This window comes from Saccostrea cucullata, unplaced genomic scaffold (assembly GCF_032062105.1).
Source record: "Saccostrea cucullata isolate Sc308-1 unplaced genomic scaffold, CSIRO_AGI_Scuc_v1 ctg2959, whole genome shotgun sequence".
Taxonomy (NCBI): domain Eukaryota; kingdom Metazoa; phylum Mollusca; class Bivalvia; order Ostreida; family Ostreidae; genus Saccostrea; species Saccostrea cuccullata.
Genome location: NW_026934904.1, coordinates 1 through 61182, shown reverse-complemented (window position 1 = coordinate 61182; position 61182 = coordinate 1). Strand labels below are relative to the sequence as shown.

Genomic DNA, 61182 nt, shown 5'->3' with positions numbered 1-61182 from the left:
GATATATCCCAGTGAGCTTGAAATAAAAGATGCCACGTAAAGTCTAAGACAGGCAAATTCCAGCAATTGAAAAGAAACGGCAAAAAGCTATAGACACATTGGTTTTCTTGTGGTCAAAATATACCGTATCCTTTTTATCGTTTCGAGGAATATTTTTGTCTTTTCTAATCTAATAAGAATTTGTCTGTGCTCCTTTATATTTATCTCCTGATATCTCTTCTTCGTGATTTTCCAGAAAATCGTCTGCAGCCTGAAGTATCTGACGCAGATTGTACAATGTCAGTATCTTAATCTCTTTCGAGACAGTTCGAGAGTTTGCGAGATTTTGCATCGGAAGAACGGTATAGGCAGGCAACCCAAACGACATGGCGACTTTGTCCCTCATCTCCAAGACGCTTTTGCTGTGAAATACTTTAGATAAGTCTTCCTTGACCGTTGCCATCGTATCAACTTTGGTTAGGAGGATCAACTGTGGAATTTCTGAACGAAATAAAAACTCTTCTTACAAAAAATGCAGTAAAGTATGACATGTAGTTCAAACACAATGAAATGAGAAAAAAAATTAAAGTACACTCAAGCCCAACTGTTGCTTAAAAACTTTATTTTCTCCCTCGTTTCACTCCTCCGCAAATAAATATTTTCTTGACTAATTTATTGAAAAACAAAGAAAAAGAATATACTGTAGGATTGTTGCGTTCGTTACAAATCGGATTGTTGCGTTCGTTACAAATCGCATTTTTATTCAAAACATACAAATCAAACTACATGTAATAAATTTTACACGATAAACAATGCAAGGGCTGGGAGGGCAGGGAAAACCAAAGACACAAAACAACCTGCGATTCTTTGTAACGAACGTCGCATTAATCGAACATTCCCTGGTAAAAGTATTTATAGTGAGCGCTAAATCGCTCGTGCATGAAAAACCAGTTTCTTAAGATACGAAGTTTCACGGAGAATACCGAAGTAAAAACGTAAAGAAATAAATATAACATAACTTACTTCTTCTATTCATCATTTCTTGGAGTTCTTTCACTTGTTTTTCAACATGTTGGGACATTGTTATTTCGGGTGGATTCGAACCATCTACCACAAAGATGACACAGTGTACACGGTCAGCTAGTGTCGGATCTTTCCTAAACTTTGCATTGTCCTTAGTTATAGGTGTGCTTTGATTAAACTAAATAAAAACAAGAATTATATTGTACATCATATGTGTATTTTTTATTATTCTATGCATATATAATGCTCTTCTATATAAATATACATGTGTTTGAAAGCAGCATACTGGTATGAAACAAATGTATCTTAACCCGACCAATTAGTCTGTAAATTAACATAAAATTAATGATTTGTATAGATATGTATTCAAACCACATATCCATCCATCACGTGACCATCCAGAATTGCCTCTACATCGCGAGAGTTAAGACTTTGGTCCTCCTCTAAACCACGACAATCAATCATTCTAAAGTTGAAAGACTTTGAGGTTCCTTTTCTTTTTACTTTGTAAACATCAAGCTAAAATTAGCCACAAATTAAACAAAAAATCGATAAATCAATAAATAGCAAATCATGCAAAATATTATTATGCAAGTGTCAATTACATATAAATTTCGCTATTTTAACATATTTCAAAAATAATTTTGTCATCTTCCACAATGTACGTAAGTCTTTTCCAAAATTTTTCGCTTTTTCCCAGTCGATAGTTACAAATTTTTCCGAAACAAAAGCTATCGATTAACTCCGCTCCCTATATATTTACCTACTAGTAACTGGCTACTACTAACTGACTTAAAATGTGAGTTAAATTAATACTAGTAGTAAGACTAAAGTTTACAAATATATCAAATAAATATGATTTCCATACAAACTACAACTAGGTTAGTTTTTAAAAGATTCCAATCTAAGTACAGATGAAAAAGTGTCTTTCTCTCTTGATAAACGATCATATTTTTTTTTGTTTTATTTTGAGTTTTTTATGTGACAAAAAATAAATAAGAAAAATTGACATATAGGAAGCTTGATCTCTTATTTTTATTTTATTTTTTTTAGCTCTGATACGCCATATATAGCTTGAAAGGAATTTTAAGATTTTTATAAGTGATGGTACTTAACTGATTTTGTCAAACTAGAACTAGCACATCCGGCACGTGACCTTAGAGATAGCCTCCCTTTGATTACAGAATCTATGGTGTTGAAGAAGCTGGATTTTCCTGACGAAATTCGTCCTGATAATAAGATGTTGACGTGTGAAATATCTGAGTTATCTTCAAACTCAGCCAGAGGTGTATATTCTTCTATTTCCTTCAGAAGGCCATCCAAAGACTGTAAAAAAAAAAGAAAGGCTAGGAATAAATTTTTGCAAGAGTGGAGAGATTCAAACTTTTAAAAATATTCGGCGCTTAGGGCCATTGAGCAGGGAGGGATCTTTTTCGTGCCAACACCTACTGCGACTCAGGACATCAATTTTTACAGACTCATCCGAAGGGCCGGTTTCCAGACAGATGACAGATGAAGATAACGAACAATAGTCAAGCTCAAAAGTCGATTCAGACAAAACAAAAGAAGTTCAAACACGAACCTCTAAAACATCAAAGACATGAACAGTTGCCATGAAGGAACAAACTCAACCTGTCTACCGGTGACATTTACCGGCAAAACTAAATAATCCGTAGGCAATTTAGTTTGTAAATAATGGCCTTAAAAATGTCAGTCAGTATTCTACCTAATGATAGATGTGTTTGCTGTCAAGCTCATTACGAAATGATTCAGACTGTTGATATCTTTGTTTCATAAACTTATTTGACAATAGCTTACTCGCTTTAGAAATTGGTAAAGTACATGTATACTCTTGTGTATCGAATGAACTGAGAGACATAAACCCTATATGCAGGTGATAAAGGTATTTTTCTACGTTACTTAATTAAGGAAAGTTATCTTGTTTTTTTTTCATAATTTTTTTTGTTACCATTAACGTATTTTTATAAAATGTTTAAATGTGAAACAGATCTGTCAGTCTTCTTTCAAGTCCACTGGAGTATAGTATACATATACCCATGCAAATTTCGACTAATTGCTGGAGGTCTAGATCTTCAAAAACTACGTGGATATTGTCAATGAGAAAGACAAGCATCTTTTTAATATCAACTTCAGAGTAAACTTGCATGTACTGACCAAATAAATGCAAACCATAAAACTTACAATTACCCGCTTAAAAGCCCAATACAGGGTTATAACTGTACTTTTGAATATCAAAATTAAAAGAAAACCGAAATATTAATTTTTTTAAAATAAATAAATTGTTAATTATTTCACCTTTTCACTCCAATCTAAATCCATTTCCTGCCATGGTTTCTGAAGTAAATCACAAGAAGTTTGTACTGGTTCATTTTGTCTATAACAAAATCAAAACACATTTCTTAAGTGAAGAGAATTACAAATCAAAATGATTCTTAAAAATAAACGAATACTGCCATTGGGTAAATAATTAAAAATTTACACCATATAAGACTAGTAAGGGAGACTTTTCTGCGTCAAAGGTTATCTTGCCGTAAAAAGTTTTGAAAACATGCGAAGTATATTAATGTCAAACACATTTTAGTCAAAAATAAATAAATTAAAAATTTAAACGAAAACAAACAAACAAAGCGAAAGATATAAAACAGCGTATTCATTATTTGTGGAAGGATTAGCAAGTTTCAAACAATTATACTGTATATAGCATGTATAGATAGTGGAGAAAAACTCCTGCAATAAAACAATTAAATGATAAAATAATCAAGAATGGCCTAGTGATTATCTTAAATTGAATGAATATTGTTATTGGTTGCAATATATCCTTACATTACGACTACTTTTTTAAATTTGATTAGAATTTTCACAAAGAAGAAGGTACATATACGGTTTTAGCTTTATTGCGCCCTAAAAATTTAATGACATCAAAAAGTTTTGAATCTGGCTTAAATATTAGTTAAATAAATGACTCTGATAAATCAGGAAAGAATATGGCATGAAGGTTTACCATTCTGCAAATATGACGTCATTAATGTGAAGCATTTCTCTATTTTCAACAGTAAAGCCTCAAAATGGCACATTTCAAGGGGGATTTTCCTTTAGAAAACAGTGTCCACAGCCGTCGCCCACATTAATGTTTTGATATTTTGTACAAAATCAAAAAAACAAATCACATATCTCAAGATCTTTGTGGGCGATGCCTGTGGACAATGTTATCTGAAAGAAAATTCCATTGAAAGTCGGTGTCTTCTGCAACTTTTTAAGAAAATACGGGACAATGCACACGTTTATGACGTCATAATTAGCATTTAAAAACACACGTGAGAAAAATGACTTGTGATTTTTCTGAATTGAATTTCAATTATTTATAAAGCATGAGTTTTCGACTTTTACATCAGTTTCATTTTTTAGAGAATCACAGGGCAAAATTTGTATGAAAACCATACCTTCTTCTTCAAATAATTTTTTATCAGCTTACATGATAGGATTCTGGGACAGCCCTTCATCAGTTGGTTCTGGCATTGGTTCTACATATAGTAGATCATCCTCGGGAAATGGTTCATGTAGTACGCCTTCCTCAAAAACTGGTATTTCTATATGATCTAGTTCCGCCATATTTGTAAATGACGTTTTGTAATTAAAAAGTTTCCGTATTCCTTACGAGAGTTAGAAACACTTTTCGTTCTGTGACTTTCTTATAAGAGATTTAATTCTTCCATGTTACTTTTATTATGTGGGTATTGAATTGGGTTAATTCACCAAAAGTATATAATAATATAAAGACGATGCCGCTGGTCGAAGGTTAGAAGAGATAAAATGGGATTATTTAAAACAGAAAGCGAAACTTATTCTCATTGAAAATTATGACGGTCTATAAACATTCGACTATAAATAGATTAATCTTTTTTGAAAATAATATATTTGTGTTAAGACAATCCTTTTCAAAAATATTTCTAGAAAACCCTTTCTTTATCATTATTTTTTTAAAATGATATACACATATTGTACAATGTACATTGTACAATGTTTATCATTAAAAACATAGACCACGTTATTCAACATGCCATCTTTTTTAACTTGCCATATGCAATAATTCGGCTCTCCTCGGCTAACTACGGTACCCTACGTTTGATGTAATCGGCCGAGGTGTGCCGAATAATTTGCAATTTCTGAAAATCCAGCTACATTTTGGATTTTCCAGTGACTCATTGAATGCAAATGATCCTTTGCATAAAAGCTTTGAGGACATTATACATGTAATATTTACATCCACTGAATATTTCCTCCTTTATTTCTTAAGAAAAACCATTGCGTTAATCAGTGCATGAACTACACTAGGAATGTCACCTGTACAGATTTCTTGATCAGTGGCTGTTGCATCAATGAAACGTTCAAAGACATTCCCATCATTTATACAATATTCAATCTTTTTAATTCTACTTTCAATGATCAAATAAACAGATATAAATATAAACAATAAAATGTCTTTCTTTGTTTGTTATTACTGGAATTAACGGTCGCAACTATTGCAGAAAAAAATAACATAACCCGCTACTTCCGTTAATCACAGTAATAACAAACAAAGAAAGCATTTTATTGTTTAAATAATAACCAATGTTAGCAAACTAACATTATCAGTAAATTGAAAATACCTATTTATAGAGATGTCAATATAAACTCTAGCAATTATGTTCGGAAAACCACAAGTGCAGTGCAAAATGGTTTCACTTACTCCTTTCCATTTTTCGCATCAATCATAATCTGATAAAATAATATTTTCTATAAGATGGAGCATACTATAATTTATTTACTAGAAGAGTACAAAATAAGAACCGAAAATAAATTGTTTTAGTGTTGTATTGCTAGATTTTGCGTTGATCTTGTTTCAAATGCAAAAGTGCAAAATGCAAAATGCATCGCAGCATACTCCTCCCTTAATCTGTATACATACCCTTGCGGAAATTAAAGTACACCGCACCTTTGGTATAAAATATTTGCTATCTAGCTCTATATTGTGAAGGCCATGCATAAAGGATTGCCATGCATAAAATGGTTTCTTGAGTTCCATCTAGTGTATCATTTACACTTTACGATTAATACAGTGCAATCACAGTCCTCTTTTTTGATATAGTGCTGTAAAAAATAGTGTTTACATGATACAATTTTTTGTAATTTGTTTAAAAAAGGTATTTATGTATTATGATTTTGATTCATAGTTTGAATGTTTTGTTTTAAATCTTCAAGATCCATAGACAGATTTGTACATCGGATTTGAATTAAATATGTTATTTATATATTGCTAGAAGATGACATTGTACTACAATTGGAATTTTTGAAGGAATATCTCAGAAAGACATGCCACTATCCAAGGGCTAAAAGGCATCTTTTTTGATGATAGATAAAATACAGGCAAAAATTCTATGTCGGTATCCAAATTAAATATCCATGTTCTCTGTCGGTTATTTTCTCTTTTTAAAAACCCTAGACGTCTGTCAAAAGTGGAAGTTATTATTTTTTTTATTTCATTTCATATTATTGAATTTTAAAAAGTTTTAAAATGTATCGATACATATTTCATGGCATTTTGAAAGAAAGTGTAATAAAGGAAATGATATGCATGTTTTATTCAAATTGAAAGGATATTTTGAAAGAACTGAAAATTGAGATCAGCAAGAACTAATGTCTCAAGTGTGGTGTTGGCCTCGCGGAGGATAAGTGGTGTGGTGATGTTTATAAACCTCCTCCATATTTAAAAGAAGCAAGCAAAAACTTAGCAGAAAAAAATGGTAAGGACAAAAGTAATGGAAAAATATTCGGAAGTAACTTTTCTTCTGAAATAAGATCAAAAGAAGTATATATATAGAACTTGAAAACGAGAAAGCTTCATTAAACAACAATTGTAAACTTCTTAAAAAGGAGAATGAAAAAACATTGCCAAAATAGTAACCTGGAGAAATTATTTCAGAAAAGGATAATGAAATTGCTTTCAGAGAAAAGTCAGAAAAATACAGTGAGAATGTAGGAAAACTTAAAGACGTTATTGCATAAAAAGATGATAAAATCAAAACGTTAAATGAAACAAGAAAGGATATGGATGACCAAACGACAAAATTACAGCAAATAATAAACAGTAAGGAAAAAGAAGAGAAGTGTCAAAATGCAAAGGTTGAAGAGTTACAGAAACTATAATTGTACAAACATGAAGTTACTGATAAAGAGAAAGGTACTAGTAAAACTTGAAATATCTATAAATTTTGCTACAGTTTCTGTTGCGTAGTACTAGCATTAGTCGAAATGTTAATACATGTACGTAATGTTACAAAGCAGCAGTTTGGAATTACCTGTCCATTACATTTCTGTACGTCTGTCTTACTCAATTTCCTTTGAAAAGTAAGAGGTAGGAATTAGATAATCAGGGCGAACAGTATAAATACACGTGTATATACCTGTTCATATACATGCCTTGATAATCAAAAAGACCTTGTATTTTACCTCTGAACTACTGCTTCGCTGATTTATTGAAAGTGATACGAGCAGCATTTAGAAAACACTACATGTAATAATAAATTTTTAAATAATCCCTTTACATGAACACTTCTCTTGTAGAAAGACAAATACAGAAATTAAACAAAAGCATCGACGGTAGGTATTTTATTTTAATAGAAAAATTAACAAAGAATGGTATTAAATGTACATACAATCCTTAATTTCGAGAAAAAAAATTGTAATTAATAAAATGTTGACTAATTTATCAAATTTCTGTTCACAAAAGACATGAAATACGCGTTATAAAATCAGGAAAGGGAGAATTCAGTTGATTCGTAAACACGTCATCCCTTCTTGGGAAAGAGCAAGAATTAAGTCATATAAAGGGTAAGCTGTCATTTTCTTCTTCTTATTCATAAATACTCTATTCTCAGTCCTCTCCAAACTAAAGTGTTGCTAAACCTGTTATATAAAGAATCCTATTTCAAATTTTTTTTTATAATACTTCTTCTGAAATTTATAGATAGATGTAGACAATTGGAAGTCCAGATCGAAATATACTCCAGAAAAGAAATTTGTTATTGTTTCATAGGTATTGGGGGGGAGAGATTTATAATTTTGCATTTCTTAATCAGAGCTTATTGTTAAAAAGGTGTTGGATTCATACAACACTTGCACCATCCATATCCTCTCTCATACTGGACGGCCTGATGAAAGAACTGACTGGCCGCTTAGCAGTGGAAAAGGTGGATCTGGTGAGGCGTCCATTTTACGGAAGAACAGATCTGAATTGTCCTATGTTAGCTATCTGTGTCAATGTATCAAGGATAGGAACAGATGCTCAAGAAGTTCTTAAGGGAATACCAAAAAGTATGTAGCTTTATAAATGTTCAATTTATTATCTTATGCTGTCAAAACTGCATGCGGTAACAATCAACTATTTTTGAATAAAAAACAAAAAGCTGGAAAGACCTCTTATTGTTCTGTGAACAATAAGTCTCCTAGTTATTATTAGGTCTTTCCACCTTTCTGTGGAAAGCTTATGCTTATGCTTATTTCATACATTTTTACATGTGATAAAATATGTCACAAATTAGATATTTCTATAACTTTGATAAATGGATGAGCTTTTATCCAGTCTTAATATTTATATTCATATTTGTAGGTAATGTGCATTATAAATCTAAGAGATAGCTATATCAAATTGATGAACATACTTGTCTGAAACTTTTCCTTTGTAGATTCAAAGTGTAACATATGGAACACGATGTATTTAACCATAATGACACTTATTTTAGTTACTTTTGGTTGTATAAAATTCTTTAAAAAAGGGACTTTCAATGCGTATTATTATGCATAATATTTAGTTAAGATACATGTATCTTTTTGCTGAATCTGGAAAATTACTATATTAACATCTACATGCTTCCTTCAAGTCTATAATAGTAAATTGTGGTGACTATTTTCATATGGCTTTAATATTTTTCTTTAATATCTCACCTTTGAGTACAATAAGCAAACAGAAAAAAATCATGAAATAGAAAAATAATATTGCATTATTATGGAACATGTAATTTATAGTCATATGTGCTTTCCTTTCTTTTCACAGCTAGTAACTTTAAGGACGTTGCACTTTTGGTTTTCCATCATAAAGAGGCCCATGCTCTACCAAGTTAGTCAAGTGACAAAATTCTCACTGGAACAGATCAGTCATCTAGATACCATCATAGATTTTGCTTTTCTATCTCAGAGAGGAATTTATGAATGTGACATGAACATGATGGGTATCGAACGAATTGCCTCCTTCCTTCTACAGTACAAAACGAGGAAAACTTGATACTAATTTTTAATCGGAGAAAATAAAGACATATCATATACTTAAGACATTTTTGAAATCTTAATTTAAATTTTTACATTTTACGATATTTACAACTACTTTCAATTTGTAAGCAACATCAATCGGTATGAAGAGAAGCATGTCATTTCATATAATAATTTTATCCATGTCATTAGAAAAAAAGTCGGTTATAAAGAAAAAAAATTCTTTTAATTTCATTTTTTTAGTAAAACATCCAACTCGTCATAGAGATAAATTGATGACCTATAATGAATTGATACAGTGTTTTCCATTGAGGTGATATAGACAAGAGTTATTCCCCATAACTGCCATATTGTAATCCAACATTTCCAGATCCCTTCATTATTCAATCAAGTTCAATTTATTAAACTGGTTACTGAGGTAAAAATAACACTATTTTTCTTATTTTTTTTTACTTTTATCCAATCAAATGAAATGTTACAAGTGAATTAAATTATACTAAATTCTTTGAACTTTTTAGACATGTAAATTAGTGTTTATTGTTTTGGTAAAAATACGTTGAAATTTTCGAAACTGTTGTAAACATGTTATAATGATTTTTATTTGTTGCAGAAAATAAACATGTCTAAAGTGTTTCAATGTTTATATGTTGAACGTTTTTATATAGATAAAACTTATTAAAATTATGTAGTGAATTATTTGTGTTTATTAAGTGTATAATCTTTAAACAGTATTTTTGTTCATAAAATGTTTTGTATTTAAACAATTCATACAAGTTTTTTTTAAATATTACACAACATGTTTTTTTTCGTATATACATTTTGTTTTAATATATTATATACATGTACATTGACAAGAAACAAATAAGTAAAATATTTTTATCCTCGCAATGTTAGTATTATTAATCGTTCGAAAGAACAAGGGGTGAAAACTAATTCCAAATTGATTTAAAGTAAACATAAAATTAAATTATACGCTTTTATACAGAAGCCCAATATAAGTGAAATCAAATACACGACTCAAATACACACAATAAGTTCAATAATCAGTAATACAATCTCCATTATAAAAAGAATGACAAAATCAAGTACGTAAAAAATCCAGCTTCATTTCCAATTCAATTCAATTTACAATTCAATCAACCTTTTAGATATATCATATATAAACAAGCTGCAAATATATATATCCAACACAGATGCTTTACTTTTTATATTTTTTAAAGATATAAATTGTTTTTTTTTCGATCAAACGTTAATTATAGCACAGCAACAATGCAACACCAAATTACCCATTAAGGTTATCGATCTTGTCGTCAAAATATACCAGATCCTTTTTGTCGTTTCGAGGAATATTTTTGTCTTTTCCATTCTAGTAAGAAGTAGTCTGAGCTCCTTTATATTTATCTCCCATTATCTCTTCTTCGTGATTTTCGAGAAAATCATCTGCAGCTCGGAGTATCTGACGCAAATTGTATAACGTCAGTATTTTAATCTCTTTCGAGACAGTTGGAGAGTTTGCGATATTTTGCATCGGTAGAACGGTATAGGGAGGCAACCCAAACGACATGGCTATTTTGTCCCTCATCTCTAAGACGCTTTTGCTGTGAAATACTTTAGATAAGTCTTCCTTGACCGTTGCCATCGTATCAACTTTGGTTAGGAGGATCAATTGCGGAATTTCTAAACAAAATAAAAGTTTGACATAACTTAATAGATATGATACTTATTTTGCAAATAAAAATGTCACATAAATTAATTGTTAATTAATATACATCCGATTCTCGTCATTTCCTTTTTAAACAGTGTTCAAACACAACCTACTTCGTCTATTCATCATTTCTTGTAGTTCTTTTACTTGTTTTTCAACGTTCTGAGACATTGTTATTTCAGGTGGATTCGAACCATCAACCACAAAGATGACACAGTGGATACGATCAGCTAAGGTTGGATCTTTTCTGAACTTGGAGTTATCTTTAGTAATTGGTGTACTTTGATTAAACTAATTGAAAAGAATATATAAAGATTCAGATTAATTTATTCTATCTGTATATCATTATTTGACATTCCTTATCGGAGTAATAAACGTACAAGAAATAATTATTCTAATAATTAGAATTATTCTAATAAAACAGTGACGGAACACCGTTCGTTGCTAATCCTTTGGCGACTACCGCAGGAGGCGTTTGTAACGCGAATATGAAGTATATGAGAGGAATGACAATCGCATGCAGCATAAAACCAACAGTCGGCAACACGTAATTTCCCTACTGAGTAACGAACGAGTAGTTAGAATTGACCTAACTCTACCTCTGGACAAGCCCTCATCACAGTTAGAATACGTTCCTCAATACGTATATAGTTGCAACTATAGCCGCTTCAAATTTACAAACCGTCACGGTAGTGAAGTCGGAAGAGCGCTCGCTCCGTGATCAGAGTAAAATGCATGATCACTTCAGTTCTAATGTTATCAGATTGCAAGCACACAACTGATGTTTCATTTTCATAAACGAGATAGCTAAATGTTATTGAACTTTCAATGTGATATTCGGAGTAATCTTAGAACGAGTTGTCTAAAATCGTCTTCTTCCGGTCAAGATCGGCTGGGTTTCGGAAAAATGTGAATAAGAGCAGTAATACGGCGGGATGCTGCTGAATTGTCACTTGTATTTGTTTTATTTCAATAAATTACAGATTCTGATGCTGACAAACAGCCCCACTGACCCAAGAAACCCTTAAAGTAAGTCGGTAATAGGTCCCAGATGAGAGCCAACATGACGGGTAGATTCGGGCCTTGTTAATGTTATAGTATAAGAGGGGTAGACCTTTATACATGATATATGCTCAAAAAAAAAAAGAAACGCACATTCAGATTAAACATGAAAATCTAAGTTTTCACTTTAAGCACTATATTTTAAAAGTGATTTTAGAGTGTGTCGTGACAGAAATCAAACATATCCTAGGTTGTAAATTGAAAAGTTAAGTAAATGTCATTGTCGTCGCCTCTAAATTCTGGGGGGCATACCCTCTTAACTCATCCATATGTCCTTTGCACGTCTCAGCCTTAGTTGATTTCCAATGTACGGACATCGTGCACGAATAGAGCTCCTTTCAGACTCCTGCAAACAATTTGTGCACTTCATCCAGTAATTGTTGCAGCAGTTTGTACAACATTTTGAATCGATTGCGCGGGTGCTGAAGGGGGAGGGGGGTCTGACGGTCGTGTTTGGGGGTGTTACCCGCGGACGGCCAGTTTTTGGTCTATCAAGCGTGTTCCTAACTTGTTGGAAACGTACGTTTAACCGCTGCAAATCCATATGTTGTACACCAAATCAAGTGGCAACGTCCTGATGCGTAGCTCCGGTTATCATCATCGTTAGCCCGGTTGCGTTCATCTTTGTTAAGGCGTGGCATTGCAGCATCAACATTGCAACCAAATCTTAAAGATGGGTTAATTGTTTATTGTTTAATTGTTAAGTATTTATTGTTTCTCTAAATCCAAAATATCAATGAAAATAGACCCCCGATTTACAAGAAATCATGTAAAACACTATTTTCGTAAACATGATTAATCAAGGGAAATAATTCAACACTTTGGTTTTAAAAGCCCATGTTGTACTTTAAATAGGTCACAGGTATCCAATGATAAAAAAGATAGTTGTTCCATATACTTTTTCAAAATTTCTTTGATGAGTAAAACAATATGCGTTTCTTTTTTGTTGAGAATACTTATCTTTCGTCATTCACAGAATTATATGTGGAGCGCTATCACCCCTACTAATGTTATTGTGATTTAAATTCAAGACACGTGGTTTAGGTTGATCTATTCAAAGGTTATAGGGTAGAACCGGTTTTAAAAATAAACACTGATAAAATTAGCAGTAAACTTGATATTCCTATAGCCTGTTTCTTTTGAAAACATATTCTTTTATAAATGTTTCCAGACCTTTCTGAAAGACTTTCATGATTTTCAACAGAAAAAGGGTGGCTAAAGGAGAGGTGTTAAAATAACAATATATAATACTTTTCGGCGAAAATTAGAGCTCACTAGTGACCGATTCGCTGGTAAAAATGAGCATTGTCATCTACACTGCCAAACCTTTGTTTGCCTTACATGGCTATTGTTATAAATGCGCACAGAGGATCATACCACGAGCAACTGACCAATTGTTGAATGAATAGCAACGCTTACGCCAAATACATGTCTACATTTTACTTCGAACACGTAGTTCTGGTCAATCTACGATCATGTTAATGGACTGCAAAATAAAAAAAAATGTTCTTACGAACAAAATATAAAGATAAGAAACTATGAAAGATGTTACGAGCGTTTTTAATATGTTGTTAAATGGAAAAAAATGTTTAATAAAATGTACTTTGTGTCTAGTTCAGAATACCAGCGCTTCAAGGGTAAGGAAAACGAGCAACATCTCATGCATTTAATGGACAAAACTTTGTTTACGTTCGTGATCACGTCTTCGGCGAGGGAATTCACCTGGCAATTGTATTCACCGATAGTACAACAAAGGAATTAATACAGACGCAAATCGCTTTTGCATTATGACTTTTAGAAACCTAGACTTCCGCCGTTTCTTTAACAAATGAATTGTTTGTCATTATGAGCATGAAAATGATATTTTTAAAAATGCTTTTCGTTTACTATAAGATTTTTTTTCAAACGTAAAATTCCTGTAGTATTCGTAGTAACCCATAATGCAATACTCATTCAGCTGATTGGTCAGTTAAAATCATGCTGGTGCCTCATTTGCTAATCTGTCCAAAAAGAAATTTTAATTCATGACTGCAGAAAATTGTAATATAGAGAATACTTTTTAAAGTTTGAATGAATGTAAAAGAGATCGATTGATTGAAGTACATTTCTACAGACATTATCAGCTGATTCTAGGGTGTTGGTGGCGCAGTGGTTAGAGCGTCTGCTCTAGAGTCGCGAAGTAAGGAGTCAATCCTTACGTCGCGGGTTCGAATCCCACTGTGGGACGTGGAGACCGGTCTTTCGGATGAGACGGTATAAACCGAGGCCCCGTGTCGCAGTAGGTGCTGGCATGAAAAAGATCCCTCACTGCTCAAAGGCCCTGAGTGCCGAGTATAGGACAAAATTTGTAGCCCTCCACTGGCAAGTGGCGGCGTCTCCATATGAGTGAAAAATTCTCGAGAGGGACGTTAAAGCTGAACACTTCTCATAAATAGGCACTGTCAGACGGGTATATAAACCGTTCGCTTTCGTTACACCCGATTGCACACTCGAAACTCGTGGCCGACATGTAGTACCCCTATCGTGTTCTCAGATTTTTTGCCTTTATTTCTTATTTTTATGTGCATTTTCTGTTTGTAAATAATGTATTGACCTACATTTTCCATGATACTTTTGTCCTGTTTCGGAAAAAATGCGTAAAATTTGATAATTTCATCGATATTGAGTAGCATGCTTTGCAAGATGTACATCTACACTCGTCGGATCTCTAGAGTGAAATACATTGAACTGATTAGCGATCTGCTCCTTATATACGAGTTGTAGGGAGAGCGTTGAAGAACGGGAAATATGGCAGACTATGCCTATTTACGAGTAGTGTTCAGCTTAAAACAACATACAATCAATCAATTGATTCTAGGGTGTTGAAAACTGAAACGCAACATAATTTTTCTGTTTACCATGCCTCCACGTGCTAGTCACTTCCTAACCACATTTCTGTGAATAATTTTCCCTATCTCGCTGAAGTCTCGCTAACTCTCGCCAGAGCCACTGTCAGACCAACTCTGAACTCATCGGGTTTTATAATTTGCAGAACACCGAAAAATAAAATGCTACATAGAAAATGAACGGAACTAATTCTATCTTTAAACTCGGTACGCTGGGCAATACCATTTTAACTATAAAACATTCATCGAACGATTAAGTACCGGGTACAACACACATTTCGAATGGTATGCTTGTGTGAATGTCTTCTAGAGAATGGTCTATCTTTTAATGACCGGGGTTATCCACTTTGGTGCAACGGACACTCTCTTACAAAAACAAACGACAACTCTGCATGGGAGATTGCCAGTGAAAATCAACAGACATATACCTACTGTATTTTTATTAAATAGACACATCAATACATGTACGAAGTTTCAGTCGGAGTCTTGCAGTATAAGAATCAATTGAAAGCGAATTGAAAGCGAAAAATCTGTCATCCTTCTGACATTTTATAAACGTTGGGTGAGATTTGGGGCATTAAACAATTTTTTTGTTACTTTTTTCCTTGCAATACCGATGTTGTAGAGTATGATTTCTCCTATATCGAGCCTCCCCCCCTCGGAAAATATACTCTAGATTAAGAATTCCCACCCACCCACAAGAGAGATATTCTAAAACCAGAACCAAATTTCCACTTCTTCCAAATTTCCCCAATCTCAGAGTAGGATGCCCCCTTGTTATAAAGTCATTATACAATGGCCAAAAAAAAAAAATATAGAATTTAACACCAAACCAATTTTTTAATGGTAAATGAGTGTTTTCAACTTACATGTATATACTAGTACTCGTACCGTTCAACTGTAGAAGAATTTCTAAACATATATTTCAATTCATGGTGTCTCATGCCTAATACATGTATTTAGCTGTCAAAAGAAATGTAGAACTCCTCAGATTCGAAACCTTAGTTGATTTATGTAGAACTATTACTGAATGTATTGCTTGAATCCAATGAAATAAGAAAGATTGGTATCTCTTGAAAACAAATTAATTAGCTCATATCTAGTTAGTTATGTCCTTTAAACCAGAAGAGAAGAACACTTGATGTGGCCTTCAACTCAACATTTAGATATATCGACGACGCATTGTCAATTAACAATGGTTACTTCCATTCCTATGTCGATACGATATATCTTGGTGAACTTGGGATAAAAAATACCACAGAATCTTACACATCTGTTTCATCCTTGGATATTTTTCTTGAAAAAGACGTTAATGGTAATCTTACAACCAAGCTTTATGATAAACGTGATGACTTTAACTTCTCTATTGTCAACTTCGCTTACTTAAACCCCAGTCACATTTCCAAAAACGACCAACAGCCGACGGGTTTTGAAGCAAAAATGGGATTCTTCGGGTGACAGTCGGCTGTTCATCGGCTGTTGTCTTGCCCGATTTTGACCTCTTTTTTGTCGACCGACCATTTTTGTGTCCATCGGTCCAAGTTATAATTTTTTCTGTGTCGGTGGCCGATTTCATCAATTGAAGTTATCCGTCGACCAACCTTCAATCATCGTCCAACCATCGGCGGTCAGTTTATTAAGTCGGTCGTCCTTCGTTCGACACTAAGGGTGTCCAAAATTTCGGCCGACGGTTAAAATCAAAATGTAGCTAAGAGCTCGATGATCGAGCGAGGATTGTCCGGCTTGTGAATATTTAACCTATTAAGGATACATAACACAAACAAAATTTTGATGCATGATTGATAAATATTTTTGGAACAGAAATAACATAAATAATCAATCTGTTAGATATAAAAAAAAATCTTAAGCATTCTTTGCTGCCTAGATATGCGCCATTTGTCGTTTTTTTAAAATGCAATTTTATACAAAATTTTGCACACATTTTCAACATTGAGTCACAATCTTACAAAATTCTGCCACTTTGCCTTGCAAACATTACTCACGTCACATATCTGAATTTAGATCTATGAAAAATATTGATGATATTTATCTTCAATATTATTTATTTATTATTATTTAATAAATATTGGTGTTATTTATCTAACTCATCGGTATTCCTACACTGAAAACATAAATTTGTCATGTTGACCAGATTTGAAGTCATTTTCTTTCGTTCAGTTAGTCAATACATAATTTGACTATCTGTTTCCTCAACATTACCAGTCTCTGGTCAACTTTGACTTGTAACTGGTCATTTTGTTTATATAATTTATTGGCGGGAAGAAACAATAGCGTCGGTCGCCATTTTCCTCCCAGGAAAACTCGAAGTCATGGTATGTCATGTTTTGTTGTTTTCTTGTTTTAGACGAAATAATTCTATAAAAACTTATTCAAAAATGTTCTACAGAGAAATAATATTGTAATAAACAAAGTACTCGATATTTTTCATCAATAATTGTTGTATTTTACATTATTATGATACATGTACGTTAGGATGTGGGTTGATTGTTTGCATATTCAATTTATGCAAACAGTTCAAATCGAACTTGGTCTAAAATTCAACGATTATTAAATAGGTATTTAATTTATTCTTTTACAACTCACAGTATGGCACGGACTCTCAACTACCACTCAATGGACAAAAAATCAAAATACAATGCCTTTTTACGAATATAGACAAGATGAAAACCACATTAGGTACACGAAGATGTTACCATGAATAGAAGAAATAAGGTAGGATTACACCTACTGATATCATATATTTTCAGTATAATGGTGATTTAAATAGAACTTGTTATTTTTTAACATTCTATTTAATAAAAGAAAATACAAATCGAATAGTCCCTAATGTGCATGTACTGACTCTCCACTTACTATACTGGCCTGCTTCACTAAATATTATTCGTATTATTCCATGTATTTTGTTTATAATACATGTATATGATAAAGGCATTTAAAACAAAATCACAATATGGTTTGTAGTTAATCCATTTCTGACATTTAAAAACAGCCAAACAAGAAGAGAACAGAACTGATGATGATTTCATTCCCATGTGCCATGTTTGCTAAGGTAAACATAATTTTTATTCATTTTAATTGTATGTATTAAACGACTAAAGGTACCCGTTATTTTCTTCTTAATACTGCATATATACCTACTAGTATTTAACTAAATTTATATCTTGATTTCCTTTCAATTTAAATAAATTTGTTTTCATATACTTTACTTTTGCTATCAAGCAATTTAAATAAGTAAATTAAGTAAATTATAAAGACTATTCTTCATTGCAGGACCTGTGAAAAAGAATTTGTAATGATCAAAGAAGAAAACAACCAGTTAATATATTCCTCTGAGGTAGGAAAACAAAGCAACAACTTAACTGAAAGGGTGCAACGAGAGACTGTTTCCTGAAGTTACTTCTTTGATTGATTTGAAATCATTTACAAACAGTAAAACTAATTTGTTTGAAAATATATAAATATCTATGTATGCTATATATGTAGGTGTATATGATCTCTTTTAAATTTTTACAATGTTTATAAGCAAATCTTATGTTTTTTAAGATGATCAGTTTATTATTTGTGTATATTTGGTGCATGAAATAACCATATTTATGAAATTTTATAATAAATAGTTAAAACGTTAGTTGTGTAATTGTTATATTTTGTATCTGAAGGGCATTGATGCGTGATAATCAAAATGATTTGACGCACATAGTCATCATGATTTCCAATATAGTCAAAATGCCTAGAAATATAACTAATTAACAGTCATTTTGATATGAAATTATAATCACTTTGAATATAGGAATCTATCATTATGACAAGAATACAGTCAAATAAAATTGTTATAGTGTACTCATGGTGACTTTTAATTAGTCAAGGTAGGCTATCGAGTTAGTCAGTATGATTTTTCTCGAGTCGTCAAAATGAGCTTAACATATTGTCTAAATGACTAACTGCACCCTCATCTGGAGGACAATCAATCTGATTATTTTTTTAGGTCATGGTGACTAATTTAAATTTTCAGTGTAGGAATTAATGTGACTGCTCCGTGTTGCCCGAACTTGTGTCGGCTGATCATGTTCTTACAGCCGACAAGATAAGAAAAATTTAGTCGCCCGACCATCGGCTTAAATGTTATCTAGACATTAAGGCCCTGTCACACCAAGCTGCGTTCACAGGGAGTCATTACGGCGTTGTTAAATTTTTAAAATCGCCGTGGAATCGCAGGAACTTTGCACAAATTTCTGTAAAATTTTCACAATATGAAGATGTCACGGCGTCCCTACGGCGACAGACGCGATTCTACGGCGATCTCACGGCGTTCTGCTAAGTTCCCACGGAGATCTATCGGCGATTAACTGCGCTTCCGCGGAGTTTTCACCTCGTGTTCACACCGTTCTCCTTGCGCTGGCTGCGTTCACAATTTACGTTCACAATGTGTTCTATATTCATTGATATATTTTCAGAAGGAATATAAAACATTTTTGTTTAAAGATTCAAGTTACACGATAAAAAACTTCTAATCAGGCCAAGAAATATTCTTAATAATTAAAGATGTTCTATTTAAATAATTTAGTACTAAATTATTAATAGTTTTATGATTAAACTCCTTTTTTCAATTTTATCGGTTCAGATATGTTGTTAGATTTTCTTTGATTTATTTAAGAATGTAAAAAAAAAAAATAATAATAAACACACTGAAAAGTTTTCCACAAAATTTAAGTGAAACAACAGCACAAGTTCTGATGTACTTTTCTCTTCCATTTTTTTCACTTAAATGCTCCTAGCTCAACAAAAACGTTGGAATTATTGCTGATCAAATATGACCCCATTGCTCTTGTTTTGTGAGCTGGCTGACAACACTCTACACCATGTAACAACGCCGTGAAAGCGCACTGTGATCGCCAACGGACGCTGTAGAAACGCCATGGGAGCGGAATGATCGCAATAACAACTCCGCGCTGTCGCCGTGTAATCGCAGTCGAAAAAATCACAAGACGATAAATCTCATTAGAAACGCAGTGACATCTCCAAGGACTCCGCGACATCTCCGTGAGGTCTCCGTGGAAGCGCAGTCTACTATCACAGCGTTCGTGCCGCGATCATGTGCGTCTTCACGGCATTCGTACGGAGCTCCCACTACGTTGTTGGAGATCTCACCGCGCTGTTACGGCGATCATACTACGTTTCTACTGCGTTCTTATCAGACCGCGATCACACAGCGCGTACTTTGTGCATGCCCGAAGTGATCGCCGTCCTTCTGGTGTTCTAGGAGACCCTACGCGACCCTACGGCGTACAGTGGAGATCTCGCCGCGTTATCACGGCGCTGTAGGAGACTACTGCGATCACCTTGGCGTTTTGCATTTTTGGAGGACGCCGTGCAGTCGCCGTGAGGACGCAGCCCCGGTGTGACAGGGGTTTTATGCAGCAATAAACTTTCGTCACGACACCTGCATATGGCGTTTATATATCTAAGTTGATTCGATACGCAAGAGCATGCTCTACGTATGAACAATTTTTAAAACGAGGTAAATTGACAAACAAGTTAATGAAACAAGAATATCAGCAGTCTCGTTAAGAGTCATCATTTCATAAGTTATTTGGTCGATACAATGACCTTGTCAGCAAATACAATTTATCATTCAGTCAAATGCCGACTGACGTTTTTCATACTAATTGTTAGTCCATTATTAGTCCCCTACCGGTGAAACCGGGGGGGGGGACTATAGGTTTCCTCTGCGTCCGTCCGTCCGTCCGTCTAGCTGTCTGTCTGTCCGTCTGTCTGTCCCCGTCAGTCTGTCCCACTTGGTTTTCCGCACTTTTTTTCTAAACGCTTGCAGATATTGAGCTGAATTTTGGTATGTGAGAGTATCTTAATGAGTTACAGATCAAGTTTTAATTTCGCTTGGCTTCATTGATTTTTGACAGAATTATGGCATTTTGAATATTTTTCATAATCGCTTAATTAAGATCGGGTTCGAACTGCGCTAACTTCCGATTGTCGACAAAAATATGAAGCGAGGAAAAGACGATGGAGAAATGAGTTGAATTTTCGTCTTAATGTGGATTATTTTATTAGTTTTAAGGCATTTACAACTTGAAAATCTTTCAGTTTTACCTTGGACATGACTTTTGCACATTATAAAATGACATCCTGAAGAAAAAGGGGAACCCGGTAGGGGACATGTATTGCTTGTGCAATACTCTCAGAATGCTTGTTTATACACTGAATTGACAACGGATTTTTCCGTTATTTCCCGATCATGACAAGGAGCACACGGCGGGTGTGACCGGTCAGCAGGGGATGCTCACTCCCCCATGGCACCTGATCTCACCTCTGATGTTTAAGAGGTCCGTGTTTGCTCTGCTCCTATTTTGTATTGTTTTATGGACTTTCATATTGAATACTGTTCGTTATCTCCATATTCTTCACGGTTTGTCCCCATTTAAGTCATAAAAACATCAACAATACTTTGCACATAGTTTACAAATAATTGTTCCACTAGCTTAAGTTATAATTTAAATGCTTTTAAATTCTTTAACGCGTAACTCTGCTTTTACAAATTCCAACAGTGAACGCACATCAGTTTCATAATGTGACCCACTCTTTTGACAAAATTTTTAATCGAATTCACTCGCTGTTTCGTAGGTCCTTCGACGTCATGGATTTTTGTACTTATGTAATAGCACCTGTGTAACCCCTGTTGACCAATGTCTATATAAATTTATGTTATACGGGTATATTTGTGGTAATCTATGTAATGTATACGATATTATACAATTACTACTGTTTTTGAGGTCAATACAATGATTTATCCATCTGAGGAGTACAAATGGGCGAGTTTACGCTTTACAATCCGCGAAGCGGATTATAAAAAACCGTAAACTGACCCAAACCAGGTTATACTCGAATAATTTGGCCAAGAATTAAGAGTCATGCCTTATAATTTAATTCTGAAATGATTCAACAATTATGCTGTTTTTTTTATGAGTTCAAATTTGCCGCTCAATAATAAATCTTTAGTAACGGAAGTGATGGTTAACAAGGGGAGGTAATAACTGATACACAAAGATCTAGCAGCCATTATGTTTGTTTACATGAGGTAAGATAGAACTACTGTTTGAAGTTAAAGGTAAATTTAATAAATCTGGAATTTTCCATGAGTCCCAGGGACTGGAAATGAGGAGTTTGCATGGATACAGATGATTCAGCTTGTTGTCAAGGGGGTGTGTCCCCATACCAAACCAGGTTATTAAGAAATAATTTGCGTTCCTTTTTGGAAATCAACCAATGAGAGACTAGAATACAAACAAAATTAAATTATTGTTGTTTATATTGCACTGCTTTTATTTGAAAGTAATTAATGGATTTAACGTAGAATACAGTTGCAGGGAAATAATTCATTAACCCCCCTCCCCCCCCCCCCCATGGATGCAGAAAAAAATTGTCGAATTTGTCGACCAATTACAATGTACCATTGTTTTGTCAGAAACCTGTTTTTTCCAGATGAACAGAAAAAAGATCTTAAGGATATACGATCCTCAGCCAGGAAGGATAACTCTTTAATTTATAATTAAATTCAAAAAGTCTTAAAATAAAGCTTGAAATTGAAATTTTTTCATGCAACAATTTTCATTTTATGCCTCTACGTATGATTCAATGTTCTTTAAAGTTTTAACAAACGGTATTAAAAAAGTTGACATTTGTACCTCATAAAATTAAGTAAAACTTGCATATTTAAAAAAAAAAAATCAAATTTCTTTAAATTTAGCCTTAGTTACCAATGTTTATCAGTATGATTTGAAATTAGAAGTGATTTACGGTGTTTTCTTTGAAAGGAAACACTTCATACACTATGTATTATGAAACGATGGAAGTAAGTAGGAGAAAGTAAAGTACCAAATAAGTGTAAAACTCATGCAACTTTCTTTAAAAGCCTGGATACCTATGATTTTTATTCCTAAAATGTATTTCTTGATCATTTATCAATTAAAAAATATGCAGTAGGTAGTTCAAGTCGCATTTCCTGAAAAATTATTTGAGATATACTAATTTTCCCTATATAATATGATTAAATTTAAAGATGAAGTTTAAAGAAACACCGTGGGTAAATACATTTTAATTTGAGAATTTAGAGACATCTTTGTGAGCATTTTCAATTACTTAATACCTGATTTTCAGAAGCTGGGGATCGGATAACCTTAACGCTGTAATAAAAATTACGGAGAAAAATGACATGAGAATTTTTCATTTTTTTATATATGTTTCCATTCATATAGTCACCATTTTGAAGAAGGGACACTCACATTTGTACAGCTATTACATTCTACAGAGGGAAACTGGCTATTGGAGAAATCGCACTTTATAAATTTACAGCACAACATATGTATATTTCCTGATAACATTGCAACTACGCGGGACATATGTGTATTCCCACTAAGTTCAATCGATTGTTATGGTAATGAACTCATTGATGAAATTAATGCAAAATCCAATTGTTCAGGAACATATGTATATTTCCTGATAACATTGAGGTAGGACATATTTGATAGTGTAATAGCTGGCTTTATTTAAACTTCTGTTTAATATACATAATTTTTATGCATGCACGTATGTATTAGCTGAGGCATATGTATATCCTCATCTATCATGAGTTATACTTGCTATTTTTTATATAAGGCTAAGGTTTTTAGAGCATATGTCTTTCTCTGGAAAGGTTGGCGCCGGCCTTATTAGATGTATCTGCACTCTGTCACTTACTCAGATTTTCTATATATTCGATCAATGCATACTATCTTTGCAAGATATATAACTGTATTCAGCGGCAGCTCACACATATTGGTCCGACCAAAATAATTCCATCATGATAAGTAGATACAACATTATTGTTCATGATAAGAGTAAAGTTGTGTATGTCATACGTTAAAGAAATCAAAAATAACGTCAAAATATCATTAGAAAGTCACTTTCCCCCCGAAATGCAAATAAAAAATATCAATATTCCTACGCTCGCTCCCTCCTCAGCCTTTTTTTTTTACGTGTTTGATAACAGAGAATAATTAGGTCATTCTTCGATTCATATCTTTTCACCAATGAATTGATAATACTATATCAACAATTGTATTAAGTACATGTTTATAGTCCGTTAATTATCATACAATTTGTTCTTAAAGAAAAAATTAATCATTCTGTGTGTGTGTATTATTAAATGACGGAATTTTCAATCCCTGGCCTGCTCGTGTGTACACTTTGTAAACTGTAGGGTATGTGTGGCAAAACGAGAACTGCATGGGTTGGAGATTCGGGTTCGTGTTGAAGTTCAGCATACCATTATATATAGAACTTGAATAATGTAAGTAATTTCTGCGACAAATATATTAGTATATTTCAGTTATTTTCAAAACAAAAAAGGTTTTCCATGTTCATGATGTTTTCAGTTTAGAATTTTCCGACCCGGTCCTGATTTTCCCAACCCGGCCATTTTAAACACAAGTTGTTGCAGATGCAAATGTTAGAACAAACTATATAAAGTTCAACAGGGATTGTATAATTTTTATTAATCAGAATTCGTATTTATATGATCTAATTAAGAAAAGAAAAGTTTTGTCTGACACCGTAACTTCTCGGCAAAACAAAACGTGTTTCTCCGAGCTCGCTGGATGCGTGTGACAGCTCCATTGCACGTGTGTAGACCAAGGCTACAGGTACATGTAGGCCTATGTGTACTGTTTGTTAGGAGACTGGGTGACCGTAATGCTATGGAATCACGATATTTACAACAGTTCCATAATTAGACAGTGCAGTTTTTTTTATTAACGTCATTATAAACACTGTTAAACATATTAAATCTAACAGTCGAATATCTTTGGATATGGGGTAACCCATATCTATTCTTGTTATTACTGGTGTGGGTTTTACTTCTCTCCTTGGGGTCTGAACTTGATTAATGAGGTTTAATCAAGTACATGGCAGTTTCAGACCACAAGGTATAGGTTGGTTTAAAATTATGTAATCATTTACATCATTAATGGGAAAATTAATGGGAATTATTAATTAATATTGATTAAAAAAATTTTGGGGGGTAAATAATCAAATATTCATAATTGTACATCAAATTTTAATTAGGTTGTGATAACATAAACATTTAATATGATTTACATCATTTTATGCAATTAAAATTGGGTTAATTAATAAAGTCACAGTGGTGGCAGAGTGCAACATAACTTATTGTTTCTGTGTCATGTATGAATATGTATAAGATGGAGGGCTCAGGAGGTTAAAAATGGTTAATTACATTATCGGAGGAAATGCATATTAATTGAATATACGTGGAAGTATGCTATATTGGAATGTGGGGATTCGAACATTGTCAATTATGGATAAATAACTTTACAGCACAAAGTAGGATCTCCCCATGGAAAAATGTATCTGATGGAGATTTTCGTGTGGGAAATCCAACTCGAAAATAATTTTCCGTGGAGAAAATCGTATCCGAAAGCCAAATTTCCGGGGGATCATACTCTAGAGTCAGTTTTCTGGGGAGGGGGATTTAAGAGGAGAAACCCTTCTCTACAAGACCGGTATTCATATGCTTTTCTCTTTTAGCGCGATTATTCCTTCTATTACCAAAAACGAATTTAACGGCTTAAATACCGGTATCGTTTATATAAAAAAACAAGAGGCCCATGGGCCTTATAGGTCACCTGAGCATTATGCAACAACTTTTCAGTGATTGAATTTGATTCATGTTTTAATCCAGATGCTATGGCATTCACAATTTTGATAGAGGCACCATTGATCATCATAACAATACACTTAGCAGTTGCTTAGTTTGTTTACTTAATACCCATAGGCATGGTAGGAGAACAAAAAATGCATTTCAAGTAATCAGTAATATTCAGCATGATCAGTAATGATCAAATCACACATGAACCCCTGACCCTTAGGCCTAGATCCACACATTGCACAATTTTTGAAAAGGCTCCCTTGCTTTTCAAAAATATTTGATTATTACCAAGGAGCAGATTTCAAACAATTCATCCAGTTTCAGTATATAAGTACAGTCCCCCCCCCCTCCGTGATGGTGCCCCTGACCCTGGGGCATTGAAATTCACAATTCTGGGAGATTAGGACCCTTGCTCATCATAACTATATAGGTAGTTCATCTGCTTAATACCAAGGAGCAGAGAAAAAAACTTTCAAAGATTTAATGTATTTTGACTATATAATCAATAGAGCCCCGCCCTATCACTAGAACCCCTGACCCTAGGGCCATAAAATTCACAAATTTTGGAAGAGGTATTCTTGCTTATCATAACTATGTTATTAGTTTATTTCATTCCTAGGAGCAGAAAATATTTTTTTTTCCAAAGAATTCATGTATTTTAATATATAATTAATAGAGCCCTGCCCTAACACCAGAACCCCTGATCCTGGGGCCATAAAATTCACAATTTTGGAAGAGGCACTCTTGTTCATCATAACTATGCACTTATTTAGTTTATTTAATACCCAGGAGCAGAGAAGAAGATTTTCAAAGAATTCATGCAATTTCACTATGTAATCTATAGAGCCCCCCCCTCCCCCTTACATCAGAACCCCTTACCCTGGGGCCATGAAATTCACAATTTTGGAAGAGGCAAACTTGCTCATCATAACTATGCACTTAGTTAGTTTATTTAATACCCAGGAGCAGAGAAGAAGATTTTCAAAGAATTCTTGTATTTTCACTATTATAATCTATAGAGCCCCACCCTAACACCAGAACCCCTAACCCTGGGGCCATAAAATTCACAATTTTGGTAGAGGCACTCTTGCTCATCATAACTATGTACTTAGTAGGTTTATTTAATACCCAGTAGCAGAGAAGAAGATTTTCAAAGAAATAATGCATTTTCACTACATACTTATTTAGCCCCGCCCTAGCACTAGGACCCATGACCCTGGGGCCATGAATTTCACAATTTTGTTAGAGGACTTAATGGTGATTACAATCATGCAAACAGTTTGACTGCTTGATGTCCAGGAATAAAGAAGAAGATTTTTAAAGATTGCTCTAATTTTAGTGGTTTTTGCCACACCCCCAGGCCCCAGGGGGGGGGGACAGGAACCATAAAATTCACAAATTTCGTTCCCCTTTACCCATAGATGCTATATGCCAAATTTGGTTGAAATTGGTTCAGTGGTTTCAGAGAAGAAGCTGAAAATGTTCAAATGTTAACGCACGACGAACGACGACGGACGAAAAGTGATAGCAATAGGTCACCTGAGTTTACTCAGGTGACCTAAAAATTAACATTGACAAAGAGAAAATATTTGAGGTATCTTTCTGCGCTATTCAATTTAACTACGACTAACTTGGACATTGTAGTAATAATTTTTTTGCACGTACATGTATATTTATTCAAATACAAACCACATATCCATCCATCACGTGACCATCCAGGATATATTCAACATCGCGAGAGTCCAAACTTTGATCCTCTTCTAATCCACGACAATCTACCACTCTAAAGTTTAGGGTGCCAGAGTTTTTTCTTCCTTTTACTTTGTAAATATCCAGCTAGAATTAAAAATAATGTTTTATAAAGAAGTCAATATTCGATGCTCTCAAAAGACAAAATACCCGCCCGCAATATATATAAAATCCAAAACATGGACATGTCTGACTTCTGTTTATGTGAGAATTTGAACGTAGACTATACAGACAATATATATAAAATCACAAACATGGACATCTCTGACAATTATTTTATGTGAGAATTTGAACGTAGACTATTGTTATTTTTCTGAGATAGGGCGACGATTGTATTAAGAAACAAGTTTTTCTTAAATAATAGCAGTTGATTGGACGAATTCCGTTTTCGTCCATCGTCATGCGTCGTCTATTGTTCGTCGTGTGTTCACATTTTAAACATTTTCAGGTTCTTCTCTGCAACCACTCAACCAAATTTGGCACAAAGCATCTATGGGTAAAGGGGAACAAAAATTGAGAATTTCTTGGTCCCTGCCCCTGGGGTCTGAGGGGCCAAAAATACTAAAATTAACTACTACTTAAAAATCTTCTTCTTTATTCCACGACATCAAGCAGTCAAACTGTTGGCATGAATGTAATAAACATTGAGTCCTCTGCCAAAATTGTGAAATTCATGGCCCTAGGTCAGGGGTTCTAGTGCTAGGGCGGGGATATATAGATTATATAGTGAAAAAGCATTATTTCTTTGAAAATCTTCTTCTCTGCTCCTGGGTTTTAAATAAACTAACTAAGTACATAGTTATGATAAGCAAGTTTGCTTCTTCCAAAATTGTGAATTTCATGGCCCCAGGGTCAGGGGTTTTAGTGTTAGGGCGGGGCTATATAGAATATATAGTGAAAATGCATTATTTCTTTGAAAATCTTCTTCTCTGCTTCTGGGTTTTAAATAAACTAACTAAGTACATAGTTATGATGAGCAAGAGTGTCTCTTCCAAAAGTGTGAATTTCATGGCCCCAGGGTCAGGGATTCTAGTGTTAGGGCGGGGCTATATACATGTAGAATATATAGTGAAAATGCATTATTTCTTTGAAAATCATCTTCTCTGCTTCTGGGTATTAAATAAACTAACTAAGTACATAGTTATGATGAGCAAGAGTTTCTCTTCCAAAATTGTGAGTTTTGTGGCCCCAGGGTCAGGGGTTCTGGTGTTAAGGCGCGCGCTATATATTATATTGAAAATGCATTTATCCTTATTCCTTTGAAAATCTTGTCTGCTCTTAGGTATTTAATACACTAACTAAGTATATAGTTAAGATGAGCAAGAATGCCTCACAAAATTGTAAATTTTATGACCCCAGGGTCAGGGGTTATGGTGTTAGGGCGGGGCTCTATAATGATTATATAGTGAAAATACATTAAATCTTTGAAAATCTTCTTCTCTGCTCTTGGGTATTAAATAAACTAACTAAGTATATAGTTAAGATGAGCAAGAATGCCTCCAAAATTGTAAATTTTATGACGCCAGGGTCAGGGGTTCTGGTGTTATAGTGCTATAGTGAAAATACATAAAATCTTTGAAAATCTTCTCTTCTCCTGGGTATTAAATAAACCAAGTAGATAGTTATGATAAGCAAGAATGCCTCTACTAAAATTGTGAATTTTATGGCCCCAGGATAAGAAGTTCTGGTGTTAGGTCTCTATTGATTATATAGTGAAAATACATTAATACCTGGGTATTAAGCAGACGAACTACCTTTATAGTTATGATGAGCAAGAGCCTTTCCTCCAGAATTGTGAATTTCAAGGCCCCAGGGTCAGGGGTACCATAGAGGAGGAGGGCTCTACTTATATACTGAAAATAAATAAATTGTCTGAAATCTGCTCCTTCTTATTAATCAAACATTTTGGATTTGCAAGGATGCCTTTTCAAAATTTGTGCTATGTGTGAACCTTGGCTCAGGGGTTCATGTGTGGTAGGAGCACTACTGATTATTGTTGAATATTACCGATCAGATGAAATGCATTTTTGTTCCCCAACCCTGCCTATGGTATTAAGTATCAAACTCTGCAACTGCTAAGTGTATAGTTATAATGAGCAATGGTGCCTCTTTCAAAATTGTGAATGTTATAGCATCTAGCGTAAAACATGAACCAAATTCAATCACTGAAAAGTTGTTGCATGATGCTCAGGTGACCTATAAGGCCCCTGGGCCCTCCGTTTGATTCATTATGGGGAATACCTACTGATTTTGTTAAGCTAGAACTTGCACATCCGGCACGTGACCTGAGGGAAAGTCTCCCTTTGATAACCGAATCCACTGTATTGAAGAAACTTGATTTTCCCGATGAAATACGTCCCACTAATAACAAATTGACATGAGGGATTTTTGAGTAGTTTCCATTCTCTAGATCTGCCAAGGGCATGTATTTTTCTATTTCTGTCAGAAGGCTTTCTACGGACTGCAACAGAGAAAAAAAGGATGATAAATGATTTATAAAGTGAAAAAATAATTCCTATCTCTATGATTGACTGCGATCCAATAAAATGAAAACACAACATTCACTTTTAACATGACTAAACTACTTTATATCTTTATATATAAATAAAGTTAAGTTAAATCACTTTTATATGAACAATAATTTACAGTACGAGGGCTGTTTGTAAATTTTTGAGACATTAAGCTTCTTCCATTAAGGTAAGAGGTAAATTCATGAAAATCCGTCAACATTGTATCAAGAACAAATAAAAGAAATGTGCAGAATTCTAATTTATAGGAAAATACGTAAAAGGTAGTTAACAGCGAAACACAGGTGCTTGTGCAGTAAAATTTTTAACTTTGCATATGTGGATTGACCTGGAACTTCGATCGTCACTTTAACGTCTCATCAGCTGTAGATTTTTTTCTCATGCTAAAATGATCTGGAAGCATTCAATCTTCTTTCTATGTCATCATATGTAACATGTAATAAATCAAACATTTTTCCTTTAGCGATTATTGAAAGAAAAATAATAAAATGGGTATTACTATTACCCCAAATCAAACTTACACAAAGTTTCCTTCATCGGTTGACTTAGCATCACGCAGTGCCGATTTTTACAACGTTGGTAGCTACACTGATTTTAAACTATGTTCGCTGCGCCGTCTCGGCGTCAAAATTCATTTTGGCATTTTCTACTGTGCTTTTTTGTTTTGATCTTTGTTTATCTGATCTATCAAACTTGCAAAAAGGTAGTGAAAATGAAATTAAAAAAATATATAGAGAGAATTAAATTGATTTTAACTCTTATCATAGCTCATCGGGAGTTTGAACGTTTATATTGTTAAATTTTCTCAGTACATATATCTAACTGATTTTGTGCCTGCGCTGGATACCCCTTCCATTGACACATTAATAAAAAATATAATATTTGTGAAATATTTCTTTTTTTGATTGATTATTAGTGGTTCTGAATTATAGATGCCAATCTTTCTTATACCCTCTGCTTGAAAAGTAGAGGGTATATAGTGATCGGGATGTCTGTGCGTTCATCCGTGTGCCTGTCTGTCCGCCCGTCTATTCGTCCGTCTGTTATGCTTTGCTGTACCCATCTCTTATCCACAACTCCTCCTATATCACTGAATAAAATTTACTGATACGTTCACAGAATCTTTGTTACATAGTGCCATTGTGCATCTTTATATTACTTTTTGATCCAACACATATTTTGGGTTCCCAGAGCAAAACACGGACAAGGCCATTTCTTCTACGATAATAAAGGGTACTTATTTGGAATGAGAGTACCAAATCCCCGGATGAGCACATGGCTTTATTTGTGGCATAATGTAGAGTCAAGTACTGAAAAGGTTGGCATTATCTGATTGGCTGAAATGAGGTATGCAATGTTTTTCATTTAAAGTAAAATATTAATGATTGAAATAAATGATGGAATGTAGGAATATTAAAGGGAATATAGAAATACCAGGGGAGATTGTAGGAGCGGGGGTTGACTTTTTTTTGCAGAGTGTTATTTACTGCCGATACCCTATAAGTTTTAAAGAACTGCAATTTTGACCTATAAACGCCATAGGACCTTATATTTTTTTCGGGATTTTTTTAAGCGCTTGGATGAAAGATTCAAATGATACAAAGGAATTGTCTGAAATTAAATTAGATAATACCATTGTGACCTCCTATTTTACTTTTTGATCTGACACTTATTTTTGGGTTTCCCAGATCAAAACATGGACTTTGCCATTATAACCATATGGGAAGCGGGGATGGGGTATGATTTAGTAAGCTCATTGCTCACCGTGCCTCTAGTATTAAAACGGCGTTCATTATAAAGAATAATAAACATGATGGCTCAATAATTTGCAAACAGCTACCGCATGTTTTTGTATGAGAAAATACAGGTGCTTTGGGATTACTGTTTTGTCACTTTTTTTGTTGAATATTTGGTTTGATGTTTCTTTTAACAATGCATATGTCTTTGCCAACAAATTTCGAATTCATTGAAAAACAAGAGCCCATGGGCCTTATATGTCACCTGAGTATCATGTAACAACTTTCCAACAATGATACGTGTTTTAAACCAGAGGTCTTGAACTTCACAATTTTGAAAGAGGCACCATTGCTTATCATAACTAGACACTTAGCATGCTTACTTTGGTAACTTCATACCCAGAGGTAGATCAGAGCAACAAAGAGAAAATGCATTTCTACTTTATCAGTTGTGCATCCCATCTCAGAGGAACCATTGACCCTGGGGCCACATCTTTAATAATTCTGGAAAGTTTATATCATCATGTTGTTACTTAATATCAAAGTGCAGATTTCAAAACATTGAATTGTTTTCAGATTATGTACTCCCTCCCAAGTACCTCTGTCCCAGGGGCCTGGAAATTAACCATTTTTGAAGAAGCAGCTTTCTTCGTCATAAACATGTACTTAGATAATTGGCATAATACCCAGGATCAAAGGAAAAGATTTTCAAAGAATTCATGCATTTTCACTACATAAACATTAGGTCCCCGCCCTAACACAAGAATTCCTAACCCATGGGCCCTGAAATTCACAGTCTTAAAGATGCATCCTTCCTCCTCATAACTATGTAATTGATTCATTGGTTTAATACCCAGGTGCAGAAAAGAACATTTTTAAAGAATTTATGCATTTTCACTATATAACCAATAGATCCCCACCCTAACACCAGAACCCCCAATCCAGGGGCCATGAAATTCACAATTTTGGAAAAGGCAGCCTTATTCAACGTAACTATGTACTTGGTTAGTTTCTTTAATACTCAGGAGCAGAGAAGATTCTCAAAGAAATAATTCATGTTCACTAATCTTTAATCTTTATAGCCCCGCCCTAGCACTAGAACCCCTGACCTTTGGGCCATGAAATTCATAATGTTGGAAGAAGCTGTCGAATTCAACATAACTATGCACTTGGTTAGTAAATTTAATGCCCACGAAGAGAGAATAATTTCAAAGAATTTATGCATTTTTATTTTATAATCTTTATAGCCCCGCCCTATCACTAGAACCCCTGGCCCTGGGGCCATGGAATTCCGAATTTTGGAAGAGGCAGTCATTTCCAACCCAACACTATGCACATGGTTTGTTTATTTAATGCACAGGAGCAGAAAAGAAGAATCTAAAACAAATAATATATTTTCACTATAAAACATATTTAGCCCCGCCCTAGCACTAGAACCCCTGGCCCTGGAGCCATGAATTTCACAATTTTGGTAGAGGACTCCATGCTGATTACAATCTACCAACAGTTTGAGTGCTTGATGTCCAGGAGCAAAGAAAATTTTTAAAGATTGCACTAATTTTAGTGATTTTGGCCCCATCCCAGGCCCTACTAGGGCAGGGATTATGAAATTCCCTATTTTTGTATTCCTTTACCCATAGATGCTATATGCAAAAATTGGTTGAAATGGGTTCCGTTGTTTCAGAGAAGAAGTTGAAAATGTTCAAATGTCAACGCAAGACGCCGGACAAAAACGGTTAGCAATAGGTCACCTGATTTTACATTAAAAACAAATCATAAAGCTAATTTCTTGTACTTTTGATTTCCAAAGGAAAAATAAATTTTATAACACTACATGTATTTTTTTTTAACCTTTTCGGTCCAATCAAATCCATCCATTTCTTGCCATGGTTTCTGAAGGAAATCATCAGAAATATTGGATGTTGGTTCTTTATATCTGTAATATAAACAACAGTAAATGAAGGAGAATTTTTTATTCAGTGGAACTAAATATCATTAATTTCATAGTCAATTTTTTGATAATCGGTTACTCGGACGTTTTTCCGATCGTGTACCCGGGGTACTCGGTATAATGTAAATTCAAGTGTGCTGATTTTTAGTCCCATTAAGCTTTCTTAAACTTCAAAGCTGTTTCTATCATATTCATAAATGTAGGACGATTCTCTGTTAAGCATGGACTTTCAGTAAGGCGTGGCATGCTTGACGTTACATAATAAGCATCTGAAAACACGGCTTTCATTCACTGTTGAAATATACATGGAATAGAAATTCGAGCAAATGTCAACCACTGTACCGAATAACCAATAACATTGTCTCGCCCGGCAAAGTGGTGGAGCTAGAGTCATCTCATCGTTGTCAACAACAATTTAAAGTTCCTGATGTTATTAATTTCCCAATGAGAATCTACTCTAGTATTCGCCATTTGACAGACGCTAATTAAGTAGCACCGAAAATGCCACGCCTAACTGAAAGTCCAAGCTTATCAGAGAATCGTCGTATATAAACATCGAGTCCAAAGGAGAAGATTTTTTCGTACTTAATTTATTTATCACATAAACACAAAAGACACAATTCAAATGCATCGAAAATTAGAAATGGTTTACACTTCTTGTTGAGGATCTATTTAATCAACGCAAAAGTAAGACAATCTGTATTGCAGGTTTGTAATAATTACACTTGCGAAAGAGAAGGAACAGATGTTGTTGGGATCGCTAGTCTTATATTATTATGCCCCCCGCTTAAAAAGCGGGAGGGTATATAGTAATCGTTAATTCCGTTCGTCCGTCTGTACGTCCGTCCTTCCGTCCGTCTGTTACGCTTTGGGGTACCCATCTCTTATCCGCACTCCTCTTAAACCACTGAGTGAAATGTAATGAATCTTTCACAGAATCTTTACTACATATTGCCATTGTGTACCTCCTATTTTACTTTTTGAGGTATTTTAGGTTTCCCATAGCAAAACATGAACATCGCCATTATATTCTTACCTATGACGTGAGATATGGCGGCTTCTAAATAACATTAGATAAATATGACTTATTCTTCTTTACACGTTACCGTAAAACAATATATAGCAGAACATGAACATTACGGAAGGCGGGGAGTATCATTTAGTGAGCTCATTGCTCACAGTACCTCTAGTTTTTACTTATCTAGAAATATTTCTTCACTTTTGAAGTTGGTACCGGCATTTCTATGCATGTCCAATATCGCTGACGTAAACAAACGAAATAATCTTAAACTAGAGGTACTGTGAGCAATGAGCTCACTAAATAATACCCCCCGCCTCCCATATGAATATAATAGCAGTATCCATGTTTTGCTCTGGAAAATTCAAAATATATGTCAGATCAAAAAGTAAAATAGGAGGTGCACAATGGCAATATGTAATAAAGATTCTGCGAAAGTTTCATGAAATTTCCTCCATTGGTATGAGAGGAGTTGCGGATAAGAGAAGGGAAAATTTTGAAATACTGGATGAAATTTAAAAAAAACCCAGTGATACTTGTATTTTACAATCATGTTCTCAAGATATGGTTGGAAATAATGATGAATGGATTGTAAACATTAAGAAAGAATTTAAAAGGCTTGGTTTAACTGACATGTATAATAGAAATTGTATTGAAGATAATACTTAGAACATCTTATTTCAAAGAGTTTGACAGTTATAAACAAGATATTATGGCAAGAATTTGTATTTCTGTTAAATATTAAGTGGATAATCTTGTACTACAGACGTATTTAAGAAAACCATTACAAAGTATGGAATACCTATTTGTCATTTAAGACTATCGGTGCATGATTTAAAGATATGAGGGCTGTTCAATAAATGTTGTTATCGGTGATCGGAAAGAAGCGAAAGACACTTTTCAATGATTTATTCTTAATGATTTAACTTAAATATTCTCATGTAATTGAAACACTTGTCGGTAACATTTTTATCCAATTTCTGATTGTTTTAAGAACTCATTTTGAGTATGGTCCTTCGTATACTGGATAATGGCAGATCCTATAATTTCCTGGACTTGTTTCTTCTTTCTGAAAGGTTTTTTTTTTCAAGCTTGGAAAATGAACCAAGTCAAAGGGTGACAGAAATGGCGAATATTATTTTGTGACCTTTCTGCTTATACCCAAAACTCCTTTACTATTCATGGCGTGTTGGTTTGGACGCTGTCATGAAGAAATTTAATGTGGTGGTTTCCTGAATGTAGCTCCTTACTCTCAAAAACCTTTCGATTTTTTTTGCAAAAAGTTTGCCTTCTAGATTCCTTAAGAAATTGAACTGCCTTCCCAAATAAGAATTTGAACAACAAGACCACTAATATTTGAGAAAATGGCATATAAAACTGTCTTTGTCCTCTTGTAATTCTTTACTCTTTTTAGACCTTTGTTGTTTTTGTCAAGTGCCTCTTCTTGTAAAAATGTTTTAAGGGAAATAAAGCAATGGAATCGTTTCATTTTCTGTTTGATGCAGCGTCTCGAATGACCCTTGTTTTGCAGCTTCTCACAATGAAAATATGAGATGAAAAGTGGTCAACTGATATAAATTCATTAAAGATTAAATCATGAGAAAAAGTCAAACTTAATGTCATAGGATATATGTGTTGTATGTCATAGAGTTCAGGACAATATTTAAGGAACAGCTCTCGTAAAGAGAGGAAGGTATAGTTATATAGAAAGAAAAGATAGAAAATGTGAAATATGCTTATCAGATGAGATAGAGGACGAGTTTCACTTTGTATTAAAATGTCCTCGATATGAAGATCTTAGAATTAAATATAACGGGAAATATTGTTTTAAAAAATATCCATCAGTATTTCCACTATTCTCTAAAAACTGTAACCTGTAACTTTTTTTTTCTTTCTACAGCATAAAACTCAATAAATAACAAAAATAATCATATTGTATGCTACAACGTATTTTATTTGGCTTATTTTATTTGACAGATATAGCCTACTTGCAATTTAATTGTTTTGTTCTCCACCTGCACCCCAATTCCCATTTAGCCAACATAGATTTACCCATAGGCGCTTTTAACCTTTCTTTTGATAAATAAACAAATCCCCTTTACCATAATAATAATAATTATTCTTATAAATGTAGTATAGGGATTTATTTTTATTTATGAAAAGAAATGTAAATTAAAAACGTCAAGTGCCTGTGGATTTACTTGTGTTTTACCTACATGTATAATTTTTTTGAATACATTGTATGTTCGATGTCCATGACTACGCTTACGTCTTGGTATTTCATTAAATAGACACAGACTTTAATGAAGTGTATATAGAATACAAAAGCAATTTTTGTTCAACTTTAAATATCTAGAAAAAATCTTACAAGAGATATATAGTGACTTTAATACACGTAATAACGATAATGGGAGGTTAGTGGGGCGTAGAACAGTCTGCTGCAATCACAGTATAGCATCGAATTTCGAATGACTTAAAACACCATAATATCTACCTTATACTAAAATTGTGACTGAATCATGTGTAGCACGGATTTAGCCTAGTATTAACTTGTGCACATCTTCAAGGGAGGTCAACACTACCGCTACATCGCCAAAACATTTCAACTCATTGCCGTTACATTTTTCAAATATTTGACCGATCATTACCGCTACATTTTTTCGGCCGAAAACAAATCATTACCGCTAAATATTGAATCAGCCTTGTATGGTACGGAATATGAGTTCTGACTAACCGAATTCATCACTATGTATAGTGAGGTACAATTTGGATTGGAAATCTAATAAGAATGAGTAAATATACCGCACATGCACCTGGCGTTACTTATTATTCTTTTAATAAAAAAAATATACCCCTCACAAGGTATCCATCGGACCCCCATCTTGGATTTTCGAAGTCGGTCACATCCACTTATATTTTCGTCTAAAGCTCCGTAAAATAAATTCCCTGCAACCATATTCTTTTGTTTTTCAGTCTTTCGAGGTCTAAACTTACGACCAGCAAGCAGAAGGTCACATCACCCTTGCACTATTAAAAATCCCTCGTCGTAAATACGAAAATCTCAAGGTCAAGGCTTAAAGTTCAAAATTGTTGGTTTCAAATCAAAGGTCTTGCCATAAAGAATTGATATTTGATATATGTTGCTAGTATCTACCATTTAAGACTTAGGGCCAAAGTAAAAGTTTGAATTTTTATGTAAAAGTGGACCAAACTCCAAGGTTAAGGTAAAAAAAAATCAAATATGGTGGTATCCAAAGAAAGGTCATGACACAAGGAATACACACGTGAAAAATGAAAGTCATAGCTCCACTAAATCCAAAGTTATGGGCAAGGTTAAAGTTTTTGTGGACAAACAGACGAACAGAGAGACAGACGGACACGACAAAAACTATATACCCCCGAAACTTCGTTTACGGGGGCATAGAAAAAACTAAAATCGACCTCCTTCATAGTGTAAACGTACAGTACAGTAGCAATAAGCAACTTCAAAGAATTGTGGTCCCCCGATTTCGGTGTCTTTGTGGGTGAGATGTCATTTTTATGCCATATTGTCTCAAATATGAATGCCCTATCAGATGTCATTTAGAAATTATCACTGAAGTAGGATACTTTCTTAAGGTCAATTGTGAAGGTCAAGGTCAATGGGTCACAAATCATAGCATACTTGGAAATATCTTGTCACGGTACAGGTAATGCACATGTCAAATATGAAAGACATATCTCTTCTCAAGATAAGGAACAAGATGTGTTTGTGAAACACTGATGACTCCGTATGGCAACATAACGAAGATAAAACTTTTCTTAAGGATATCCGATCCTCGGCCAGAAAGGATAACTATTTAATTTATAATTCAATTCAAAAGGTCTTAAAATAAAGCTTGAAATTGAATTTTTTTAGTGCAACAATTTTCATTTTATTCCTCTACGTATGATTCAAACTTCTTTGAAGTTTTAACAAACGGTATTTAAAAAGTTAACATTTGTACCTCATAAAACTAAGAAAAACTTGCATATTTAAAAAACATCAAAGTTCTTTTAATTTAGCCTTAGTTACCAATGTTTATAAGCATGATTTGAAATTAGAAGTGAATTACGGTGCTTTCTTTGAAAGGAAACACTTCATTCACTAAGCATTATGAAACGATGGAAGTTAGCAGGAGAAAATAAAGTACCGAATAAGTAAAATGTATTTCTCGATCAATTATCAATTAGGAAATATGCAGTAGGTTTTTTTTTTTTTTTTTTTTAAAGGCATTTCCTGAAAAAAATATTTGAGATTTACTAATTTTCCCTATATGATATGATTAAATTTAAAGATGAAGTTTAAAGAATCACTGTGGGTAAATACATTTTACTTTGAGAATTTAGAGACATCTTTGTGAGCATTTTCAATTACTCAATGCCTGATTTTCAGAACCTGAGGATCGGATAACCTTAAATGCAAATTAAATATATTATTACCTAAATCTTCTTTTCATTAAAAGCACGTCAAACTCCAAGGTCAAGATCATTCTTGATATTCAATGAAAGGTCCTGTCAAAAGGATTAATATGTGAAACATGAAAGCCTTAGCCCTAACCCTTTAAAAGTTATGGTCAAGGTTTGCTTTTAGAAAAAGTTAAACTCCAAGGTCAAAGGGTCAAACTTCTTGGTATCCAATGAAAGGTCTTCACACAAGGATTAATTATTTGAAGTATGAAAGCCCTGCCCCTTACCGTTCAAAAGTTATGGCCAAGGTTAAAGTTTTTTCACAAGTACAAAAATCTCCAAGGTCAAGGTCAATAGGTCAAGGTTGTTGGTATTCAATGAAAGTTCTTGCCACAGAGAACACATATGTGAAATATGAAAGTCCTAGTATCTACCATTCAAAAGTTATGGCCAAAGGTAAAAGTTCTGAATATTTGTGTAAAAATGGATCAAACTCCAAGGTTAAGGTCAAAAGGTCAAATTTGGTTGTACAAAAGAAAGGTCTTCTCACAAGGAATACACATGTAAAAGTCATAGCTCCACTTCATCAAAAGTTATGGGCAAGGTTAAAGTTTTTGTGACTGATGGACAGACTGACAGACGGACAGACGAATGAGATTTAATGCCCCTTCGATTTCGCGAAAGCGGGGGACAACAACGGACCGATGACAGCGGACTGAATTTTCGTATCTTGTCATGACAACGGATATAGATTATAATAAATCAAAATTATTTGTTCTATTTTTTTTCTGTAAAGGCTTATTACATATCTTGGTACTGACTGCACCAATTGGTATATAGAATAGAATAGAATAGAATAGAATTTATTACCAATCAGGGCCCATTAGGCATAAACATATAACATATATAATTACATATAAACATAATAAAGTAATAGACAGAATACAACATGTGGTGAAAAGCAATTCTTTTATTAAGTATATATATATATACTGATATATATGTTGGTATATATATATAATATTCTATTTATTTACAAAAAAAATATAACGTCTCAGAGAGAAAAAAATGAATGAAAAAACGATTTCTTTTATTTCGTCATTTAATCGGCTGAAATTTATACAACACCAAAAAAGGTGCCAGTCCTGTTTCCCATTGCATTTTCAGACATTGGTTGAAATGATTTAGCTTAAAAAATGAAAACCTGCTCACGGCCTGTCCTCTCAAGTAATGAAACCATACGGATTTTCTCACAGATACCCTCACATACACACATCCTTCCTCTGCCTAGCACACAAACACCCTCAAACACACACATACATGTGTATATACTATATATACCGGTATATATATATTTAATAGGTATGTGTTAGTACTTGAATCAAACTATTCGGACGAAAAGTTATCCCCTCGCGCACCTAGTTGCAGAGGGGATATAGAATCGTTACTGTGTGTATGTGTGTGTGTTTTATACTGTGTCCGTTTAAAAGAATCTTTGCAATATCAATTCTAAGCCTCCACATACTTATGTTGCATTGTAAAATGACGAACCCTATGCATTTTTAAGTTAATCTCACATTTGAACACTTCCAGGTATATATATATATAAATATATATATATATATATATATATATATATATATATATATATATATATATATATATATATATATATATCAAAAAATTATTTTTCCTTGGTATAGGGATAAAATAAAATCCAAATTCAAATCAAACTTTTATCTAAAGCGCTTTCGCCCCATGCGGGCTCATCAGTAGATTTGAAATTGTAAACAAGTTACATTATGACGTCATTCTCGTGACGTTATGTAGGCAACGTTAAACATAATGACTGTGACGTAATAGTAATCACAGTTAAATGAGGCGCACAGATAAAGTTTTACAGTTCATCTGATCAAAGTTAAGCGCCTATTATAAATGTACAATAATGGAGACATTTTATATAAAATGTACATAATAAAATAATTTGATATAAATTCCTTTTAACAGTTCAATTTTGGTTTAAACAGATTTATGAAATATTGTTCTTTGGCTTTCCGTAATTGTTCATTTTCCTCTTTTATTTTGTAAAAAGGAAATATATAAAAATGTCCTTTGCCACAAGAATCAAAGTGTTCACTACATGGCGTGTTTCGTATGGTCGGATCCTTAATCTGTTGTTTGTGCACGCGAACACGGTCGGCTAATTTGGTTCCGGTTTGTCCTATATAATTTTCCTCACATGTAGGACATGTCATACAGTATATAAGGTTTTTAGATTTACACGTCATAGAAGATTTAACGTCAAACTTCATTCCGTTTTTAAAAATAATGGTTTGTCCGGTTTTTAAAACTTGACAGGTTCCGCATCGTGGATCCTCGCACTTAGAAACCATCGGTTTCTCGGGGTTCGATGTAAATTTGGCAGTGGTAAGAATCTTTTTCAAATTGGGAGGTTGACGCCTGCTGTGTAGTATATCCTTTGGTTTAATAAGGTCCCTTAATGTTTCTGATTGTTGAATAATAGGGAAAAATTGTTTGGCAGTTTTAAAGATGTTGTGATTTCTTGGGTTGTGGGTTAGAACAAAAGGGATCTTTTCGTTGTTCTCCTCTTCGTGATGTCTAATAGTACGTAATTCGTTAATGGGTATTTCCTTTGCCTTTTGTATAGCAGCCTCAATTAATTTTGATGGATATTTTTGTCTAGAAAGAAAAATTCTTAGTTCACACAGTCTTGTATTTCTGCGATCCTCATCAATAACAATAGTACAAATTCGCCTGGCCATATTGAATGGAAATCAGTGAAAACAAATTGCCATTTTTAGACATTCTTATTATAAAAGAGGGAAGAAAAATCATAACGGATCTCTATTACAAGAGCACAGACTCCCATCAATATTTGATTTTCAACTCATGCCATCCCTCCCATACTAAACGAAACATCCCATTCAATATGGCCAGGCGAATTTGTACTATTGTTATTGATGAGGATCGCAGAAATACAAGACTGTGTGAACTAAGAATTTTTCTTTCTAGACAAAAATATCCATCAAAATTAATTGAGGCTGCTATACAAAAGGCAAAGGAAATACCCATTAACGAATTACGTACTATTAGACATCACGAAGAGGAGAACAACGAAAAGATCCCTTTTGTTCTAACCCACAACCCAAGAAATCACAACATCTTTAAAACTGCCAAACAATTTTTCCTTATTATTCAACAATCAGAAACATTAAGGGACCTTATTAAACCAAAGGATATACTACACAGCAGGCGTCAACCTCCCAATTTGAAAAAGATTCTTACCACTGCCAAATTTACATCGAACCCCGAGAAACCGATGGTTTCTAAGTGCGAGGATCCACGATGCGGAACCTGTCAAGTTTTAAAAACCGGACAAACCATTATTTTTAAAAACGGAATGAAGTTTGACGTTAAATCTTCTATGACGTGTAAATCTAAAAACCTTATATACTGTATGACGTGTCCTACATGTGAGGAAAATTATATAGGACAAACCGGAACCAAATTAGCCGACCGTGTTCGCGTGCACAAACAACAGATTAAGGATCCGACCATACGAAACACGCCATGTAGTGAACACTTTGATTCTTGTGGCAAAGGACATTTTTATATATTTCCTTTTTACAAAATAAAAGAGGAAAATGAACAATTACGGAAAGCCAAAGAACAATATTTCATAAATCTGTTTAAACCAAAATTGAACTGTTAAAAGGAATTTATATCAAATTATTTTATTATGTACATTTTATATAAAATGTCTCCATTATTGTACATTTATAATAGGCGCTTAACTTTGATCAGATGAACTGTAAAACTTTATCTGTGCGCCTCATTTAACTGTGATTACTATTACGTCACAGTCATTATGTTTAACGTTGCCTACATAACGTCACGAGAATGACGTCATAATGTAACTTGTTTACAATTTCAAATCTACTGATGAGCCCGCATGGGGCGAAAGCGCTTTAGATAAAAGTTTGAGTTTATCATTTGAATTTGGATTTTATATATATATATATATATACTCCCCGTCAATGAAAACGCAACACTCTAATTTTAGGGTGAAAAGTATACACGGGTTATAACTACGTACCAAAAAAGGTAGGACATCTTTTACTTTGCCAAGTCAGTTATTTAACGGTTGAATGAATTTCTTTCCTCTACCGGAAGTTGCTTTTTAGCCCTCTTAATAGAAATCAAATTTTTGAATTTTTAATAAAATCTTTAACAATATTTTGGGTTTTCAAGATTTTGTAGCTGTTTATCATAACTAATGTACTAAAAGCCCGGGAAAAAAATTCTTCTTTCTTTACCGGATGTTATGCCTATATTTCCTAAAAATGACTGATTTTCGTGCTAATGGTGGAGATTCTCAAAATAAAGAAAAAAAGAGCTGCAGATGCAAATGTACACTATTTAACCACTCATCAGGCTCATGTGTTTCAATAGCATAAATAACAGTTCCTTGACCGGAAGTCCAAGAGTTACTACACTACGCCAAGTTAGAGAAAATTCGACCGCTGTATCTGAACAACAGGCAATTAAAAATGCCCAAGAATATTTATTTCGCTCAGATAAAGACACTAATAAACCTAAGACATGGTAGAAATCGGACTGCGTACATTAATATTGTACATGGCGGACTAGCATGTTTTGATTAAATTGTCGGAAGGGGGGATGTTTTATTACAATGTTATCTGTTCAGAGGGCTAAAAAAGCAACTTTCGGTAATGGTTTAAAAAACCATTCAACCATTAAATAACTAATTTGGCAAAGTAAAAGATGTCCTAACTTGTTTGGTACATATTTATATCCCGTATATAATTTTTCAACCTAAAAGTAGAGTGTTGCGTTTTCATTGGCGGGGAGTATATATATATATATATATATATATATATATATATATATATATATATATATATATATATATATATATATATATATATATATGCGTCGACGTATAGGACCGATAGTGGTTTCAGTCTTTAGAGAAAGCTTACCGATCTCCGTTCCGGTCGATGATTTCAGGCCACGTGCATGTAGGTTTTGTTTCTCATGTATCGCTTTACATGCTTTAGTTCTAGTCAACATATTTAATTTAAAGGAAGGGATTGCAAGGCTCCGTGAAAAAAATCCGCCCAATGATTTTTTCTCATTTTTACATATGATTTACCTTACGTCAATGATACCATAATATGAAAATATCAACCATGGTAATCAGGGTTATAACGAAGTTATGGTTGCCACGGTAACCACCATTTTTCAATCTTTTGATATTTATGAGGTAAATTTTTTAAAATGCCATACAAGCATCGAAAGTGAAACAAAAAAAAAATTCCAGATATAAAATAATATGCTTTATATTTATTCAAAATAAAAATTGTATCAGAATCTGTTGATTGGTGAAGTAATGCCACCGTTTTTCGGGAAAGTATTGATTGTAAATTTGCAGTAATATTTTCACTTCAAAAGCAGTTTTCAACGTCTAGACAAAAAAATTACCCCATGAATTTTCCCAAAACTAATTTATGCGCCGCACAGTTAAGGTTACAAAAAGAGGCGGAGCCTAATTTGTACGGGAAAACGTAACTATGGCATACAAGATATACGTCATACAATAAAAAAAAATACCACAGACTGAGGTGATTTGCAAATTTTATCCGTAAAAAAAAACTTCAAACTACATCAAAATTTACTATAGCATGCTGTTTTGTCGTCAGTTAAATCCCAAATCACAAGTTTTTACAAGTCACTCACTTTTCAATATGACATCATTTCATGAAACGTGACGTAATTTGTATATGCAGTGAGAGGCAGATCAAGTATTATGAACCCAACCCGCTTTTCTGAGGATACCCCGGAAGAATGTTTTCATTTTAGTTTCGTAAGATTTTAATCCATATCTCATTAACAGTAGTAGTGACACTTATGTGTCATATATCATTTCGATCACTCAAAATGCACACACAGAATATACTAGCAATAATCAACTATCATATGCATGCATTCAACCCTTAAGTTTCTCTATTCTTCCAAATTTTTCGTGGTATTTAATCAAAAATTATCCTCTGCCATATTAATTAAACTGGAAGATTCGGATCGCTTTGATAGACTTGCTTCGGTAAGTTGCAAATTGTCATATTATTGTCATATCATTGTGATTATCTTAAAACAGTCCGTAAAAAATTCAAAATGTCAACTCTGACACTGAGCAATTGAAAAAAAATATAAACATCGCAGTTTCATTGCCACATTCCACACTTGTACTGTCTGTTTACATTTGTGGAATTTCTTCTTGAGGCGCATGTAATTCTTGAAAGCTATAAAGATATCTTAAAAGTTTTATTGGCCTCTCAAGATCGGTATTTTGTCATTTTATATTACGAAATAATATTGCTTCCATGAATATTTTCAGATTTTAATACCCCTGGTATGCATATTGCATGCAGCTGTGAGGTATACTCAGTTAGGCAAATTACGTTTCTATCGTCAACTTCCTTTACTTGTGCAGCAATATACCTTCATCACCTGCATACGGATTGTATATATCTCAGTTGATTCGATACGTAAGAGCATGCTCTACGTATGAACAATTTCTAAAACGAGGTAAATTATTGACAAGCAAGTTGATGAAACAAGAATATCAGCAGTCTCGTTTAAAGTCATCATTTCGTAAGTTCTATGGTCGATACAATGACCTTGTCAGCAAATACAATTTATCATTGATTCAAATGCTGACTGACGTTTTTCATACTAATTGTTAGTCCATTATTTATACACTGAATTGACGACAGATCTCACGATCATGACAATGAGCACACGGCGGGTGTGACCGGTTAGCAGGGGATGCTCACTCGTCCATGGCACCTGATCCCACCTCTGATGTTCCAGAGGTCCGTGTTTGTTCTGCTCTTGTTTTGTATTGTTTTATGGACTTTGAGATTGAATATTGTTCGTTATCTCCATATCCTTCTCACAGAATGGACATATTTCGGACTTTCTTCTTAAGGTATACCTTTACTCAGGGGACTAAAATATTCCACTGATAAGAACGAAAAACCACCTATTGCACATTGTACACCTATGATTTTTGTGTTAAATTTCAATTTCAAATAACTAGGTCAATGACCTCGTTTTCGTGCTAGGGGACCCTGAGTATTTCTCGGGGAATACCTCAATTTTTCACACTATGACCATTTTTTTCTTCACTCACAAAATATTAAAAGCAACAAACCTCTTTAAATAATGAAATATTATAGCAATGGAACAGAGTTGCTCCATATAAAGAAATAAGTACAGTTTGGGCCATAAACGGGATAATTATTACAGTCCGAATTTCCTCAGTCATATTTATATTTTTTCCCGATTTTTAATCAAATATAGCAAAAATATGACTGATAGGAACTCTAAATTATTTATAGCTCCAGGTTACTTTTGTTACCCTCATTCTCATGGTATTAATATTATATGGGGTCAATGATCAAATTATTGAGATTTGTTGACTGCAGTGGTTTTTGTACATGTTTTTGAATTTCTTTATTTCATAGCATTAATTTATTTGAAATAATTTATGAGCTTAAACACATATAAAATTTGCAAAATGATGTCTTAAAATACATATAACCTTTACTTTGTGATTAATATTGCAAAAAATAAAAATTTTGACAAAAATGAAAAATCGAAAATTTAGTCCGAATTTCCTCTGCATAGCCATACATTGAGTTTTGTTCCTGTATATTTTCTTCAAGTATTTACATATTAAAATTTTAAATTGATATTGAGATAAAACTAAGTTATTTTATCCATTTAGAACTATTTTTGATTTAATATATTATACTTTATAAAATTTTCTCTCTGATTTCTGAAACCTGAGTAAACGTCATCCTTAACTTAAATAACAAAGAAGAATAGTTCTGGTTAGTGTGATAATTGATTGGACATAATTAAGCCCAGTGTGATCGAAATAATCACACTTATCTATGGCTAACCACACACAAAGTGCTGTACAAATACTCAAACAGTTAAAAACTTAAAACACATCCTTTAAAAAACGTTCAAAAGCAGCGATGTTTAAAACATATTGCAGGGTTTGCTTTTTTTAAAATATCCGAAGTACATTATAAGAATATATTGCGGTATTTTACGTCTATTTCAATTAAATGCCGATTTGTGAAAAATTGCATTGAAATAGGTTCAGTGTGTTCCTTTAAACCGTGTATATAAAACGTTTGACCCGATAAGCACTCACGCAATCAAATCAATATTTCCAACATTATGTCATAATGTGAAGGTATCAAATACAACCTTTAGCGATTATTCAGACTTAGTTTGAGATATTTGACAATGCAGAATGAGCTTGCATATTTTGTTTTTAAATAAATACAAACTTCAGACCCGTATAATGAATTTCATATATTCATATATTTTTATTTTCTACCCTTCCCCTATCAAAATTGAATTAAAAGATAAATGGTGTAATAATGCTACTGATCAAATATATAAATAATATACAGTATTAGTGAACAATTTTTTAGAATAAGAATATTGTTACGCATATATTTTCATAAAGGAGAATTATTGTATAAAACCTGTAATATTTGAAAGTTAAAGCTTACTTTTCAGTAGCCACGACTGCAGGCTTGACAGTAGATTCCTCCATTTTGAAGTAATTTTTCCCTCAAATTAACCTTTGTAAATGATAAGTTTGATCACTTTTGACCTTGTAAGAGGTAAAAACACGTTTGGTTCTGTGGGCGTCTATAAAACTTGAGGGTAATCTGGACCTGACAAAGAATAAAATTGAACAAAATGCGAAACTGAAAAGGATCCAATTATTATCAATTACCAAGGAAATATTTATTGCCACGTTAATACTTACGATAAAGATAAAGTAAGTTTTGCTGGCAAATGATTTGCTGGAAAACCAGCGTTACGCAATGTTTCGAAAATAGAATTCGAAAATACCTGGAAAAGAGAACCTCGAATTAATGCACAAGCAACACATGACAGTGTATGTGTCCCAGTATATTTTCAACACGTGACTTTACGTGACTTTGACTTGACTTCAGCGTGTCCCAGTTTCTTTTACAAATACATATCAAGTAAGCAGAGTGTTTTTTTTTAGGATCATAGATCAAATGTTCTCAAACTTTTTTTTTGAAGGATCATTTAAGTCAGTTATCATGATACTGCACAATTTTGTAACGATCCCTCCCCCATTTTTCTTGAATCTCATTTTTTTATCTTGGTATTTTTCTAAAGCACTTTCATGCATACTTTAAATTCATTCATCAATTCTTGCATGGAATGTTGAAATGTCCAGCGAGAGTTATTTCTTAATTGTTGGTTGACAACTGTTTATATGCAGCGAAGATCTATGTCATTTTTCTTGTGTTTTGATTTGTTGAATGTCAGACATCGTCTTGCTATTTAATTACACGCTTTTTGTTGGCTTAATTGTACATACGTAATTATAAAGTTGTGCTGTAATTCAGGATTATCTTAAAGTTACCTTATTTCTTGTGTGATCGATGTTTTATGGTCTTCGAGTACACACGTTTCACTGAAACTTCTGCCGCCGCCATACTTTGTTTACTTGTGTATTTTCCCGTGATGCTTCACGGTGTTCTATTTTTACTGGAGTTATTTCGGCGGAAGATTTGATTGTAACTTCTTTTAAATTAAATGTTAAACAGTGTTAAATGAGCTTTTAAAAGTGTAACTTTATGTTTTATGAATTTATTTAATTTATTTATGTTTTGTAATAATTTTACATACGATGTACGAGAGTGAGATTTCATTACGGGACGATGATTACATTTGATTGGCTGATTATTATTTACGGGATGGAATTATTAATTTTGATTGGTTATGAATTATTGCGGGTTTTGTTAATTCTATAAATACTCGGATGCTGAATATCGTTTGCTCTCTCGTTTTCTTTGTGACCTAGAGAAAGGTTGCCAGTTTTATCCAGAGTAATTTAAGGTGTGTACTATTTCAGTATCTGTGTGACTGAAGTACATAATGTGTAATGTTAGGTTAGGCTAAATTAATTATTACTAGTAATTGTACTAGTTTTATTTATAGTTACTAGTTGTGAACTAGTTATTTTTATCTTCTTTATCCCAGTTTAGGAGTTAGGAAATATTTCTGCTGCGTGCTAGTAGTTGAACTAGTAGCGGGAATATTTATTTGTAAATTAATTATAAGTCATTTATAGAGAGCCTTTTCGTTTTATTTTGGTCGGGGGAATTTATTCAATTACAATATTTACTGGAAATAGTGCCAGTTGCCCAGTTATATCAGTAGTTGTACTGATTTTGTCTTTTGTCCCGAGGGTTGAGACTTGTGAATTTCAAACTGTTATTTGTTTTCGCTGTTGTATTGCTGAATAGAATTATAAAACTTTACATCGAAGTTTTTGTTCTCAACACAAGGCAGGCGTTCCGAAGCGTTACAATTTTGGCATCCCCGGCGGGATCCGTTTAAGTTTACGGGTCCTGTGATCGAATGATCCGTTTAAGTTTACGGGTCCTGTGATCGAATCATAACAACGCTTTGTCTGTGTTTGAGAAACAAAAATTTTATTAAGTAAGCATCAAATAAAAATAAATCACTATGGCAGGACGTAAAAGTCGACGGAGGCGTCGTGGTCTTCAAGAATCCAGATCTACCTCACGAGTTTCGTGCTCCTCCGTAGATACTGTAAGAGAAAATGAAAGCGAATGTGAATTTCCGTGTGAAGGAGCTGACATGCACAGAACTAAACCATTTCTTCATTCAAATAAAGAAGCCTCCCCATTAGCGAATTTACATGACTCAGATACAAGTTTAATGCTTGTGAGTTCTCAGGCAGACGTCGTGAGAGATGGAGAACATACAACTTTTATTGGGCACTCAGATACAGTTTCTGTAGCTGTGAGTACCAATACAGAGCAGCCACAGACAGTACACAGTGTAGTTACGCCTAAAATGAGCCATCTTCACACCTGTGGTCCCACAACTCAGATGCCTTTTGTACCTGTTTGCTCACATTTTGCTGAGAATTTATGTACAGGTTTTCCTAGAGAGCCGACAGCTGTCCCTAGTATGTATGTACCTGCAGTCCCCAGTACAGGTACTCACATGAGCCCCTCCATTACGCAGACAGCAAGTCCAGTATATGGGTTACCTGTGAACTCTCATACACACAGCACTTCTTTGAGTTCATGTACAGGTTCAAATTACCACACTACCTTACCTGTAAACTCTTATGCAGTTCCTTGTACTGTGAGTTTTCAAGGTCCTGTTTATTGTCAACAAAACCAGAGCGCCCATATGTTTACTCCATTCCCCACAATTACAACACCAGGTCACAACGTTTGCGCGAGGACTCATTTACCTCTAAGTTTGTGTACAGGTTCTGTGCCTGTAAGTTCTAGTACAGGTAATGTACCTGTAAGCTCATGTACATGTACAGGTTCTGTACCTGTTGGTCTAAGTACAGGTTCTGTGCCTGTGAGTTTGTGTACAGGTTCTGTACCTGTGATGCTGAATCAGACTTCCGCTCCCATGAGAAGTGCACGAGATATATCAAGGACAGAAAGCGAGCAAACTGCACTTGTCCAGCTTACGGAGATGGTAGAGCATTTACAAGAGAAAATTAAACAGCTCTCTGAACAAGATAACCACCAAAGGACCAACCCTGACAACAGACAATCAGATACATGTAGCACGTCTCACGAGTGTTTGAGTAGCGACAGAGAAACATCACAGTCTGACTTTGTGTACCGGAAAAGGGCTAAGCATCACAATGTAAAGATTCCTCCATACACAGGGAAAGAAGATTGGTCTGTCTGGTTTTGTCGATTTGAGGAAGTTGCAGATAGATACCACTGGACAACAGACGACAAACTGGACCAATTACTGCCCAGATTACATGAAGATGCTGCTGACTTTGTTTACGGCCAATTATCGAAAGAGTCCAGAAGTAGTTATAAGAGACTTACAAAGGAACTGACCAATCGTTTTCGTGCAATCGAAACCAGTCGTACATATCTGTCAAAATTTAATAACAGAGTTCAGAAGCCTGGTGAGCGAGTTGAGGACTTTGCTGCTGATTTGAAGCGCCTGTATGTCAAAGCCCACCCGGAGCGAGACTCGAAGACTAGAGAGGAAGACTTACTCAGGAAATTTTTAGATGGTCTGGCAGATAGAGAAGCCCAGTTTCATGTGGAGTATGTCAAGGACCCCTCAGATATACATGAAGCTGTACGACAGGTTATAAACTATGAAGAAGCAGGTCGGCCTTCAACTAAGAAACATGTCAGAGAGGTGAAGTCGCTGTACAGTGATTCTGAATCAGAAGCCACACCTAAGACAGTCATTAAGGCCAAGTCGTTGAAAAAGAAAAGTGTCAGAAATATAAAGTACAGCCAAGGAAACAAACAAGGGTCAGGTGGCACTATCGAAGCCTTGCAGAAACAAATCGATGAGATGGCAAAGGTTCTTGACAACCTGACTAAGCAGAGCAACACTGGGACACAGCCAAGTAGGCCTATTATTGGTACATCTCAACCAGACATGTCTACCGGTCAGACAGCTCCTCTGGACAGACCAAACAAACGTAGCTGTTTTTACTGCAAAGGTGAAGGTCATTTCATAAGGGACTGCCCAAAGAGAATTAATGACCTTCAAGTATCAAAGGCACCTTTAAACAGGCATTAGCCGTTCCTGTGGGTCAAGGACCGGCTACAGAAGAAACTGACAGACAGACGAACAGTTTAGACCCACCAACAGACCGACAACCAGATAATTTTGATGAATCAGAAGATTTTTGTTTTATTTCTAATCGAATACCAGATGCAGATGGTGTGTACATAGAAGGAAAAGTAAATGGTTTAGATGTCCACATTACAACAGATACTGGTGCATCCAATACTATACTTTCATACAAAGTGTATGAACAACTCAAAGAGGTGAACAGACCCAGACTTCAAGGAAAGTCGCATTTACGAGGAGCTGATGGAAGTACCATTCATGTTTATGGGAAAGGAGTGTTCGAATTGCAACTTGGTTCCTTGGCCCTCAAGAAAATCCTTTTAGTAGCTGATATCCAAGATGAAGTGTTACTTGGAGTGGACATCCTGCAGAATAGTGATATTGGTCAAGCAGATATTCTCCTGAGTAAAGGACTGATAAGGTTCAAAGGTCATGATATTCCATGCATACAACGTGGTGTGCATAAAGATATTACCCTCCGTTGTGTGGAGAGATGTGATATACCTGGGAATACAGAAGTAATAATACCGGCTTTTATACAGCGTGAATGTGAGGTTGATGTTGAGGAGGACCTTATGTTTGTGCCAAGTGGAGATCTTATGGAGAAGACCTCCTTACTGTTAGCCCCAGCAGTTCTTAACATCAGAGGGAAACTGTGTGTACCCCTGAGAGTTATGAACCCTTTTGATGAGGGAAAAACGCTTTATCCAGACACAGTTGTGGGTACTGTTGAAGGATATGGGGGAATAGTAGATGTAATTCAACCGGTTTATAGTGACCTAAGAAGCCTTTGCCGATCTACTGAACTTTCGCCTGGTGAGGCATGTGAGGTTCCAGATCATTTGCGTGAGCTTTATGAAGGCTCTTCCCAGTCCTTAAATAAGTCAGAAAAAGAAGCTTTTCGGAAATTCTTGCGCGACCATCAGGATGCATTTTCAAAAGATGAATGGGACCTAGGACAAACCAATTTAGTTGAACATGAGATTAATACTGGTGACAGTAAACCTGTAAAACAGCCACCTCGTAGAGTTCCAATAGCACTAGCCAATGAGGAGAGAGATGCCATTCTGAACCTTAGAGAGAGGGGCATAATACAACCTTCTACATCACCTTGGTCCTCTCCACTGGTCTTAGCTAGAAAGAAGAATGGAAAAATAAGAGTCTGTGTGGATTATCGAGCTGTAAATAATTTAACAGTTAAGGATGCATTCCCACTCCCACGAATTCAAGACTGTCTAGATTCCGTTGCAGGAGCTTCAATGTTTTCCACTCTGGATTTGACAGCTGGGTATCACCAAGTCAGAGTCAAGGCTGAAGATATACCAAAAACAGCATTTGTTACAAAATATGGTCATTTCGAGTATAAAACCATGCCTTTTGGATTGACTAATGCACCAGGTACATTCCAGAGACTTATGGAGATGGCATTAAATGGCCTCCAGTGGGACATTTGTCTTATTTATTTGGACGATGTAGTGATATTTAGCAGAAATTTTGATGAACACATGTCCAGACTTAGCCAGGTGGTTCAGAGAATAACTGATGCAGGTTTAAAATTGAAACCTGAGAAATGTAGCCTTTTTTAAGATGAAGTTATTTTCCTTGGACATAAAGTCACTAATGATGGAGTCTTACCAGATAAGCAGAATGTAGAGAAAATTTTGAATTGGACCAGACCAAATAATGTTACTGAAGTACGACAATTCCTTGGAACTGCCTCTTACTATAGGAGATTTATAAAAGGGTTTTCGATGATAGCTAAACCTCTTACTGAACTTACACAAAAGAACCATTCTTTTCATTGGACAGACTCATGCGAGCAAGCATTTCTGCAATTAAAGAAAATCCTTACTGGGCCCGATATAATGGGATATCCTGACCCAAACCACGGCCATTTTATACTCGACACAGACGCATGTGATGTAGGCATTGGTGCTGTATTGAGCCAAGTACAGGATGGACGTGAGAAAGTGTTAGCCTATGGGAGTCGAACCCTAAACCATGCTGAAAGGAACTATTGTGTAACTGATAAAGAGCTCCTAGCTGTTCGTTATTTCGTGGAATACTTCAAACAATATCTTTTGGGACAAAGATTTATCCTTAGGACTGATCACCAAGCATTAGTCTGGCTATATAAACTGAAAGAACCTAAAGGAAGAGTGGCTCGCTGGATTGAAATATTGTCAGCCTACAATTTTGAAATTGAGTATAGGCCTGGTACACAGCATGGTAATGCCGACGGTCTATCAAGATGTCCGAACCCAGCCGACTGTAGCTGCTCAGAGGGTGAGTTTAGAAAGCCTGAAATGCGGACCTTGTATTAAGTGCAGAAAGAGAGCTGAGACTATGGAAACTTAGGAAAACCTTAATCAGGGGGGTGCTATTCGTGTGACAACAAGAAAGCGTGACAGTTCTAAAAATTTACCTGAAGGGACACAATGGATGTCAAAGTACAACTCATCAAGTCTACAATGTCTCCAGATGGAAGATAACGGTATTGGTCCAGTGCTTAAGTGGAAACTGGCAGGAAGTAAACCTACAAAAGAGGAAGTGGTCAAATACTCTCCAGCAACCAGGCGTTCCGTTCCGCAGCAGGAGACAGCATAGGATGTGATTCTAGGACAAAATTAAATTGGTAATTTTGAGTAATAAGTATAAGTAAGTTAAGAAAGTATTCATTTCATGCACTGTCAATATTTGTTGTAAATTTGGAGATAAGGTTGGGAATGAGATTGATTTGTGGACTTTATGTGTAATTTTTTTTTATCTGATATTTAAGCATTAAGTCTGATGATAATCAATGAGATTCATTTCTGTAATATTACTTACCTTTGATATTTTTACTTGCCAAGAGCTTAGTGTCCATTTCTCTTTTCTGTGATCCTGTGAATGAAAATAAGAAAGATTATACATTACTTGTTATACTTATGTCTAAATTATTAGCATTATCAGAACACTGTATTTTTATGTGCAAGTATCTATAATGAATTTGAGAGGCTGCTAATATTTTGTACATCCATTGTTTTGAAAGATAAATTCATTCTTTAAATGGCAGTTATTAAATATTAATTGAATTATTATAATTTATGTACATTTTAGCTTACTTACCTTATCACACTGTGCTCTGCTCATTTGTCTTCATGAAATTATGTTGAACTTCATGTTTTAATTCAGAATTTTGTGTTATGTATAAAGTTTCTATTATATTGATAAGTGATATGCAGGAAGGTTGGTGTAGTAGTGTTATAGTTTGTAAAATTCTATGATTTATTCATTCCTAGAGATGTGAATTTTTGAGAGGAGTTGATACATTTTTTTTGGTAAGCTTTGTGAAGTACAGCATTTGTTTCTGAGTAGTTTCCCTTGTGTGTATAGATTAGCTGTACTGTTCAGTGTTCATGGAAGTATATGTGTATCGAGTGTAGAGTATAAAGTAGAATATTGAAATATGTCATTGATTGTTTTAATTAATTGTTGTATGTGAATTTTATTGTTTGTATTTTGAGTCCAAAGGGACTTGGACTCTTAGAGAGGGGCAAAATGTAACGATCCCTCCCCCATTTTTCTTGAATCTCATTTTTTTATCTTGGTATTTTTCTAAAGCACTTTCATGCATACTTTAAATTCATTCATCAATTCTTGCATGGAATGTTGAAATGTCCAGCGAGAGTTATTTCTTAATTGTTGGTTGACAACTGTTTATATGCAGCGAAGATCTATGTCATTTTTCTTGTGTTTTGATTTGTTGAATGTCAGACATCGTCTTGCTATTTAATTACACGCTTTTTGTTGGCTTAATTGTACATACGTAATTATAAAGTTGTGCTGTAATTCAGGATTATCTTAAAGTTACCTTATTTCTTGTGTGATCGATGTTTTATGGTCTTCGAGTACACACGTTTCACTGAAACTTCTGCCGCCGCCATACTTTGTTTACTTGTGTATTTTCCCGTGATGCTTCACGGTGTTCTATTTTTACTGGAGTTATTTCGGCGGAAGATTTGATTGTAACTTCTTTTAAATTAAATGTTAAACAGTGTTAAATGAGCTTTTAAAAGTGTAACTTTATGTTTTATGAATTTATTTAATTTATTTATGTTTTGTAATAATTTTACATACGATGTACGAGAGTGAGATTTCATTACGGGACGATGATTACATTTGATTGGCTGATTATTATTTACGGGATGGAATTATTAATTTTGATTGGTTATGAATTATTGCGGGTTTTGTTAATTCTATAAATACTCGGATGCTGAATATCGTTTGCTCTCTCGTTTTCTTTGTGACCTAGAGAAAGGTTGCCAGTTTTATCCAGAGTAATTTAAGGTGTGTACTATTTCAGTATCTGTGTGACTGAAGTACATAATGTGTAATGTTAGGTTAGGCTAAATTAATTATTACTAGTAATTGTACTAGTTTTATTTATAGTTACTAGTTGTGAACTAGTTATTTTTATCTTCTTTATCCCAGTTTAGGAGTTAGGAAATATTTCTGCTGCGTGCTAGTAGTTGAACTAGTAGCGGGAATATTTATTTGTAAATTAATTATAAGTCATTTATAGAGAGCCTTTTCGTTTTATTTTGGTCGGGGGAATTTATTCAATTACAATATTTACTGGAAATAGTGCCAGTTGCCCAGTTATATCAGTAGTTGTACTGATTTTGTCTTTTGTCCCGAGGGTTGAGACTTGTGAATTTCAAACTGTTATTTGTTTTCGCTGTTGTATTGCTGAATAGAATTATAAAACTTTACATCGAAGTTTTTGTTCTCAACACAAGGCAGGCGTTCCGAAGCGTTACAATTTGATATACTGCTGTACACAATTTGTTTACGTGTGAAAAAAATGTCTCGATTTTTCAAGAAAGGTAAGAAATAAATTTCAATTTGAACTCGTAGAGTCGCACAGCTCTGAATATAGATTTGAAATCAACATGCTACAATGTAATAAAAGATACTGAGTACATGTAATTATTTTGCAAATGGTTTATTTTTTCAGCACCTACACAGAGGGATATGCCACTATTTACTGATCAAAATGCATCTTTTATGGTTATAGAAAAAATAGAGGTAAACCTAGATTATTAAACAATGATTTACTTTGATATTCCTATTTAGCACTAGAGTTTTCTTTGACTTTATAAAATACAGAGTTCTTGATTAAAAATGTTTTATAACTTACAAGTACATTGTATAGTTATAAACAGTTTGTTTGAATTTAAAGGAACTTCTAGGAGACCTTAAATCGAAGATCAAAAAGAATGAGTGCTCGAAGTGTGGAGTTGCTATTGTTGAAGGAAAGGGGACAGGTGACTGTTATTATCCACCTCCACAAAAATCCAATCTAAATTGGAAAGGAACTGGAAAAAGGCAAACAGAGAAAGAAATTATTGACAAACAACGTAGAGGGAGCTGCAAAACTGAATTCTCGTCAGGAAAAACTTCAAAAGACTATGTAAAACAACTAGAGGAAGAAAAGGAGTTTTTGAACGCTAACTGTCAAAAGCTTAAAGAGGAAAACGAAAAGAGTTGTGACCTAATTGCTAATCTGAGGGAAATCCTTTCAAAGAATGAAAATGATATTGCCAATTTTAGAGAAGAATTGCAAAAATACAAAGAAAACGCACAAAATCTGAAAGACATTATTGCAGAAAAAGAAAATGAAATAAAAACATTAGATGACACAAATAAAGATTTCGAAGAAGAAAAGGCAGAATTACTTCAAAGAATTGACTGTAAAGAAAAAGAAGAGAAATATCAAAAAACAAAGTTTGAAGAATTGAGAAAACTGACAGATAAATATACAGCTTCTGATAAAGAGAAAGGTAAAAGCTGAGAAATAACAACGACTTTTCAAACAATGTACTGTTGATTAAAATGCACTTAGAAATTTTGAATGACCCATTAGTTGAGAGCAACATTGAGAGATCATTTGTCCATCATGCTTGTTGGCACGCCATGGTCCTTATTTTTTAAAATCTCAGTAGAGAGCAATTTGGTGATAAGCATGTAATTTTGTTATTACATAACTGAAGCCCTCTGTGCATTTACCCTAACACTACTGTGTCCTTTGTTCACTTTGACACAGATGCCTGACATGCAATTTAATGTTGCAAGATCTTATACAGAATACAAGGACTATTGAGTTCTTCTCACAGAACTTCGGCTTTTGACATTTGTCAAGAAAGTGTTCAATGAATTTTATTTAATTTGAACAATAGATATGTATATTTTTAACATTAGGTAAGTAAATTCTTTTTCAAAATACCTTTAAAGAAGTATTGCCTTTGCCAACCATTTGGACTACATCTTTGACCCACTTTTGAATGAAATTTTTCTTTTAAGTCTTATGACATTTAACTTTTTTGGTCATTTAAAGCTGAAATGTATTTTGTAACTTTGATTTTTTTATAATCTAAAGATCGAAAAAAAAAGACAAAAATAGAATGCACTAATAATTAAGACATGTACTCTACATGAAATGTAAATAATTTTACTTGTATCCTTCTTTTGAAGAAAGCCAGATTCAGAAATTAAAGAGAGCCATTGAAGGTAATTTATTTTAGGAAGAAAAAAAAAGAAAATTAATAGCATTGTTTATATGGTTAACTTCTTTGAAGAGCTCGTAATAAAAATATTAACGTACAAAATACTTTTTTCAGAATTAAGAAATTTAAATCATCAACATAAATCGTCCCTATCTGTCAAAGAAAGAGAATTAAGCCAGGTAGAAGGTAAGCTACTATAGTCATCTTATTCATCAAATGAGAAAAGCTCTCATGGCCTATTTTCATTTATTTGATAAATAAAACTCAAAAATTTTATCTCTTGTTTTTTTTTTTTTTTTTACTAAAGAGAGATGTAGGGAACTGAAAGTCCAACTGGAAAAGAATTCCAGAAAAGAAATTAGTAAGTCTTCCTTCAATACATGTTCAGTTAATAGATTTCTTGTTTTATTTTTTATTCTACTGACCGTTAGTACATTTAAAAAAGGTGTTGGATTTCATACTACACTTGCACCGGCCATGTCTTCTCTTATACTGGACGGACTAATGAAAGAACTGGCTGGTCGCTTAGCAGTGGAGAAGGTCGATCTGGTGAGGCGGCCATTTTACGGAAGTACAGATTTGAATTGTCCTCTGTTGGCTATCTGTGTCAATGTCTCAAGGATAGGGACGGATGCTAAAGAAGTTCTTAAGGGAATACCAAAAAGTATGTAGCTTTACAAGTTCAGTTTATTATCAAATGCTGTCAAAACTGCATGTGGAAAAAATCCACCATTTTGGAAAAAAACCCAAATGAATTTCAAACATTTTTACATGTGACAAAATATCTCACAAATTAGATATTACACCTATTTTGATAAATAGATGAGATTTTATCCAATCTTAATAATAATAATGTTGATCAGTATAGATAATACACACACTATAAATCTCTAAAGGGATAGATATATCAAATTGATGAACATACTTGTCTGAAACTTTTTTTCTGTGTAGATCTGAAGTGTATCATATGGAACACGATTTATTTAGCCATAATGGCACTATATATTTTAGTTACTTTTGGTTGTATAAAATACTAAAAAGATGACTTCACTGTGTTTAATCATGCATATAATATCTAGTGTGGATACATGTATATTCTTGCTGAATCTGGATACCATCATTTTTTTCACTATTATAACACGTACATGCTTCTCTCTAAGACAAGAGTAAATTGTGGTGACTTGGTTCATATGACTTTCATATTTTTCTTTAATATGTCACCTTTGAGTACAATAAGTAAATGGACAAAATGACATGAAATAGGAAAAAAATATTGCATTATTATAGTACACGTAATTTTTTTGTCATACCCGGTATGTACTTTTCCTTTCTTTTCACAGCTAGCAACTTTAAGGACGTTGCACTTTTGGTTTTCCATCATAAAGAGGCCCATGCTCTACCAAGTCAGTCAAGTGACAAAATTCTCACTGGAACAGATTTCAATCATCTTGGTTCTATAATTGATTTTGCTTTTCTATCTCAGAGAGGAATTTATGAATGTGACATGAACATGATTGGAATCGAACGAATTTCCTCCTTCCTGCTACAGTACAAAACGAGGAAAACTTGAGACTTTGTCTGAATTCCTAAGGAGGCTGGGGGGGGGGGGGAGGGGCAACAAATTAACCATCAGATGTAGCTTTGTTTTATGATAGTGTATTTTAGGCTATCAACAATCATTTGGCAGAGAAAAAAATAATACATTTTAGTTCTAAAATTTGGTCATTTTCGTATATCAATGATATGATCAATATACTAGTCTAAAATGGACGCAACCACCCAGCTCTCTTAATCGGGGAAAATCCTTATTATAGAAATAACTAAAATGTTTGAAACTGTTAATCAGAAAAAGACATTTTTTCTAAATTTTATTGAATTTTCTTTTCTTTTACGACAATTACATTTACCTTCAGTTTGTAAGCAACAGCAATGCATATGAAAAGAAATATGTCATTTTATGTCATAATTTGTATCCTTATCATTAGTAAAAACTGCTAATGTAACGGCAAAATAAAATATCTGTTTATTATATTAAAAAAAAAACCCTTCAACTCGGCATTGGAATATATCGATGACGTTTTGTCAATTTAACATTAGTTACTTCCATTCATGTCGACTCGATATATCCCAGTGAGCTTGAAATAAAAGATGCCACGTAAAGTCTAAGACAGGCAAATTCCAGCAATTGAAAAGAAATAGCAAAAACCTAAAGAAAAGTCCATAAGTGACATTTTACTAACAGATTGTTTGGGGAGCCCCCTCCTCCAATTTTAAAACAGTTGCTCTTGGTCCTATTAATATGGAAATTTGAATATACAATTTAAAACATTTAAATTAAGTAATTTAAGTGATTTTATCTGTTGCAGAGGATAAACATGTCTACAGCGTTTAAAGGTACTTGGACACAGATTTGAAGTTATTATTTTCTCTATAATATTACGACTTATATATTTTAATAGCATTTCACACAAAAATTATTAAAAAATCTTATTTCGTTTAAAAGATATTGAAATTTCAAATTTTTCGGCGGGTTTGATTGACATATCCTTGAACTCTCACAAATTTAATTTTATTCTTAATCCTTAGGAAAAGTGGCAATCTCGTTTTGTATAAATGAAAAATATTAATACTATAATCCAGAAAATTCAGAGCAGACATGTTCGAAAGCAAAACAAACACACAATATATTGTCAGTCCGTGCAGTTGTGGTAAGCAGACTGTGACGAT

At 34.0% G+C, this 61182-nt stretch overlaps 3 protein-coding genes and 2 long non-coding RNA genes across 5 annotated transcripts; 2 read left to right on the top strand and 3 right to left on the bottom strand.

The window, feature by feature from the left end:
- Positions 1-105: 105 nt before the first annotated feature.
- LOC134241518 (interferon-induced protein 44-like) lies at positions 106-4562 on the bottom strand. The gene is made up of 6 exons (XM_062723558.1): positions 4496-4562; positions 3319-3397; positions 2119-2328; positions 1375-1521; positions 1003-1180; positions 106-480 (listed from the first exon to the last, which is right to left on the bottom strand). Exons 1-6 carry the CDS (start codon positions 4537-4539, stop codon positions 170-172), a joined length of 969 nt encoding a protein of 322 aa, XP_062579542.1. The 5' UTR covers positions 4540-4562; the 3' UTR covers positions 106-169.
- Positions 4563-10648: 6086 nt separating this feature from the next.
- On the bottom strand, positions 10649-47843 carry LOC134241517 (interferon-induced protein 44-like). The gene is made up of 6 exons (XM_062723557.1): positions 47761-47843; positions 33576-33660; positions 29706-29921; positions 27401-27547; positions 11143-11320; positions 10649-11001 (listed from the first exon to the last, which is right to left on the bottom strand). The coding sequence occupies exons 1-6, from the start codon at positions 47802-47804 to the stop codon at positions 10691-10693; spliced, it is 981 nt and encodes a 326-aa protein (XP_062579541.1). The 5' UTR covers positions 47805-47843; the 3' UTR covers positions 10649-10690.
- On the top strand, positions 17595-18621 carry LOC134241516 (uncharacterized). The gene is made up of 3 exons (XR_009986678.1): positions 17595-17709; positions 17959-18046; positions 18268-18621. It is a non-coding gene; the product is annotated as an uncharacterized LOC134241516 (long non-coding RNA).
- A 1788-nt stretch (positions 47844-49631) lies between the features above and the next one.
- LOC134241515 (uncharacterized) lies at positions 49632-55857 on the bottom strand. Its single transcript, XR_009986676.1, has 4 exons — positions 55761-55857; positions 54737-54790; positions 54333-54443; positions 49632-49850 (listed from the first exon to the last, which is right to left on the bottom strand). It is a non-coding gene; the product is annotated as an uncharacterized LOC134241515 (long non-coding RNA).
- A 1064-nt stretch (positions 55858-56921) lies between these two features.
- Positions 56922-60454, top strand: LOC134241514 (myosin-2 heavy chain-like). Its single transcript, XM_062723556.1, has 7 exons — positions 56922-56977; positions 57132-57732; positions 58424-58459; positions 58570-58641; positions 58763-58816; positions 58901-59119; positions 59796-60454. Exons 1-7 carry the CDS (start codon positions 56924-56926, stop codon positions 60023-60025), a joined length of 1266 nt encoding a protein of 421 aa, XP_062579540.1. The 5' UTR covers positions 56922-56923; the 3' UTR covers positions 60026-60454.
- Positions 60455-61182: the final 728 nt, after the last annotated feature.

What these genes read in the sequence shown, in the direction of transcription:
- LOC134241518 (XM_062723558.1), bottom strand. Translation starts at nt 4,539, where the DNA reads ATGCCAGAACCAACTGATGAAGGGCTGTCCCAGAATCCTATCAT. An exon ending in CTGTCCCAGAATCCTATCAT is followed by an intron (nt 3,398 to 4,495) that starts GTAAGCTGATAA and finishes ATTTTGTTATAG; the next exon opens with ACAAAATGAACCAGTACAAA. An exon ending in AGAAATGATGAATAGAAGAA is followed by an intron (nt 481 to 1,002) that starts GTAAGTTATGTT and finishes TATTTCGTTCAG; the next exon opens with AAATTCCACAGTTGATCCTC.
- LOC134241517 (XM_062723557.1), bottom strand. Translation starts at nt 47,804, where the DNA reads ATGGAGGAATCTACTGTCAAGCCTGCAGTCGTGGCTACTGAAAA. An exon ending in GCAGTCGTGGCTACTGAAAA is followed by an intron (nt 33,661 to 47,760) that starts GTAAGCTTTAAC and finishes TTTATATTACAG; the next exon opens with ATATAAAGAACCAACATCCA. An exon ending in AGAAATGATGAATAGACGAA is followed by an intron (nt 11,002 to 11,142) that starts GTAGGTTGTGTT and finishes TATTTTGTTTAG; the next exon opens with AAATTCCGCAATTGATCCTC.
- LOC134241514 (XM_062723556.1), top strand. Translation starts at nt 56,924, where the DNA reads ATGCCACTATTTACTGATCAAAATGCATCTTTTATGGTTATAGAAAAA. An exon ending in ATTAAAGAGAGCCATTGAAG is followed by an intron (nt 58,460 to 58,569) that starts GTAATTTATTTT and finishes TACTTTTTTCAG; the next exon opens with AATTAAGAAATTTAAATCAT. An exon ending in TCTTAAGGGAATACCAAAAA is followed by an intron (nt 59,120 to 59,795) that starts GTATGTAGCTTT and finishes TTCTTTTCACAG; the next exon opens with CTAGCAACTTTAAGGACGTT.